This window comes from Chelon labrosus, assembly GCF_963514085.1.
Source record: "Chelon labrosus genome assembly, chromosome: 6".
Taxonomy (NCBI): domain Eukaryota; kingdom Metazoa; phylum Chordata; class Actinopteri; order Mugiliformes; family Mugilidae; genus Chelon; species Chelon labrosus.
Window position 1 is genome coordinate 5410355 of NC_140342.1, and position 71478 is coordinate 5481832.

Below are 71478 nucleotides of genomic sequence, written 5' to 3' on the forward strand. Positions count from 1 at the left end.
GACCGACTCAAAGTCATTCACAAATAAGATTCGGCTAAAACTGATTTCGGCTCATTCGCAGCACAGCCGTTGTTCAGTTTTCCGGTGTCCGCAGCAGCCGTGGCGTTCAAAGTGTTTTAATTAACACATTGCCCATCAAGGTTGTTCAATCGTGTTGTGTATTTGTGAAATGTGTTAATGTCTAGTTGACATCTCTTACTAGTTTAGCATCACCCCCAAAAGCCCCGTAACTCACCAAACACTCAAGATGAAACCCATGATCCGGTTGCAAAACTCTAAGTTGATCAAAGCGACTGTGTGCCAGAAAGTCAGTCATGCCTGAGCTGCAGCGCACTCAGCAGTAATCAACCTGGAGCTGTGCCTGCGGCGAGGCTGAGGGACATCAGTCTTTAAATGGGCTTCTGGCAATCAGCTGTGTGTGCCTGTGTGTGTGTGTGTGTGTGTGTGTGTGTGTGTGTGTGTGTGTGTGTGTGTGTGTGTGTGTGTGTGTGTGTGTGTGTGTGTGTGTGTGCTTGTTGCACACTTGTGTTAAGATGGAGAGCAGATTAAGTACTTGCCAGCAGAAAAATATGTCTTATAACGCTGCTGTGTTACTTTAGTACTGGGCAATAAGTGCTCTTTACACTCACTGACACTCACACGTACATACACAAAAAAAGATTACTGCCTGAAGTCACACGTCACACAGCCTTCAAAAGAGCAACAAATCAACCTGTAAAAAAAAGAATAATAATAATGTATTCATGTTTCTCAGCTCAGTTATCTTTACATTCAGTGTTTCTCACCGAAGTGCAATAAGTGCATGTTTGAAGTCTCACTGGTGTGTGCTACATGATGATGGTGATAACAGAGTTGTCATGCATCTGCACCAGAAACAGACATTGCTTTACTTTCATTAACCACCTGCCTAATATTGTGTAGGTCTCCCTTGTAACTCCAAAAACAGTTGTGACTCATCAGTGAATGGACATGGTCCTTCTGAGGGTGTCCTGTGGTGCCTGATGACAGAATGTTGTTAGTGGGGGCCTTTGCCTGGTCTGGTGTAGGTGGGTGGTACATGTCTGAGTAACATCCACATGAATGCCAGGTCCAAAGGTTTCCCAGCAGAACATTGAATTGTCACAAGATGGTCAATGTTAGTTACTTCTCTTGTCAGTGGTTTTAATGTTGTGGCTGATCGGTGTATAAGTGCAGTTGTAAATCTAACAAACACACATTGAGGACATATTGAAGTAACATCGCTCCTACCTAGCAAGATTAAATTAACAAATGAAATTACTGAAATTGAGCCAGTGTCATAATGTCATAATGCAGAAATAAAACAACATTTTGCAAACTCAACAAATCTGCTCTGAGTGTATTAGATACCTGCAGTATTATGATCTATATGAGTGTTTCCAAACTGAGGCAGTTTTTTACTACTTACAAATTATCCCTAATCAGTGGGGGATGGAGACAGGATTGATACGACCAGATGACAGATGACAATGTGTATGTTTCTTTGTTTTGTTTCACTGCCTCACAGGTGCCTGCTTAAAGCAGTGACCGTATTGTGTGTGGATGGATATGTTCCTAAGCATGAGCATGGAACTGAGTCATCATCACGAGTGGTGACTCGAGATATATGTGCAGACGCATTTAATGCCAAGTGTAAATTATCTTAAGCACTGTCAACTTACAGTATGAGCTGATCACCCATGTTAATACCAGGTGTGAGTTAATACCTTGGATTGTGATTTCAGCATCTAACTTTCTGTTTTGTTTTGTTTTTAATCACATTGAAAGCAGAACTGCAATAAATTACGTTAATAAATAAGTTAAACTAAAACAAATAATTACCAGGGAGATGGTGAAATATGACCAAGAAGTGTAGTCTGAGTGATAGATCCATTAATTTGAAAGTATATCCAATGTCACAAAACTCCACGGTCCTTGTCGGTGCTACTATTAGAATTTTACAGCTCTGGAAAGTGTACACAGTTGCAAGATAAAAACTCAGAAATTGTGTTAGAAAGTAGTGTAATCAGTGTGCATGCTTGCATATGTTTGATTGGTCAATGTAGGGCCTTTCCAAGAACACTGATGTTGCACCAGTTTCAAGTTTTTTTTAAATCCTTCTGGTCTGGTTGTGTAGAAATGAGTGTACATCTCTCTGTGTGTGCGAGAGAGTGTGTGGGAGGAAAAGTCTGTAGTTCTTTGAAGGATCAAGGGGTTATCTACAGTACTTCTCAAAATGTTTCAGCAAAGTTTTGATGGGCTGATTGCAAAATGGAATTTTTGCTTCATCTTGGTGTCTAATGTCAAACTTCAGCAGAGCATGAATAGCTTTCAAACGGCCTCATATTCCATTCAGCTACATCCAACAAGAACTTTTTGTTATATGGTCTTTTCTTTGTAAGTTGTCGCATGTTAGTTTGAGAAATGCATGTAAAAAGGGAAGACTCTCAGACAGTTTGTATTAAAATACTCTAATTTATTCAACTTTTATTCATATCCAGTCCTTTTTTTATGTATGGGCTTTGGAACCCTAACTTTAACCAATAAGGCAGAGAATATAATGAAAGAGGGGCATATATGGTTAACATATTCACTCCTTTTAATAGTTATTGCCTTTCTGTCCACTAGGGGGAATTAATAGAACTGTCCAACTGACTAGTCTGCCTAATTATATATATTCCTACACCATGACAGATTGGGTGGGGGTGGGGTGGAGGATGCTTTCTCCCCATTGCTAAGAGGAATTAAGTGATAAAAAAACGGGTAGACTGCTCTACAAAAGTAGGAGGAATATATGTAGAGTGTGGCGTACAGAGCTAATGGCAGCCCACACATGATTGGCTGTGAGTGCCAGATGGGGCGTGGGACTCATGACACAGTTAATATGTACTGAGTGTGTTTGGGGTCTTGCTACGAGGAGCTATTGAATGCAGTGTAGGTGTAATAAATCTGGGTCCAACGCACAAATATACACACAGAAATGTTTTGTTTTATTTTCTGTTTTCAGATGTCATTGTACAGGTTTTAATTTATATGGTAATGTTTTTGTACATAGGAAAAGTGCATTAATTAGTAGGAGATCATTAACATAAAGTAATTAACATAACTAACAATATCCCCTGTGTCATCTGTCTTCTTCCCTTGTTTGTTCTACCTTCCTGGTTTTCCTCACCTCTTCTCTTTTTTCCCTCATATCATTTTTGCTTTGCTTCTCTCTCCTCTGGCTGTCTAGGGTTCCTTGGCCTTCTTGTTAACGAGGTAGCTACGGTAGTAGAAGTTGCTGAAGAGAGCGATGAGGCTGACAGAATAGGCCAACACAACCATGTTCATGGAGTCAGGGAAGTTGCAGTCGGCAAACAGGTTGTAGGTGGTGTGGATGGTCACTATGAAAAACTGGAGCTGGAGAGAAGAAGAGAGAGAATAGGAAGTGGAAGATTATCTGGGAAATCGGATTGTGGGTAATGGTGAGGAAGACCTCAACCTGGACATTAAAAATGATAATAAACGTAGGGGGAAAACAATACTTGATACACTGAAGCCTGAACCAGGATTTGAATCACCAAGTATCTGATGATATGTTGATATCATGATACCTTGCCTATGATAACAATAGTATTATAATATAGCTATTCTGCAACGCACAGCAAAACCATCATCACTACATGATACATCTGATATCTCTGTAAAAAAAGCAAAAAGCAGCTATAATATATATTCATTCACAGTGTCGCACTGTGGTTTCAGTTTCACACAATCTGACGACTGAGATAAAACAATGTGCAAAACAGGCCGTCTTATCTTAGTGCCTGTTTAACACCCAAACAATGATAGCAATTTGTCCGTGTCCATGAAACAGCCATAAAATGACAAATAGCTGAACTGTGGAAAGGCACAGGACTCCTATCTGGAGTTAAAACATCAAAGTTAATCACTAAGACCTTTTCAGTTTGTGTAAATTAAATTATTTTATTTAAAATTTTTGTTAACTTAACACATATTAAATACACGCCTGACTGTTTAACATAAGACTGACTTTCAGTTATGGTAGCTTTCACTTCTTTTGTTTTCCCCTGCTGTCGCTCATTCTCCCTCGTGAGTTTCTTCTTTCTTATGTTTTCTGATTGTATGGCACTGCAATGACTTAAGTAAATCCTAATAAAATACTGGGTATTGATAACATGTCACAAAAGGAAGTAATACGATATGTTCCCATATCAATAGTTTTGTGATGATAGTAATATTGAATTGTTCTTCTTTCAAATGGCACATGGTGGAGGAGACAGACAGACATCAGGGACTTTTTATAGACTTTTTTGTTGTCGTTTAGAAACAGTTAAGACAAGTCCAGTGCAAAATTTCTCTCCTCTCATAATCCCTTGCATGATGTGTAGTATTGCATACTGTATGCTATTCATTTGTGATCTCTTTTTATTACTTTCTAATAATTATTATGTTTACATTGCAAGCTTTGCACAGCATTATTTTGTCACTTTGCCGTTACTTACAGACTCGCAATGGTACCAAAGCAGGACGCTGGCAGGATTTCAGTATGAATGAACTTCATGAATGTCATACATCTAAAGCTTAATTCCCAGTACAGCGGCATGCTGAAAGCATAGGTCCGGACCCTACGCCGGATACACCAGTACACAGGTATAAATGCTTTTGACGTTAACGTACCTACGCCATCAACGTGTCCTGGTTACCCTGGTTACACTTAATTGGCCGTTTCACTGCATCCAACTCCCCCTTACCCTAACCCTAACCTTCTCAAGTAACCTTTACCCTAACTGTAACCTTAACTCTAAAATCAACTCTTAACCGTTTTCAACCCTCAGGACATTGTGGGGCCCGGAACAATGGCCCCACAATCTCCCAGATCAACGGAACTATGTCAGCTTCAGTTAACTAAACCACAGAGCCAACTGTTAATGAAGGCTTGGGGGTCAACACTAAGGTCAAGTACAATTATTGCTACAGAATGGCAGTCATGCACCATAATGACCTATATATGCTGGACAAGAAAAACACTACAGGTTCATTGTCTCTTGGTCAACTCTATAAGTTGAAAACAGATGGCCTAATAGTTAGCTGAGGAGCATCAGCGCTGTTAATCCATCTAGTTATGCCAGCAGGCAGGCAGAACAATGACAACCCAACCAGAAGGACTCCATGTTAAGCCCCTCACAGCTGAGTACTCAGCAAATTTTTGGACTTGTACCAGGCAGAAAAGATCGGCCATTTGACAACAAGAAAAGGAAAAATGCTCAAACTGAAGCTGAAAGTTCACCATCGTCTTCCACACATTTTTTGCAAACCACAATGATTTGACTGCAATATACACAAATATGTAGGAGAGCTGGTTTTGTCGGCGTTGATAACACTGTGTAAAACATACATACAGCGGTAAATACTGACCAGCTGCAGGGAGGTGAGGTAGCGTTTCCACCACAGGTATTTGGTCACGCTCGGTCCCAGAGCTGCCAGGCCGTAGTACAAATACATCACTACATGGACCAGGGAGTTGATAAGACCTATCAGAAAAGCTAGGAGCAGATACACAGGATGAGTAGCACATACTGTCTTCTCAAACTTTCCATAAGTGTGCTCCTCTGGAAGACGTCATTAGCGGAATTTGTTATTTTCAGGACATTTCGTGAGACTTGTACTCACACTGGCCCCCAGCCACATATTTAACCCCGGCCCACCAGTTGAAGATCATGGTGGCGTGATGGTAGACGTGGAGGAATGTCAGCTGACTGTTCTTCTTCCTCAGGATGAAAAATATCTGAACCACACAAAACATGCAGCCATGTGTTTACATGAAGGAAGCACTGCAGGTATAGAAATACAGCCACGTACAGTATGCGCATGTCAGTTTATTTTGGAGTTGTTGCACTGTGTATACTTTGTTCCACTTTTACATAACAAATGGAGCACTCCTTTTGACTCCTTTTGTACTCACGGTGTCACTGAGCTCTATAACTTTGGAGAAGTAAAACCACCAGCAGACTCTGGCCATCTGTCCAACATGATAAAAAAATGTTATAAGTCTCTCTGTTCCATGGTTCAGAAAGACGTTCTTCACACATACACATTAAAATTCACAGAGTGCAATCTCCACAGTTCAGTGGAACATTAGTTTCACAGTTGTAGGTAGGAAATCAAATCTGGCATGTCTGTGATTTTAGTAAACATAAACATTTGAACTGATACTCCGAAGGAGGTTGCATATTATGGCCTCAAAGCCTTGTTCACAAACATCTGTGTGCATGGACTACTAAATGAAATTTCAGAGCGAGGCCTTATTAAGAAAGTGTTGCATCAGGAAACATACAGTGGAAAAAAAGATTTACCCTCATGGCCAGTGGGCTGTCGCTGTAGTCAACTGGCTGGCACAGCAGGCTGTATCTGGCCAACCAGGAAGAGGCTGTGAACTGGAAAGACAAGAGCTGCTTTTATCTCTGCTTTGGTTTCTTCCACTGATCAGACATACAAATCACCTCCTATAAAACTATAAAATCACCTGATATTTCGTTCTGCAAATGACTGATTTCTTTGGCCACCGTGGGGCAACACAAAAAAGCTTCACAGTAAATAGTTGTATATGAGCACATCCAATAGATGTGCATGTCTAAAAGCACAGCTTCAGACTTCACTTTGTTTGGCAACCACTTTAGTTTCTAAAAGCCACATCATGTTCAAGAAGTATGTAGTGTGCAGAAGGTTTTAAAGCATGGTCACTGTGTACTTCGTATAAACCTTCCTTGATGTCACCCACTGGATTTCTGAGAGCAGTTTTGAAGCTCAGTGTGGTGGCACCTTAGCAGAGACCAACTTTGAATCCAAAAAGGGGCAAAGAGCTCTAAATGAAATGAATAACCTTAACCCTTTATTTATGTAAAACATTATTGTGTAGATAATTTTCATACAGTTGTCATGAATTAGCTGTAGAGGCTTTTGTACCTGGCTGTAGACATGTTGTTTTTTCTTCAGTAAATTTGAGCATCTGGGGCTGACTTGTTTTTGGAGGCAGCCTCAAGTGGCCATTCAAAAAAACTGTAGTTTTTGGCACGTCTGCATTCCATATGCCTAAAACTAACTTATATCATACTACTGATTTTTCCTTAAGCCGCAGTAGAATCTGTTTGCTTTTCACATTCATGTCATTCAGTCATGCAGTTACCTCGTAGAACATGTAGGCAGAAAGACAGACCATGGCAAAGTTGTAAACTATCAGGACAGGTTTGAGGTTGACCGGCTGCCTCTTCGCCATCAGCTTTGGCCCCACCCATATAATGATTAGGTAGCTCAGGAAGATGCAGCTAATTGGCACAGGGGAGTAGACCAGCAGCCATTTGTCTGTCCTTTTGTCTAGAGAGAATAGGTGTGAGAAAAGCAGAGGTTATATCAAACATATTGCAGATGTCTGACAAGAATATCTAACATTTTGCATTTGAAATACCGTAATAATTACAATAATGAGGTGAAAATAAAAGACTCGCCTCCATTTTCCAGAACCCCTTGGTAGAATAACTGGACTTTCTGCCACATTGTGAGAGCCTGTAAACCCTGAGATGGAAACACATGAGGAGGAGAAGCTTTCATTAGATAGTAAGAGCAAAACTGAGATAAACTTATATGGCTCAATGTTAAATGAATAGTTGCAGTTACATGTATTGGTTTTTTGAATCTTTAGTGAATTCATTAAATATTTTTGGATCATGGAAACGGTTTGTGTGAAAGGCCATGTAAGGGAAAGAATGAGTCAGGGGGAGAGAGAGAGAGAGAGAGAGAGAGAGAGAGAGAGAGAGAGGGAGAACGGAGGCGGTGCCATCAAAACAAGAAAGCTCCTCTGTGTGGGAGCACTCTGACCTATTCAATCTGAAAAGGGTCAAGTGTCTGATCTCAAGAGCTGGCCTTCGACAACAATACCTCTTCAATGCTTAGCCACCTTGGTTTAAGACACACTTAGACTTCATCGAGTCCAGCTACTCGTGCTGGTTGTCAAGCTATTGGACAGGTCTACAGGCCTCTATTGAACATGTGAATCTCTTCGAAATCCAGCTTCACAGACACATGTTTAAAATATACTCAAAATAATGTTCTATACATGTATTTGAAATAAACATGTTTGTTAATGTACGGCGGCCTGAACTGGATCAGCCCATGTTTAAGGCCATATTGTTCTGGATTTACAGGCATTTTCTGTGGTAGAGGATAAAGGCTATGTAACATCCAGTCCTGTCAAACAATTCAGAACCTCCAGCTTATAAAATAAAATAAATTCTATCCTTGATCCATTGATTGTTCCAAGAAAAACCCAATCTCACAACACAGGAACAGCACCTGAGAGACGATACTCCAGCTCACAGGAAGTTCCACAGACTCCATGTGCATCTGGTGTCACAACTCAATATAGAGAAAGAGCTGATCTTGGAGCTAGGATTGAATTGCCAATGAATGAATTTATCTCAAGTTCCAATACCCTGCAAGTGGGGAGATGCCAGTTTATCACCACACCGGGGACAGAGGAGCTGACAGCCGAACACCTCTTGGAATTAATCTGCTGGAATTGGCCGGTCTCCAGAGGGCACAGAGGACCAAACATTCCAGCGACTCGTAGACCAGAATTTGATGGAGGTGACAGAGCTGTGGCGTACCGTGGACAACTTGATCAAATCAGCTACCCTCGTCAGCAGTTCTTACTAGTGTATTTTGGCACGGAGGAAGGTGATGTCCCTGTGATTTGTTGTTGGACATGGACTAGTCAACCCTCAGCGTGTAAGCAGTTCATGCAGATTTGGTGTCCCCAACAACGAAGGAACATGCATGCTTTTGAGGGATTATTGGAGTGGTACAGTAAATGTGTTCCCACATTTGACCAACCAAAAGCTTCAGCAACAAATAAGATCATGTGAATCAAGAGCTATGCCAGGATCTCCAAAAACTCCAAGCCATCTATCAAAAGTGACTCTATATGGTCCTGACGTCACCCAGTGATTTCACACTGCATGGCTGTGGAGGGAGCGTAGGGCCACTCCTGCTGAAGTACTTGAATGCAAAGATACGCCTGGTAATTTTCCTCTGCTGAAAGCTTCATTCCACATAAACGAGGTGCTCTAAAGTGGGAAAAAAAGTGTTTTGTAATCAAGTGGACGGTAAAGCCTGTCCTGAAGAAATATCACTGTGCACTCCAGTGGCTACACGGGACTCAAAACTACTATGTGCAAAGGTTAGATGTCCGCTCTCAATACTGCACTGGTTGTAAAAATCATCACGTCGAACACTCTTTCTTTCGTGTGTATGAAGACGGGAGGTACTGTAGTCTTGAAAGAACATGGGGGGAAATGTAATTGTTGACTTGGGGTTCCATCACGGTCAATGATGCCTTAGTACTATTCAGTTCATTGATCATTGGCAACTCAGCTCAACTTTATTTATATAGCACTTTAAAAACAACCACTGTCGAAACAAAATGCTGTACAAAGGTAAAAATAAGAACATAAGACATAAGAAAAACAATTAAAAACAATAAAACAATAAAAGCAATAAAAACAATAAAACAATAAAAAACACTAAAAGCACTAAACAAGAGCAGGGTCTCATGCTGGGTTGAAAGCCAAGGAATAAAGGAAAAAAACAAGTTTTAAAAATGGACAGTGAGCTTCCGCTTATACCTCGGTACCTCTAGGAGCAGCTGATTAGCTGACCTGAGACACAGAGCAGAAGTGTAAGGATGACGAAGCTGAGAGAGGTAAGGCAAGGCGAGACCATTTAAAGATTTAAAGGCAAATAAAATAATCTTAAAATGGACTCTAAAATGCGCAGGCAGCCAGCGGAGGGACGCCAGGATCGGAGTTATGTGCTCCCTCTTACGTGCTCCAGTTAAGAGACGAGCAGCCACATTCTGAACCAACTGGAGACATGCGAGGGTGGACTGACTGATCCCAAAATAAAGTGTGTTACAGTAATCCAGCCGGGATGTGATCAAGGCATGGATTACTGTCTGAAAGTGCTGATGTGTAAGAAACCTTTGCCAGCCGCCTAAGGTGAAAAAAGTTGGACTTAACCACTGCATCAATTTGCCGATCCAGTTTAAAATCACTTAAAACCCAAATTTGAGACTGCTGGCTTTACATAAAATGCCAAGGGGCCCAAAATCAACAGGGAGGGGTTCACAAAAGCCAAACACCATCACTTCTGTGTTATTTTCATTAAAATTTAAAAAGTTCAAGGCCATCCAGGTTTTAATGTCTTCAAGACACAACAGGAGTGGCTTGAGTGAGAAGGCATCCTTCTTCTTCAGCAGCACATATATCTAAGTATCGTGAACATAACAGTGGAAAGGGATACCATGCTTTCTCAAGATGGAACCCAGAGGCAGTAGATACAATGAAAAAAGCAGAGGTCCTACAATTGAACCCTGTGGAACCCCATATGACAGCGGAGCAGAGCAGGACTCAGGACCACCGAGGGTTACACACATAGTCCTGTCTGCCAGATAAGACCTGAGCCAATCCAGAGCACTACCGCAAATGCCCACTATGTGCCATAACTGAGCCACTAAAATGTTATGGTCCACTGTGTCAAAGGCTGCTGTTAAGAATAACAAATTCACCAGAGTCATTTGCCAGGAGGATGTCATTAAAAATTCCTGATAAAGCTGACTCTGTGCTATGCAGTGTCTAACCAGACTGAAAGACCTCCAGGACATCATGCTCATCAAGAAAAGATTTTAAGTGAGCATGAACAACTTTCTCCAAGATTTTTTAAATAAAAGGCAGCTTGGAGATGGGTCTGAAATTGGCCAGCACACTGCAATCGAGGCCAGGTTTCCCAAGCAGGGGTTAAACCACTGCATGTTTAAAACTAACGGGAACAACACCAGAGGACAGGCTGCTGTTAATAATGGTCAGAACTGACTGCCCTATACTTGGAAAGACCTCTTTAAAAAAGTGAGGAGGGGCAGAGTCACAGGGAGAGCCTGATGGCTTAATATGGGCGACCACATCTTCAAACAACAGAGACACCGGCTCAAACTTATCAAACACAGCAGAGCAAGGAACAGGGTCAGAAGGGTCAGATGCAGGAGCTGAGATGAGAGCCCTTGCAGTAGCAGTCTTGTCGATAAAAAAGTTCAGGAAGCTATTGCGCATTTCAGGGGATGTCTCAGTGCAAACAGGCTGTGGGGCATTAAGAACAGTGTCAATGGTTTTAAATAACACACGTGGGTTGTGACGGATGGACACTTTTGCCAAGTGTTCCCTTTTGGCCTCTTTAACGGTGTTCTAGTAATAGCGCCAACAGACTTTTAGGGTCTGGAAAGAAACCTGCAGCTCATCCTTCTTCCACCTGCGTTCGGCTCTGCGGCACTCCTGTCTATCTGCTTGAGTTCTGTCATTAAACCAGGGCTCAGGTTTATCTTTAGGCTTCACAGTTTTTAATGGAGCCACAGAGTCCAGTGTGGTTCAGCAGGAGGAGTGAAACCTACACACTAGTAGTAATACTAGTAGATTTCTTTTTTATTGGTCTAGCTTTTAATGTTATTATTTTATCTATTCTACATTACTGCAGTTTAGTTCTTTGGTTTTTTTATGTTGTATTGTTTTATTCTGCACTGAAACATTTAAGCGCAACAACAACAACAACAACAACAAAAGTCCTCTAACAGATAGGTTTGTAGTGTTTATATGCAGAGAATAGTGTGCATTTAACATAACAGCCTTTTTTGCAGCATAAGGTATTTTGTGTGTTCACAAATTGTTCTCTCCTCAAAGGTCTTACATAAGGAACTTCCCGCTGCAAATTTGATTAAGCCACTCAGAGATGATCTGGATTATAATTCAAGGATTATGTTCACTAATCCAAACGTATCTCTTATTAATGGATAATAACTAATAATCCTCTTGATGAATGGCTGCCTGATGTGGACGACAGGGTGAACGAGTTCCAAGTAGGAATAAAATAAAACAGTGCTGCCATCTAGTGTCTGAGGATGAACACAACAGACCTTCCGCTCTCATTCATCTTCCTTTATACACTAGTTTCCAATAGAGCTGAGTTTGCAAGTGTATGGCTGTCTCTGTTAGCATTTGAACTCCTCCATTTGGTGTTGATCATTTACCTGGCTGGGTAGAAATATAGTAATTTCATTAAACAGGTGCAGGTCTCCTTGAAAATAAAATCATGCAAACGTTACTTTTATTCCTGTTTTTCGGATACTGCCTTTGTATTTCAGTAATTACAAAAAAACAAACATAACTGGCACTGCAAATGAAGTGTTACCATGCCATCGATTTGTCCCTTCTCTAGACTCACATTGTTTACTAAAGGGCAGCGTACAAATATTTCTCTCCTGATCTGTGTCAACTTTATCACTTTGCAGACACCCTTTTTCAACAGTGACCAATACTAGTGTCTTACTACTGTTCACCTCTAAATGTTAGTGAAAGCACCATTTACTGTGTTGTAGAGCTGACATGCTGTGTGGACAGTGCTAAGCAGTTAAGCTTCACCTGAAGGATTTACAGAGTAAAATCCCTGACACGGCAATACTCACATAACCTACTAACATAGTACTAAACGGAAATTCATAAGAAAATGTTTTAAAAAGTAGAAAGAGGACAGTGTTGATAATGACAGAAATATATAAAATTGTCCATTAATACAACAGTTGTCCCTATAATGCCATCAACCAAATGCATCTGAAAGAAGAAACCATTCTCTACCCAACTGACAAGCTGTAACATATTGTAATCTTTCAGCTGCATTGATAATCATTATTATTAACAATCAAGTGTGTCCATACCATCATTCTGATTCTGGATAGTTGTTTTGTTTCCCTTCTTCTATCTCCTCAGTCAGAGCATGTTGCATCTCAGCCATGTCTTAAGCAGCACTGAGGTAATCGGCCTGTTATCCCTGTGTGTGTGTGTCTGTGTCTGTGTTGTGTGTTTGGCTTGACATATGGGAGCACTTACTTGCCAGATAAAGCCCATCTAATAAAGTTCTACAGAGTACAAACAATTGTAAGTACAGGAAATCCATATAAAATATGATAATGTACTGACATCATCAAGCAGACGATGATACTCCCAGAGTCTGATTATAGTAGCTTGAGGAGGAAAGCGGAGGTAAAACATTTATTAAATATAAAAAATGTTTAAAGGATGTTGGCAGCATCACGGACAACATGAAAGATAACCTCCCAACTCAATTTAAAGAACTACAGTGTCCCTGTGTACTGAGTCCCTGTAGGTCTGTCACTAAGATTGGCAAACATTACACACATTCATTAAATCCACTGTTAACATACAAAATTTTAAAACAAAATGACAATTTAGAGGTTTATTCTAATTTCAGTGAGTACATGAGAAGAAACGTGCGCAACACAGAAAACATGTAAGATTTAGTAATTGCATGGGTTAATATCTGTAGTACAGCTTTTTCACTGATGCAAAACAAATCCGTTGAAACTTTATTCTTCCATACGCAAAGTAGCAATAAAACACCTTTTGAATGCTTCCTCATGTGACACGTGTCTAATAATTAACCTAGATTAGCGCACTAATTCTAAAATAGATTCCCTGAACAAATCTATACGGCTAAATACCCTGCATGTACATAACTACTGGTATTTTCCAGCAGTACTCCACTTAAAACAGTAACCTGACTGGGGTTTGCTCAGCAGCAATGCACACCGTCCCCTGTCTGTACCTGGGTGACGGTAACTGTCGCTCCGTCCCATTCCTCCACACACATCCATCCACAGCCTCCTGCAGGCAGGTTTTTTACTGCGGACTTCATTAATGGGAGAAAAGAGAAAGGAGACCTGGCTACTTTATCCACACAGAAGAGTGAGGCGTGGAAATGCTCGCAGAGAAACCACATTCAGATTACTGCTTTGAACGGAGTCAGCTGCTGTTTGCCCGAATATTCTAAATCCAAAACAAAGGAGCATTTAAAACATTTTATCAAAAACAAAAGCAATCAGATTCTAACGAACCAAGCACTACAGAGGATGTGTGTAATTGTGGTGGTGTTAGTGGTGGTGGTGGTGATGATGGTGATGATGATCATGAGGTGTATGCTGACTGGCATTATGCTGATGATCTGACTGATTCTGGTGAACGGTTTGTAGTTGATGCTGGTGTAGGTGAGGGTGCGAATGATGATGATGATGGTGGCTGTGTAGATGAGTCGTTCCCACGTCCGGGACGTCTGTGGCACCAGTGTCCAAGTCCTCCTCTGGTATTATAGTTGGCTGGACGGTGGACTGAATTGTTGAGAAAGAGAATTAGGCATGGAAAGAGAAATATATCCATACTTCAAATTCTTGACTGTATTAATTGTATTATATCAGGTTAAAACACATTTTCAACCAATTATTATTTTAGATCACTATTACACATTCAGCAAACATGGAGGAACATTTATAGAAACATAAGTAACACACTGTATTGATCTCAGTATAAGGCGTGTTTCAGTCAGTGCAGAGAAAAAAAAACACCTCTACATGCAGTTGGATTGTCCTACAACCAATCAGAGTCATTCTGGCGCTCAGGTGATGTGTATGACTACGTTGCCGTTACTCTTCTGTCCTTCACCACATAAAGCCCGCCCTAACGGTTCGATTGGCCTCCCTAGATCTTTGTTAATCAGTTCCCAATGGATCAACTCCACATCGACTTTTCGCCTCAAAATGAATTGTCGGCAGGAAAGCTGGTCTGACTTCCAGGCTTGAAGGACATAATCATGAATGAAGAATCGCGTTTCTGATCAGTAGTCTCTAGTTTTGTTTTGGTCTTCTCCATCTCCTGGGGGAAACATCCGCCCCTCTAGCTGCTAAAAGCTCTGGTTTCAAGGTATATATTTAGCAATACTCCTGCGGTGAAGTCAGGTGATGATTCCCTGTAGGTCTGTCACAATGAGCAGTATTACCTACAAGGTGAATTTAATTTATATTTGATCAAAGGAGTAATTCATAGTAAACACAGTAAGTCACTGGTGAAACAGCACCGTTTACAACCACGTGTGTGTGTGTGTGTGTGTGTGTGTGTGTGTGTGTGTGTGTGTGTGTGTGTGTGTGTGTGTGTGTGTGTGTGTGTGTTTGTGCGATTATTACTCACAGTGCAGTTGCAGATATTTTTAGCATAAGTGGCTCTTATTGCAGCCTCTACATAGGGGTGATGTAGGAAACTGTAAGGCAGCACTATATGAAAGGTGAGGAGACCACACCTGGAAGAAAAGGAGGAAGAGAGAGAATCAAAATGTAAATGGAATCATTGTGGTTTTATTGCATACTTCCGTCATACATGCGTGCACGACATAGTTTAAAGGCAGTCGGAAACACGTCTATGTTATTAATGTAGAGTGAATTTTTTTTAAAATGTAACACGGTGCCCTAAAACTGTCAGCAGAGCAGACTACTGATATTTGCGTATTTTATTTTTATGCAGAAACCCTGGGACTGTGGTGGTCTAAACTGTATCTGATTCTGAGGCAGGCCTTACCTATCATAGACCAGAAAGTCATCTTTGTCACCGTCCAGAGCCTCCCACACGTCACTCTGAAAAGGAGCTTGCTGATACACAGGAACTCCTGGGGGCGCTCTTCTCTTCAGCTCCCAGTACATGGCTCTGGACAGAGCATCACGCTCGTTGACTATCATGAAAGACACCTCTGTCAGGTTGCTGCGGTTCAGCTTGTCACGCAGGCCTCCGATTCTAAACAGAACATGGACAGATGGAGAAAGAGAGAAAGCTGGGAGTAATCCAACCTCACGGTTAATCCAGACGGTTGGAAAAGGCCCATTGAGGAACCACAAACAACAAAGCAATATCATCTACCATTTCATCAGTTTGCACAAACATGTTGCGTGAGCTGACATATTAAGATTCATTTGTCTGTATATTATTTACGGCGTGTGCTGGCAGTGGGGTGAGAGGGTACAAGTGCACTTACAACACAAAGATCTTTAGTATTCTTTATTTTGTACTGTGTGTTTTAGATATACCATGACCTGGATTACTGAGAATCTTCACACACTAAAGGAAAGCAGTGTACAGAAAATAAGTGCCAAAAACTGATGACTTGCACAATAAATCACTATGCAAGTCCAACCTGTACCGAATATGGACAGGCACACGGTTAAGAGGTATGTGAGAGGAAATGTTAGCATTAATGCTACGTGTGGGTGTCTTTATACAACACTGAATATGTCCATGTTGTGTTTTTAATTAAGCCAAGAGCTCTACCTCTGCACATAGACTATAGCTAGCATTTGACTTGGCTTCGTACCTTTAATCATGAATAGCTAATTAGCAATTGTGTCACATTCTCTATGTTTGTTTAGTTTTGATCCTGAAACCTGACAACCATGTCATGCTCAGCTACATAAATAACATATAGTAATCTTCAACATGATACTGTGTAACTATTTTCTTACTTGGATGCCTGAGTGAGGCAGAACTGTCAGCTGGCCTTCAGCAGCGCCACCACAACCACATTTCCCATCAGCTTCTGCATGGGTGCGTGCCCCTTTATCGTCCAGTTGGGGGCAGGTTTGCAGATACTGGAGGAATCGTTGTCCCCCTCCACAAGCAGAGTGACATGTGAGGCCCACAGCAGACATGGCAGCATGGCCCCGAACAGCCACAGCTTAGATAGAGAGCGCATTGTCCCTCCCTGGCTGCCTGGACTGAATCTACCTTATGAGAAAGATATTTGCAATAATGCATGTTATTTTGACCAAAGACATTTTTGAAATTCAAAAAAATAAATAAAAAATCTCTATATTATTTTGTCTTTGCAATCCCAATGACATAATTCCGTGGACAATAATGTCAGGCAGCACGGCAGTTTTCCCCCACCCTGAACCAAATAGCCAGTCAGTCTGATCCCAGAATAATTACAAGAGTAAACCCTCATTGTCTCTCTCATCACATGCAGAGATAATCTGCAAAAAGAATTTATTGCGGGGTAAACTGCCAAAAGACAGAAGAATGTGGGGGCAAATGGACAAGCAGGCTGGCAGGCACGGAGGCAGACGGAAAGACAAAGAAAGCCTGGGACAGAGACGTTTACAGCCACGAAGTGTACTTTCTGTACTAACTGCCTCTGGATCACATTTGGTTGATTGGTTATCTATTCAAAATGACTTCATGTTTCGTTTTAGATTTGCAAATTCAATCTCCACCAGGATGCCAGTGTCTGAAGGACAACCTTGAGGCTCCAGTTTTTCTAACATGAAAGAAGGCCTCCGTTGCCTACCGCATTCAAAATTATATTAAAGATTTAAAAGTGCAAAAAGTATTTTCAGATACATTTTTTTGAATAAATACAATAAATTAAGGTATTCAACATTCAAAATGCTACTCATTAAGATGAAACCAAGTTTGATCCCATAAAGAAGCTCTTACCTTTGTCCTCCCTCTGTCCTGTTACCCTCACAAACAGACAGTAAACCCCTGTTGTTTTTAAAGCCTTTGAGACTGAAGCACATCCCCCAGTCTGATCAAACAGAGAGAAAGAGAGAGGGGGAGAGAGAGAGGGGTTCTTGTTGTCAAAGGAAAGTGATTTGAACTGGTGATTTGGACACTGATTTGGAGAGAGAGGGATTCTTGTTATCAAAGGAAAGTGTCCAAATCACCAGCTCAAATGCGGCTCAGAAAAATGTCCTGTTTGGTAACTTTGGTGGTCCTGTGTTCTTTAGTGTTTTTTTAATCATTTATTACCAGTAACTTTTTACTGAAGTATCTCAACATTTACTGGTGGAACTGGATAAAGGTGTTTACAAGCATTCGTGGTCCCCTGAGGATGACCCCCTAGTCATTTGGTAGCCACCGTCTGATTTTCTCTTTGATGCTTTGGAAACTATTTAAATCCCAATCGAACCATTTGGGATTTAAATAGTTTCCCCCAACTACTCAATGGATTACGATCGCATTTAGGACTTACATTTGTGGTTCCCAGAGGATGAATCCTCATCTTCTTTATGAGTATCTGACTTTTTCCTCTAGGACCCACAGTGAGGTTTGAAGATTCTTAACAACTCTTTAGTGGATTAACGAAAGATTCAGTAGTGACACTGATGTTGTGTTCAGGATTAAGAGGTTAGAGTTTTCATCTACAACCATCATCAGATCCACATTTTATTGAGCCCAATATTTATAGCAAATATCTTCAAAATCAAAACATAACATCCAAATGTAGCACGCCAAGATCCAATATTACAAGCAAGCCAGGACTGTAAATGTTATACCTGCTGAGCATCAGCAACTTACTATGCATAGTGTCTTTATGTGTGATATTATTGTTGAGCAATATTTACTTTACTATGTGTGCCAGGACTAGAGGTGAATGCCACCACGACAAACAAAACTGTCATTCCATTTTTTTGAAAGAGGCAAGAAGCCAAAGATAAATGAAAGTGATAGAGTTATATTAATTACCAGTCAAAGAAAACAGGGATGGAAATGTACTGTATAACCGTCTCAAGAAGTCACAGTATCCAGGCAACCATCTGTCAACCATACATACCTGTCAAAAATAGCGCTGTCTCTTTAAGAAAGACGGTAGTCTGGAGTTGTTGCGTGGCTGTGGATGTGTGCCTCTGAACTGAGGGCATGTTGCAACTATAAAGTAAAAATAAAGATGAAGCTTTGTCTTGCTGTTTGTTTTGGAGTTGCAATGGATGCATGTTTTAGACTAACATCAAAAAAAAAATAATAATTCAATGGCACGCGATCTACAGTAGGCTACCTGTAGTATGCTACTGCAGGTGGCAGTTATCGCGAGGCTAGTGACAGAGCTCAGATTGGGAATATTTTTATTTTATTTTTTTTACTCCGCCCGGGCCCGGGGTATTATTATTTTTTAATAACGCATGTTAAAATACGGGAGATTTACGGGAAAATACTAATACGGGAGAACGGCGGGAAAGAAGGGTAAAATACGGGACTTTCCCGGCCAAAACGGGATACTTGACAGGTATGCAACCATAACGCTTTCCCTTACAGTAAAACCAGCAAGCCCGCTGCAGAAGAAACATCTAATCTTTCATGTGAGTGACGAGATCAAAGTCCAACCAGGGTCAAAGTAAAATGCGGTGCTCTGCTTTATGTGGGGTAAAGATAATGCTGACAGAAACGACACACATTGCATCATAGTATTTAGTTACTGGATTGATATTTGAAGTGTTTTATTTGGGTGTTTATCGCTAGAGTATAAATGGATGTTTTATATTGTTACAATGCAATAATGTCAAGTGTAAGTCGTGGATATGCACGGGAAACCTACACAGACCGTGCCTTTAGATGCAGTTAAATGAACTGTATATTTATATCTCGCCCTTATTCTACAAATTCACACACACGAGGAAAATAATTCAGGTATTTCTTGCGTTTTTATTTTTAAGCGTCATGTGGTTTACCGTGACTGGTCTGAGAATTTCTCCATATCTTTTCTTGTAACTAAAACTACACTTCAAATCTGAACACTTCAAAGCCAGAGCTAAGGGTCAAACTCTCAACAAAACAGAATGACTAATGTATTTTAGTGTACAATTACACTAGTTAAACAGTGGAGGAATTTGGAATCCTCTTTAACAACCAATATTTCTGTCGTGCAAATAATGACCTAAATGGGCAACAGATATCCCAATATTGTTGATAGCAATAAAAGGATTTACTGTATAACAGAAGAGTTTTTTGTTTTTTTTAAACGATATGGACTGAAAGCAAAACACACAGATTACATTTAAATGCAAACACCGTTTCAGACATTCACTTTCATCCGATCTGCACACACCACCCCATCGGATGACAAATATTTTGGTTGTAAAAAAATAAAGCTTGCAAGGTACAGGGAGATGTTCAAATCCTAAACACTACCTTTTATTGTGTCTTTGAAATTCTTGCTAAAGCTTTGCTGCGGGAGCTTAAACACGGGCAACAGATTTGCCGGGTTTTGAGCAAAGCATTTGTACAGGCCAGCTGATGTATTTGTATGGACGTTGAGCATGTTGTCTGATATGTGAAAATCTTTTTCTTCACAGAAATTATGAAGAAAAAAACAGCTCTGGGTAACTTAGAAATGGTGTCGTCAGATGCTTTATCAAGAAGACCATGCTTTGGCTCCACATTAAAATATATGCTGTAATATATTGATGGACAGACTGCATTTTCACAGGCTTTGTGGTACACATTGCTCAAGCTCAACAAGAACCACCATAAGCATACATCTAGCCTAAAAGCAGGCCTGAGCATCACACACGGGCTGTCTAACAGTCTGGATTGCAAGCCCAACCAGGTGACATTTAATTGATGCACAAGTATTTAATAGATGAAAGGAGAAGCAGAACGTGTGACCAAGTTAAGTAACTGCAGATGTGTGACACAGCAAATTCTCCCTTCAGTCCTTCCTTTGGTAAGAGTTAGCAGTTCCTGCTGACCGCTAGGAGGAGGACAAAACACCTATTAGTTCTTCCTCATCGTTTTCTCCTGTACCTTCTGCCGGACTGTCGCATGTGGCCATGAGTCCCAGGCCGAGCTCTGCAAGCTCCTCACAGCTCATGTCAGTCGTCACCATAATCTTAGTCTCCAAGCGGTTACACAGAGTCCTGTAAGAGGGCAACGGGTATCCAATCTCTCTCAGGTACTCGTAGCCCTTGGTGCCGACTGCACAGCGGATCTTTCGGGCCTTCAGGATTGTCTCTGGAGACCAGACGGCGCGACGGGAGCGCTTGGTGAGGGACAGGGCCCTGATCTGGTCCTCGTAGAGGAAGTTCTGGAGGCCCTTCTCAATCCGGTCGAGCCGATACAGACGCTTCTTCATCTCCTCAGCCTGATAGAGTCAGAAAAGAAGACTGTTTGCTAGGGCTACATTTTTTTTTTCTATTCTGTTTTGATGATTTTCTTTCTCAGTATTATTAGATCACACACACAAAACCAAGGTTCTATTCAGACCCCGTTTTAATCACAAGTATTCAGCTTTAAAGTACCGGTGCATTCAAATGCATCTCAACATATATCTATGTACAAATGCTTCAGATTATAGCTCTGTATGCAAATATATACCAACATCTTTTGGGGCAGAATATTGTAACAGCTGCTGTCTCTGATGGAACGCTACATAATGCTGTTAGAACCACAAAGAACGCTGCTTGCTGTGTGTGCCTCATGACTTGGAGACGTAGGCAGTTGTAAAGTACTCCGAAAGTACGCACATATATTAAGTTATCATTTATTTATTGATCTCTGTCCTGCCGTCCATTATTTTAGAGACCTGCACAAAGTTATAACTTGGACCCTGGAAACTTCTATATGCAGGGCTAACATACTACTGAGCTGTTTGGAGCACGGAAAAAAATGGTAATAAAAGATTTCAAAAAATACGTAGTTATAATCAACAATAATGGAATTTGTTAATCCATGCTTAGATTTTGTTTTTGGTTTTGCTATTAACTGCGACAAGGACTAAATATTTGAAAAGGCTCTTAGCACTAATAAACATACGTCCCTTCCAGTGCTTTCTTTCCTTTTCAGGCGGTCATGCAAAGTAGTGGTTGTGTGTTTTTCTTCTGAATGAATAAGGCAAATTCTTATTCTTCTGCTTATGCAGGAGCACCCGTTGAGTACGTGCTCCTTAAGTTGACTCAGGAAGCACAGCGTGTTCATACTGCTGAAAAAATGTGGTCATATGCAGCCGAGGCCTCCTCCAAATGTGGTCTGAGTAATCACATCTGAAATGCGTCCTGGGTCTGTTCACGCCTGTACTTTAAGCTGACCACTCCAGATCTGATTACTCAGGACGCATTCAAATTACCAGGTGTGCACCACCACCAGCTGACATACCTCCTTCTGCAGCCTTGTAGTGTGCTGTATCTCCTGCTCCAATTGTTTCTTGAGGAGATAACATTGCGAGCAGGGCGGCTGGTCATCAGCTGTCCTGTCTGCATCCTCCTCCTCCATGCCGGGCAGAGGGTTGCGTCGAGCATAGCCATGGTCCCCAAAATTCAGCTCCTTCTCCACTGGACACAAAAAGAAATCGCCTTTGCCTTAATACAATTTAGATGGTTTGCTCTTCTTCTTTTACTTTACTCCATTTAGTGCTGAGCAGTTTCAACTGTTCTTTTTTTGTTGGCACTGGCTCCCTACAAGGGGCTGATGAAGACTCAGTCTTTTGGTAAATGTGTAGACCGCCACACATGTCCCAGAACAAGCCCATCAATTTTTAATATGAAATGTAAGCAGAGACATGGGCCAGCTTGCATCTCAATAAACAACAACTTGGTTCATTAACTATTCAGAGAAACAGAAACTAACATTTGACCCGGGTTCTTATGGTTGAAAATACAAATTAGGCTTTACATTCAAATACCTGGTTCAGGTTTCAGCGGTAGCAGGGTGTATGGGGTGGTGACTGCAGGGTAAAGAGGGTCTCCAAAACTGAACAGAGTGGGGATGGCATTGGGCTTCAGCTTCTTTCCTCCTGCTGGAGACCTGGCTATTTCCTCAAACTGACTCTGCTCAAAATGGTCCTGGAAACAAGAGCAAGTGCAATGCAGACAAAATCATGAACAGACTAACTTTGGATGTGACAAAACACGGAAGTTGACTTGTAATTAAGAGATCATGAACTAGATTTTATTTTTAGGTCTAATTCTTTAGGATTAATTTGTTGTCTATGTATTTGTGCTTTAATAAACTAGTGTTGGAATAGATGAAACCGCTACCTGTTTGCGAACTTACCTGACAGAGTCTGGAGTGAGGAGTTGGTTCAAAGTCACGTCGACAGTTCACCACCCATTTCTTCTTCCGTACAGGGTCTTTGGGGAACCTGAACAACTGCTTGCCTATACTCGTTGAATTGGAGCAGTTTGGAGCGGAGCAGCCGCCCATTTCACACAGTTAAAACAAGCTGCAAAGCTAAATTTAGCAAACGTTAAGTTAGCTTGGCTGGCAATGGAGCTCAGCTAGAGCGTTTGCTCATTATTATTAGCCAACTACTTACGAGAGTGTAAAAGCAAGAAAAAGTTACACTGGCATTAAATGTTAACTCGTGGAAACCAGAGTTTTGTCCTTCGGATTTTTGACACAGAATATTATGGAAACAACTTGTAACACTTCATCACGGATAAGATATTTCTGACTTTGTTTGAGCCAAAATGGCGCACCTCTTCTCGGTGGTTAAGGGTAGTGACGTACTGTTTAGATGTGTCTGTCGTAAACGCCTGTTTGAAATGTTTATTTTTAAACCCCCAAACTGTCAAAAAATTATACCACAACATAAAAGCACATCATGATTACATATATACACGTACTGAGTCATTAGTTTTTTTTAAAGCGTTCAGCAGATAACACTCTTTGTTTTCAATCATGCAGCACCCAGACTGCTATAGCTTTTTTCCTGTCTCAGGACCCATAAGCACGTTGAAATGTTTACGGTTTAGTCGCTGCTAACAGTTTACACGGCTAAATAGTCGAAACATATCATTCTTATTTTTAAGTGATTGTTAAAGACCTCTATAACAACAAGCAATGTTTTCGCTTTAAGTAGCAGATTATGGGAACAATTTAGTTAGCTAAAGTAGGCAACGTTTAAGTTAGCTGTCGTTAACTTTGCAGAAAACCTTTTAGCCGCGAAATTCAGAAGAAAAATGACAGCTTCACTGGTGGTTCCTGTCATTGATGTCCAAAATGACAATTTTAAAGAGCTTTGGCCTGCTATGGTCGTGGCTATTAAGACATCGGCCTTCATTGCACTTGACACTGTAAGTGCAGTAAAAGTATTTGTGTTTCTGTGTGTCTGCCCAGAGTGTGCATGCCTTAAATTGTCATGCTTTTCAAGGCCTTGTCTTATGGAAAATGTATTTTTGGATTTAATGTTTTAATAGTCTAATAAAGAGTCACAATCCTGTGTTTTAGGAGCTGAGTGGTCTTGGAAACAGGAAGTCCTTGCTGGCCGAGTGAGTAACGCAGATTAAGCTGAAGTAGTGTGAACAGTTTGTTGAGCAAGATACTGTGGATCAATACATGTGCTTTAGAGTCAGTGACATGCCTTCTCTAGTCCCCTGACGCTTGCTGTCTTATTTCAGATCTATAGAGGACAGATATAAAGCTATATGCCATGCTGCACGCTCTCGTTCCATCCTCTCCTTGGGAATTGCCTGTTACAAGAAACTGGACAACAAGGTACAGCAAGACATATATTTAACACTTGCGCAACGCTTGTTTTGTGTATATGGCCATATGTGTATGGCCGTATGCTGTTTATGTACAGGGATGCATATTTGGAAGGTCTCACACATATTTGGATGTTAGGCTTGTGAGGTTTGTCATGTTGTCATCTCTTACCCAGACTGCAGACACATACCTGGTCCAGGTGTATAACCTCACCCTGCTGTGTTCAGAGGAGTATATCATAGAGCCCCAGTCCGTCCAGTTCCTGGTGCAGCACGGGTTTGACTTTAACAAACAGTACGGCCACGGGATCCCTTACTGCAAGGGTAATAATAAGGTGAGGATGCCTCTGTGCTGCTGTGTGTTCTACATTGTGTTCTGAGTTGTCCCACTGTCTTCACTACCTGCCGTTGACCTTTTGTGATTCCCTCGTACCTGTTCTAACATAAATCAGACTACTACAAGGTTCAATAGGCCTTCCTCAGCTGCTATTGGATTTCTAACTGTTCATTATCTCTTCTGTGTTTTTTGAAAGGGTGGATCAGATGACCGTGGTGTCCACATCCGGGCGTTGTTCACTGAACTGCTGCGTGCCAGGAAACCGCTGGTGCTACACAACGGACTCATCGACATGGCCTTCCTTTACCAGGTTTACATTCTAATACCTCCAGTTTCATTACTGAGATATTAAATGTTTTTCTCATATTGAGTTACAGCACTGAATACTGTTTTACATGTGTTAAATAATGAGCCCTCAAAGTTATATAATTTAACCATATATGGTGATCTAGCATGTTAATATCAAACCATAATGGACTTTAGTTTGTTGATTCTTGGATTCAAGTGTTTATTATCAGCTGTGGTAAAAACATAAGCGTGTTCATGGGGTCAACAAGCCTCATAATTAAATTTTTCTATTGGCTTTATGCTTTTGTCGTGGCAAGCTGCATAATTTTTAATGACTATGTTTGTATGGGAGTTGATTTTGTCTCTTTTTCTACCAGAGTTTTTATGCTCATCTGCCCGAGCGCCTGGCCACCTTCACAGCGGACCTGTCTGAGATGTTCCCTGCTGGCATTTATGACACCAAATATGTCACTGAATTTGAGCTCAGACTCACTGCCTCCTATCTAGAGTACGCTTATAAAAAATGGTAAGTGCTGGATTATTCGGTAGTGCTGCTTTTGGACAATTGTTTGCGAATCTGCAGTCTTAGCTCTTCTGGTTTCCCTTTTTGAACGCAGATACAGCATGCTGTCACCTGCTGGTACAGACAGTTGTTTCTATATCATTTTGTAGGCTGTAGTCTTTGTGAGGCGATCTCTGTGGCTGGGACACATGCAACGTTATTGTTTTTTTTTTGTCTGCACTTGTTCTTTGACTGGGATTTTTTTTTTGTGTCAGAAACATAAAATATTTCTCCAAGTCACAAATAAAGTGGTTTGAATAGAATTAAATACACACGCCAACAATGGTGGCCATCTTGGTAGGCAACAACGTAGGTCCACCGCTCTGTTGGAAACTATTCATGCTCCAGCAAAGATAATCCGGGCCAGTCAAATCATTTCGGGCGGGCTTTATGCGGTGATAGACAGAAGAGTCACAGCAACGTAGTTAAACACATGATCACCATGGAGTAGAGTTTATTTACAACCAAATGTCTGTTGTAAAATATATTGACAGTGCAACAACGCTGTAATAACGGTATAAAGTTATAAACAGTTGACACAGATCAAGGCATTTATCAAGACACCTTAATGTCTCATACTTTATTGATCTGATTGACTGTAGGACTATCCAGTTGCACGCATCTCTGTATCAGTTGAAAACATGCCCCATAACGAAATCCAAATGGAATTTTACCAGACTCACACTCGACAGGCTACTGCAGGAATATCAACCAAGCTTTAAAATGATGTGACGGTGTTGTAACCAGTCAGAAAGGCCATTTTTGTTTCGTCTTATCATGTTCTCTTCCTTCCAGTAAACTTGATAACAGTCGCAATGTGACCTCTGAAGCACCCGGACCTCATGTTCACATCGAGTTCTGTCAGTACGCTGGTCACATGTCCACCTATGTGGACTATAAAGTGTGTCCAGCTGTAGCCTCTGCTGAGGGACAGACTGACATCTGCCAGCGCTTCTCTGTAAGTGTCAGTCGGACATTTTCAGTTTTCCTAAACTTTCCTGAAATAAAGTATTGTTGCCTAAACTGTTGTGTTTGTTCTTTTGTCTGACAGGCATTTGGTTGGTGTCCAAATGGCACCCAGTGTCCACTATCCCATGACACAGACCATATCATCCTCCAGGATGAGAAAAGCAAAGTGGACAAGAGGAAAAAGAGGAAAAGACAGAGGGAGAAGAAGACAGTTAAAGGAGAAGTAGCAGATCCCTCCTCTGTCTTAGATGGTGCCCCAGATAACAAAAAAGTCTACATGGAAGTGGACCCAGAAGAAACACCAAGCGACCAGCAAACGACGACTGCTGAGGTATGCCCGGACAGTGTGCCACTAAAAGACAGGGATGGAAACTCCCAACAAAATGAGGGCTTGAAAACTGAGGGTAACGGAATGTGTGAAGACAACACAGACTCCAGAAACTCTACAACAACAGCTTCAGCTAACGATGACACAAACATAAATGATGGTGTAGAAAGTAGTACAGGAGGAGGAGGGAGAGAAATGGTAGGCGTCCAGTCAGCTGACACTGATGCTCAGAAGAAGAAGGCTGACGCAGGAACACATCGGGCTGGGTTTGACGCCTTTATGACAGGATACATCTTTGCCTACTCATCCACTCTGGTCAAGAAAGAGGTTGGATCAGCAGTAGAGGAGGTAGAGGACAAGAACGAGGAGCCGTCATGGCTTCCTACCTGTCTCAATAAGGTCTATCTCAGTGGCAAGGCAACTCCTCTCAATGTGGTTAAAAGCACTTTCTCTAAGTCGTCAAAGGCCCACATGCAGAAGATGGAGATGGTGTGGGGTGGAAGAATCTAGTGTGCACACTTGCACTCAGCACAGTAAGCAAATTCAAGAGCAGTTTCACAAGTTATTTTTTGTCAATGGCAGCAACCTGTCTCTATAGACAGCGGTTAATCTGACTTTGAGATGGATCGTTCTGTTTGACTTTCATAAAACCTGCTGACCTAAGTGATCCACTGACCTTTCGTCTGGTGACCTACTGGCTTCACATTTGAGTTTTTTAGTGATATATCTTAATAACCATCAGCTGGATTGCTGTAAATTCACAGCAATCCAGAAACCAAACAGTCCAAAAACAAAACACAAAACTCTGCAGTGTTTAGGTACTGACACAATGAGCAGCATGGTTGTCTGTCGACATTCTTGGAGTCTGAGGGAAATTCTACGACTTTTGTTTAAGGGAGATGAAGCAGCCTGTTACGATTAGTTCATTAAAAGAAAATTAATTGGCAGCTATTTTTACATTGTGTTAATTATTGATATAATACTTTTATCAAAATGCCCAACATTTGGACATTTGGAAAATTTATCATTGTTTTAAGAAGTAAACTGTTCATATGGTTTAATTAAGAAAGAAGAAACAGATTATTTGATAATGAAAAACTTTGCAGCCCTACTTCCAAGAAAACTGATTGTGTTAACAGTACAGGTATCATGTTACATCACATCTGGAATTTTGTGTTATGCCCTGATTCTGGTGGAAAATTAAAAAGAGCTCTTTACAAATGAATTCTTTTGTCTTTATTTTATCATCTGACTTTGTTTGAAAGAATAGGAACTATACCTTCATTTAACCAGTGAAATGCACACAGGTTAATACACAATAACACAATACAATGTGATTAGACAGTCCAAAGTATGATGCCATATAGAATGACTGTTCAGACATGGGCATATTTTATATTATTCATTCATCAAATCTAGGGTTGCAAAATTCTGGGAATTTTCAAAGTTGGAAACTTTCCATGGGAATTAACGGGAATATATGGGAATTAACGGGAATTAACGGGAATAAACAGGAATAAATAAGAAATTTACAAAATTGAAGGTTGTCCCTTAACAGGGAACTTAAATATAGTTGGGGGGAATATATTGTAGCATAGTCTTGGCTAAAACAACCAGATTTAATGCAAGTACACTCCTCAATCACATGCACACAGCACACTGCTTACTGCAGGGCTATTGAGGCCACGCCCCCTACATACACTGTGCATTCCTCCATCACATGCACAGGTGATTTCTTGAAGCCTGGAGGCCACACTTTTGAGCTCAAAGCACAAGACTATTGAAGCCACACATTTGAGCCCGCGGACTATATAAAGTCAAGTAAGTTTTGATAATATCACGGGGTAAATATATTTGATCTATAACGTTATTAATGATTAACTTGCAAATATTAAATAAAAATGTATTAATACAGTAGCTAACTATCTGGTAAGTTAGGTGCTAAATGAAAGCTATTTTTCATTTCACTGACCATTTAAGAGGCTAGCTAATTATGGTGGTAGCTACCTCAAATTTGATGCTGTTTCTTCTGACTCCTGCAAGACGGTTTTCTGTAACCATACAAGAATTTATACATCAATTGTCAAATATTTTGAAGACCATTCCAGTTGTTTAGCCAACTATATTTAAACTATATTTATGCCATGTTTGCTTATGACAAAAAATATTTACATTTATGTTTGGATATGATAGTTTGTTTAAATTACCCCCAATTTCCAGTTAATTCCCATAAATTCCCAATAATTCCCATAATTCCCATAATTCCCATGGAAAGTTTCTAATTTGGAATATTTCCAAAATTCCCCAGTTTAACTTCCCATGGAAAGTTTCTGGAAGTTTACCGGAAATTTACCGGAAATTGTCCACCCCTTTGCAACCCTAATCAAATCTGAAGGACCCAGTCACAAATTTAATGCGTGCCAGAGCAGTATCAACCATGCTGCTTTATGAAGCTACTTTTGCACAGTGGTATGTCGATGTGCAGTTTCAATGCACTCATGTTCAGTGTTTGATTAAGTGGTTGACATAAGTCTTGCAGATATTTAGGAATTAAGCAAAGCAAATTGAAATTCTGATCTAAAATTTATCAATAGACCAAATATTTATCACCAAATAGATTTCTATTGAGCCCTTTGGGGATGTAGACACATAAACCAAAGTTCATGGCAATCCATCCAATAGTGGAGAGGAAATTATCCACTTTGTTTCTGTAATAGTAGTTTTCAGTTAAAATGTTGCACAGATTCTGATGAAATTCCTGATGTAGCAAGCTGACACTTGACTGGTTAACGTAGAAAGCAACTGAAGTGAAGTCTTGAACTTTAGAGGGTTTGTTCTCAGTAACTTCATGACCTCTCTTTTTTAGCGAATTGTATTTTAGAATCGCAATTTTTCATCCATCCAACATTTTGTTTGTCTTTTAGCAATGTTAGATGTGTGTGATGAAGAAAGCGTTATTTTAGTTAGTCTACCAAACTGAAAGTGATGCTTAATTACAAACAGAAGTAATGGTGGTGCAGGACTATCATATTGTTAAGTATATGCCAATTCTGGTGAATTAACAGGGTAGAGGATATCACAGACCTCATGTTAAGCTGTTGATGTTTACAGTGGTTTAGCTTTTGACCAGGCAATCCACTTGTTGCAGAGACACAGGAACTTAATCAGACAGAAGCAGGTCTTTTGGTGTAGCTTGAATACACAATGGGACATTGTCTTTCAATACCTACTGTGGTCCCCTGTATGAAATGAGTTGGAACCTTGATGGTCTGAAATGAGACTTTCAGATCACAACTGCTTATATGTTTGCATGCAGCCCCTGACTTCACTTCACATTTAGTGTCTTGGCAGCTCTGTGGAGGTTCTTTGTTATTGTTCCTGGTCAGTTTGTAATATTGGCGTGTTATCAAGTTTGTTCAGATATAAATTAGGTTGTCAAAACACCAAAGACTCACACTTGTATACCAGCGACTCCAGTGTTCTGCAGAATAAAATGACTAATTTTGTCAGTGACGTGTGATTTTTTTCCACTTGGAACAGGATGGCCCTGTGATAGACTGGCGACCTGTCCAGGGTGTACCCGGCCTCTCGCCCAGTGACAGCTGGGATAGGCTCCAGCACCTCCTGCGACCCTTCACAGGACAAGCGGTTAGAGAAGATGAATGCATGAATGGAACAGGATGTCTGGTGGCAACACAGTAATAATATTATGAATAAGGCATACCATCTGATATCGATTTTGAGCAGGCCTTGTTTTAATTGGTCTGTCAGTACTCCTGTCTGATTCTCCAAACTGAGGTCGTGTTGACCTCCATCTACTCTGATGCATAAGTACCTCATTCAACTCCTGTTCACAGAAACCAAACTATCCCTGTAATACCACACGTGGCGACAATCCAACAGTTCTGTTTGGAGCCTTCTTGATGTTATATAACAGCAAGGCTTCAAACCATTCAGACCTGTTTGCTCACAAGCTCTGGCCAGTGTCTGTTTTATTATGCAATTTATTTTCCCTAATTGTTCGCCAGACTTGGTGGACTCCAACAAAGGCTTTCTATTAGTGCTAACAGCCCATCTTTGGAAAGAGAGAAACACTGCCTGGTTCTTCTGAATATTCACTCTTTACTTTCAAAACGCACCCCTGAGTTAACCAGATTTGATCAGGAATAAAAAAAAACAACAGATTTGAACATTTTCTGAAAGTTATTTATCTTGTATGAAAACTCCAAGGTAACTTGTGTTAGTTACTATAAGGTTGCCACCAGCACACTGAAGACAAATCTTCTGTCAATAGGCTCAGATATAAGGGTCTTTGAATGCAACTGGGTAAAAACTGTGTATTTTTTGTTAGGATTGAAAAATAATATTTGAATTAAGTTTTATCTAACAATTTGCAAATACCTTTTTTTTTTTTTTATTGTAGGCGTTATTTAAAGACAAAGGGTATTTTTTAAAAATCTGTTTAGTATGCCAAGAAGTCAAGAGCCCAAGTTGAAAGAAACAATGTCTACTATCATACACCAGGGGGCGATAATGAAACATATCTTGAGGCTGTTCCACGATACAAAGAAGAAGAAGTCCTCCGGCGGGGGGGGGCGGTGTTGTACCAGTGACAGTTGAGACATCATACAGTGTTCATCTCATTCAGACCTCTGCTGTTGGGGTTCTGTCCGTTTTTTTTTTTAACAACGGCCAAATGTGTCATACTTTAACGGCAGACAACGACAGCTGATACTCTTTGCGTTCAGAAATGGCAGCCGAGGAAATAGACTACAACATCGTGTTTCCAGATGCAGGGATATCGGGTGAGCATCATTTCATTGTACTGAACGTTCATGCCTCGGCTAGCTTAGCCTGCGTGCTAACTCCCGTCTTACAAAGACGCCCTCGAAAATGTTGTTCCGCTAACTGTTAGCTTAGCTTGTTGAGTTAGTTTAGCTTAGCTCGCCGTCAGTGCTCTGCTAACTCGCCGTTGTATCGTCTGCCTTGTTTTCAGAGAGACACTGGCAGGGGACAAAGGAGCCGGTTGTGATACTGCTGGGCTGGGCTGGCTGCAAAGACAAGCACCTCTCCAAATACAGCTCCATCTACAATGAACAGGTTAAAAAAAAAAAAAAAACTGCATAGTAAAATCAACAAGCTGCTCTGCTGTCTGTTGGTGACTTACGGACCTGCCAGACAAATGTTGATGTCCATTACTCTCATCGTCATTCATGGTTTCTCTCACTGTTTCCTTCACTTTCAGGGATGTGTCACCATCCGCTACACAGCCCCCTTAAAGACGGTCTTCATCTCCGAGTCATTTGGCTACAAGGAGCTGAGAAGTACAGCCCTCAAGTTGCTGGAGATCCTCTTCGACTATGAGGTGGAGAACAGTCCTATTTTCTTTCACATATTCAGTAACGGTGGCTTCATGCTGTACCGTTACATTGTAGAGCTGTTGCACAATGACAAACAGTTCAGTTCATTGTATTTGATAGGGGCCGTAGTGGACAGTGCCCCCGGCAGTGGGAATGTCCGCGGGGCCCTGCGAGCACTGACGGCCACCTTGGGGCCAAAAATAAGTCCTGTTTTGCGGTACGTCTTCCTAGCTGTCTTCGCGGTGACTGTTTTCCTCTTGCGAGTCGTGTTGTACCCCTTGACCAAGTACATCCACAAGAACCACTACGACGCCGTGCGGGACAGCCCGCCCGCCTGGCCTCATTTCTACCTATACTCCAAAGCTGACCAGGTGATCAGGCACAAGGACGTCGAGGTCTTCGTGGAGTCTCTGAGGCTGAAAGGCGTCCCCGTGGACAGTTTTGATTTTGGGTCCAGTCCTCACGTCGGTCATTTCCGGGATTTTCCTGAGCAGTACGCTCTCAAGTGCCGCAATTTCCTTGTTTCTTGCATGAAGGACCTGGAAGGGACTGAAATAAAAAGGAGACAACGTGTTCAAAGTCAATGAAACTTGGGAAGTATCTCAGATTGAGAGATTTCACCAGGTAGTCTTTTCACTAATGTGCTTTTGATGAAAAGAAGATCAAACTACTTAGTTTTTACCGCAATGGTCAGGAAGATCAGCCAGAAAATGGGAGGTTTTCTGCAGTTTCACTGCTGAACTACATCAGGGTGGATGTTTTCCAATCCTGGTGCGTGCACTTAATAGGAAGGTTCCACAAATGGGGTCTAGATCTACTGCTCATATAGGTCCAGTGTGTAGGATTTTGTGGTAGCAGATTGTGACCAACTGAATACCCCTTGGCTCACTGTACTCTGGCAAGCATGAAGATGAAGTTAAAAGTGCAAAATCACCTCTAGAGGCTAGAGTCACTGTTTGGTTTGTCTGGTCTGAGCTGCTATGGAAACATGGTGGTGCAAAGATTTGAACCGTGGCAAAGGGTTCAATCCATGATAACAAACACACAGTGATTCTTATTTTCAGGTTATTATATACCAGTATTACACTCCTAAATTTCTACTCCTCCTGCACACTGGACCTTTTATCTGTATGTCTTTAAGACCCTCCATGACACACTGTAACTCACATGCTGCTGAAGCGTGTGACATAAAGGCTTAACCCTGCCTACTCAAATGTTTTTGCCACCTTCATGGACCACATAAAACTATATCATAATAAAAAAAAATATAAACAGTTGCTGTACACTGGAAAATTGGGACTTTAGGATAATATTTAGTATTTAATATTGCTGTGAAATGTGATGCATCGTAGGTTAGTAGTAGTGACTAAAACTGATGAAACTGGTTAATCTCTATCTTCTATTTATGAAATTTAATATATGTCTCATCGTTTTAATTTTATGATTGGTTATTGATTAAATTAAGTACGTATAATGAAGGCAACGGTCAAATATTTTAATTGACTGACTTGTTTTCTTCACTAAAAACTTCTTAGTTCCCTGTTCAAAAAGTTTAGAATCCTCTGCCCTGATATGTGAAGTCAAGGTGTGTTTAGTTCAAGGACGAAGCTGATTGACAATGAATGTATATGTATATGTCCAGCACAGCGGATGTGTTCTTTTTAACTGATGTGCCTTCAATAAACCAGAATGCTCATTTAAAAAAACAAACACAATCGTCAGCCTCATTAATTCCACATCCAGTGTGATGGTTTTGATGCCTTAACACTGGAGTCATTCATAACATGCAAGTGAAGGGACACGGCTGTAATCAGGATGTAATGCTCTACCTGTGTGTGGTTTTGTCTGTGATGTCTTTATGGTTGTTGTAGAACAGTAGAAGTAATTCCTGATAGTTTGACCTTTGCTCACATGTTTGTGAAATCACCACCTAAAGTGGCAAGACTTGGCTAATGTGTGAGCTTTTCTTCAGGGATGGGTAAATTCATTTTCTTAGCAGTTGTTCCAGAACGAAATTTAAATTTAAAAATTTGCAAAGCATTACATCTCAACCTCGACTCTCGAAGATTTGGACAGAAGTAGCTGAGTGAAGTGTAATCCTGTTCAAATTCTTTTCTTTTAAATTGTTCATTAGCTCCCCCTAGTGGCCCGGTGGTCGTATTGTCAGAAACTCAACCAACACAGGCCAGCACGATTTGTGCTGCTGATTATTATTATTATTTATATATTTTTTTTTATTTATTGTCTTAATCAGAGGAAGTCTATGGTAAATGGACTTCTGTTTTATATAGATATTGCATGTTTCTACCTACTGGTAGGTTTTACAGTCACAAAGACACATCAAACCATCCATTCACACAAGCGCATCCATTCACTGATAGGAGTAACTCAGAGTTCAGTGTCTTGCTCAAGGACACTCTGGCATGTGGTCAATACATTGGGAATCATGGTTTGTGGTTTGAGTCTCTAGTTTCTGGATAATCCGCTCTACCTTCTTTGCCACAATGGCAATAATGTTTTTTTTTTACAGGTAATGAGGGGTGTTCCCTTCATCTTGCTCACTTACTGAGCAGAAGGCCTCACTACTTTACTAAACTTCATCACTTATCTCACTGAAGGGAGGACATCAAGTGAAATCCAGCTATTTCACCCGCTCTCGCATCACCAGACGTCAGGGGCTGTTTGAGGAGCGTGGCTCCGAGATGGTCCAGCAGGGATGGTTATTGAATGACTGCGACATGTCAGATTTGACATTTGGAAAGAGCGAGTGGTTGGCATTTGTCTGCGCGCCAGGCCTGGCCCTGGCACTTCATGTATCATGAGGAGCTGCTCGGAGGAAAGTTTACATATCGGCACAGACAGATGAACATCGCTTGCTGGAGTGCACTGGAGATGGGCTGCTGTGATCCTGCTCTGGGGCCTTCGGTGACGTACGAGGTCCTCAATGGGTGAATCAAAATGCTACGCAAATGCTGTTATCTGGATACACATCAGCACCAATCACACACTATTATTATTGTTATTATATTTTATGATACGATTGAGGATTAAAATCATCTTGGCAGTAGTAGAAGTATTCCACTCAAAAGTTCACATGTATTTGATGCAACCTACTTATTATGCAATATAAATATCTACATATATGAGAATGTACTGAAAGTATAATAACAATAGTAACTATGCAACTATGCAACTGCATTACTGATTTGAGTGTAATGTGAAAACATTCATTCATTCATCTTCTGTAACCTGTGAAGGGGGGGCTTGAGCCTATCCCAGCTGGCATTGGGCGAGAGGCGGGGTTCACCCTGGACAGGTCTCCAGTCTATCACAGGGCTAACACAGAGAGACAGACAACCATTCACACTCACACCTTCGGCCAATTTAGAATCACCAGTTAACCTAACAAGCATGTCTTTGGACGGTGGGAGGAAGCTGGAGTACTTGGAGAGAACCCACGCAGACACAGGGAGAACATGCAAACTCCACACAGAAAGGCCCAGTCGGCCCATGGATTCAAACCCGGAACCTTCTTGCTGTGAGGTATCAGTGCTAACCACTGTGAAAACAAATAATTGAAAATGAATGACCATATATTGATGGATAGTTTATCACAAAGCACCATATGAGCTGATGTTTTCCTTATTAAAACCTTTATAGAGAATATAAGTTTGTTACTTAAAAGTGATTTAAAGAAATACATTAACAGCTGGTTAAATTCTACATATATGACGACCAATCCTCACAATATGTATGAGCATAATACACTCACTTACCAGGTCATTATGTACACTATACAGTGCATGCTAATATGACAGTAGTGCACTGACTCACCCTTCATGATGGTTATTTGTGTAGCACGTTTCAAATCAACATTACAAAGTGCTTCACAAAAACGTAAAAATCTGCAATTTTAAAAACAGGCGCACACAACAAAGTCAATAAAAAAGAAGCACAGTTAAAAGAACAACAATAAAACACAACACAATAGTTAGAAACTTAATTAAAATCTCAATTGAAACTCACTTAGAGCTTGAGTAAAAACCCATACAAAAGTATGTTTTAAAAGAGATCACAGAGGTTAGAATGCATTCGTTTTCACACGTGTACCTAATGAACTGGCAGGTGAGCGACCCCTGCACCATGTTCCATCCGGACAGTGGCTCTGATGTTCCTGTAGAGGGCAGCATTGACTCACAGTTCTCAAATCTGGCAACTTGTCGCCGAGGCCTCAGCCGTGCATCAAGCTGACTGCGATCATGTTCAGCACTGGATTTTTTTTTCTCTTCGCTCCTGAGGGATAAACGCTGTGAAACATTACCTTCCGAAGCTATTTCTGTTCACCCCTTCGCTGCCTTGGATTGGAAAAAGAACGGAAAGTTGGTGCGCTCCGTTTGCGCACCAAGAAACAACTTCTGCGACGTTTAGCTTCACTAAAATCTTGCCTCCTCTTTTCTTGTCATTTTCACTTGAGAAAGAACACAAATCCCCACTTTCAGATGAAAAGACCCTCTTCAGTTTAAGGGTGGGGGATAAAGGCAAGAAAATAGAATAGCTGGGAGCGAGTGGATAAGAGGAAACACGTCATAACACTCCCCCCTCTCTTTCAGGAACGCACTGAAAGAAGAAATTACCCCATGGAAGTTAATGAAGTCTCACAAGTTGATGAGGGGAAAATTGCGGCGAAGAGGGGTCAGCGCTTTCTCTTTAGCCTTTCCCTCTTCCGCGGAAAATGGCTGCGGTCAAGATCCATACTTTTAGAGGACGCCAGAGCACTCCAACGCAGAGATGGAGTGAGAGAGATGAGGGGCAGAGCACCGAGATTAATGGTATTAAGTGGTAGCACTTGGCAATGCGGTAACATATCGTCTATGTTCTCTATTCTGGCCTGATAGTTTCATGGACCTTGGCTTTGCGCGTCGACTTTTAGCTGTGATTTACAGGATTCAAATAATCTGGGGGGCTTTTCATCATCCCCAGACCTGCGAGCACCTTCAGCGCGGATTCACATCATTGCCCAGATAGAAATCTGGGAATGCAATCAGACGCCTTAAAACAGGCTAACGTTTCCCCTTCTGCTCTTTTTCTTTTTTGGATTATCATGCAAAAGCCAAAAGACTGAACTTTGTCTCAGAAATCTGCAACCGTTTTCCTCCGGTTTAATGTCACCCCGGATCGCAGAGGAATGTTTGTATTTATGTACATGTTGACATTTTGGATGCTGCCCCGTGAACCCCCCTTTCTAGATCATTGGATGGGGATGTGCTGTATTTTATCTGACAGGAACACACACACACACACAGTCTCAGATATGATCCATTGGCAAATCGCTGTGCCTTCCTCTCTGTTGATTTGGACTGATTTTGTATAATGTTTGACATTTTGATTTTACGTCTGACATACTGTGATTTTCTGGCCGATGATAACAACGCGTGGGGAATTTCCCTTTAAACAGTGGGCAGTGACACAAAACAAGAAAAATGCAGCCTTTTCAATAAAGGGAGCACGCGCTTATGTTCCCGAATTGATTTATTTTTCTCATCCATGTTTTGTATTAATTTCCCTCCCCTTGTTATTGCACCCTTTTCCCCCCCTCACACTCATCCACGATCACATCCACTCAGGTGCGCCACGCTGCCTTTTCCACGCGACGCACACTGCGCCGGAACCTCGCTTTTCCCTCTGGCTCCACGGGAACAGCCTTGTGATCAAGTTGAGCGGGGCGCCGACGGAGAAGTCACTCGAGTCACCCTCTCTTCCCTCTAATGAGCAAAGTGTCCCGTGGAAGCCAAGTCCGAGACAGCGTGGGAGCTCCAACTCTCGCACGCACACACACACACACGCACATGCGAGTAGATGCGTCATGAGCGCGCACAAACACCTTCAATGGGATGAAATCCAGGGGATCAGGACCAAAGTCCCGTCTGCCTTTGAGTAACTTTAAAAGGTCTCATGGTGCGTGGATGGAAGAATGAGGAGAAAATAGACGCGTGTGTGTGTCAAGGTGCGTGTGTGCGCTTGGAGAGGAGAATCGGCTTGTTGGACCAGACAGGGAGCCGTCATCAAAATCTCCCCTGGTCTATCTCAGCCCCTCAGCCCTCTACTTAAGACCAAAAGAGGTGAAAAAAAGCGATGGAATGTTAGATAAAGAGAGAGAAAAAGACAGGGGGACACAGAGGGAGCGGAAGATGGAGAGTGAGAGGAACAGCAGTGTAGAAACCCCTCAGCGTGTGTGCAGCCTCTCTCCCATCGTGTGCTGCAGCGGGCTGCCTCTCTCAGCCTATTCAAAGCGAATGTGTGTTAGTGGAGGAGTGTGTGTGCGGGCGCGTGTGTGCGTGTGTGTGTGTGTGCTTTTTCACAGATGTCCTTGAACAGAACCCCCTCGGCTCTGCGGATCCCTGCTGCCACTGGAGAACATTTGACAAGCAGCAGGCTCTTGTTAGAGCGCTGTCAAATTAAAGGTGTGTATGTGTGTGTGTAGGTCTGAGAAAGTGGGTGTGCGTGCGTGTGTGTGTGTGCGTGTGTGTGTGTGTTTCAGAGGCTCTATTCAGAGCCCTGTCAAATTAAAACTACCAAACAAACTGTGCGTGTCACACAGACAGGCCAAGTCCCCGTGTATGATGGCAGTGGTAGGCCTAGGGCTGCTTTGTCTGTGTTTGTTTGTGAGGTGGGTTGAATATCCGTGTATGTGTGTGCGTGTGCATATGTGTAAGAAAAAAAAAAAAGACTTGGGATTTTGCAGCAGGCATCTTCTTTTTTTTTTTTTTTTACATGCATCTTTCGCTTGTTTGCAATAAACAAATCCCCCCTCCCCATACATTGTTGTGGAAGAATAATCTGATGAGGAGTGTCTAAAAGTGAAACACGTACTGTCACACAGTTCAGTTCAAAAAAAGACAACCATTTATGAAACACTGAAATAGATACAATGACTATCAGATGATTCACGGTGATAAAAAAAAAAAAAAAAGACAAAGGAAGGGATACTGCAGCTCTCCTGCAGTTAGTGGGCAGACACAGATGTATATGCAGGCAGTCTTTATGTATGGCCTCTGCATCATTTATAGGATATCCAGCTGTGTGTGTGTGTGTGTTGGTGTGTGTGGGGGCTTTACATGCTCTTTGAACAATTGCACGGGGCAAAATATTCACACAAGGCGAAAACAAATATCCTCCAAAGTGAAATGCTTTGGTGGGGTTGCCTTTAAGATTAGGTTTAATTTAGATTTAGATTCGATTTAATTTGGAATGGAGACCCCACAATTATGTTTATTTTTTTCATACATATGTTTTTCATTTGACTGTCGGGCCTTCCAAAATATTTCAGACAATGATGGTATCAGTTAGACTGCTTGCGATAGGCATAGGGTGCTGGCTACATCATGATTTGAGTTTGTGCATATATCTAAAGTAACCACAGCCAGGGCTGAGATACATTAATAAATAATGACTTAACAGACAGTATGTGTGGGCTTTCAGTGCATGATAGACTTTACAACTTGTTCCAAAATTTGTATTTTTTGTCTTTCCCCAGGACACCATGTCATGATGCGCACGCAACTAACAGCACTGTTTGTGGTACTGATGGAGCAGTAAGTAGCCATCCATTAGAGACAGCAGCTGTTACAATATACTATTTTTCCCCAAACGATGTCAGTGTTTATTTATTTTAACTACAATACTTTTTTTTTTCTTGACAAGGCCAGTTAGTGGTGCTAAAACATTTATAGAAAGTGCTTAGATACAACATTAATAAAAAGTCAGGCAAATGATCAAACTGAGGTATCAGATTCCTAAAAGTTGAATTCACATGGAATGATGATTCACATGAAATCACACAAAAAGATCTCCACAGACAGGCCACATCTGGACTGATTGGCTCAGCCTAGCATAAAGACTTGAAGCAAGGAGGGACACTTAGCCGAGCCAAGCCAAGCCGAGGAACGTTTTGAGCACACATTAGGATGCAATGTGAGTTTTACAGGTGCTGGTAAGACTGTTTCATTGGATGCTCAATATAGCTACATATACACTAACTGGCCAGTTCATTAGGTACATTAGTGAAAACGAATGCATTCCAATATAACAGTCCTGCACTGTCTTTTAAGCTTTGTGAAGGTTATGGTTTTCAGCATTTGGTCAGGTGAGAGAGCTGTTGACGCAAATGTGTTTTCCTTTTAGAGGCTGTGCTGTGTAGTACTATTCCATTGTATTGCTTCTAATATTTTGGCAGCTCCATTTTGGACAGCGGGCTAGGCTAAATAACAGAAACATTTTAATTAAATCTAGTGTAACAGCGCCACAAACTACACCCTTCAAAATGATCCTCCGGTTAAATCACTACCTTTTTTACTCGGTTTCAACATCAGCTGAACATTGGAACAGACGTTAAGGGGGATTTAGTGCAGGACTGTTGTATTAAAGTGCATTTGTTTTCAGATCAACTGGCAAGTGAGTGTATAGCGTACAGATATGAAAGCGGTATTGATCTTCCTTCGGCAAGGAGGCAACGGAGTGTATTTCAAACATAATTTCAGCAATGTATTTTAGAGGTCACAACAGAAGCCAAACAGATCTGAAATCAGCTTGAGGGCTAGACTCTAGGGAGCGTGGGTAAGGAGTAAAGTCAGCCATGTAGTGGTGAAAGCAAATGGATCGGACCAACTTTACCAGTATAGTACAGGTTGCATGTTGTAATGGCGGTACACTAGAGAAGCTGTGTTAGTGCTTTAACTCCATTAGCAAAATGTTATGATTTATGCAGTTGCTGGCAGACTAATATCTTTAGAAGTTTTTTCCCCTTTATCTTGTAACTGGGGAGCCGATTCATCTTAAAGAGTGATGAGGGGAGGTTGCTCTCTATGCAAAACGCATTAAAGCTAAATGAGGAGTCTATTACTCAAATCTGGCTGATAATCCGTTAGCTAAAGACCCCTGGCCGCTAACTAAGTAGATTAAGATATGTCATTGCCACCCCGACCAGGCTGACAATAGTACACCTACTTATGTTCTCTCACACACACATACACTTAAAAACACCTTGCTGAGCTGGTTGTATACCGCCACAGTTCTGCTTGGCATTCTCCCCACACACACATCTGGACAAAGTACTGGTCACTTAATCCCGTACTTCCTCCAAGCACACGTGTGCAGAGGCGCACACACAATCCACCCCCCTGCCACTTATCTACATACAGTGTCTCCTTGCCAGCTCACTTCATAGAATTAATTCTATCTCCTCCGCCCCTCTCTGTTGTGCTGCTTGTGTGTGCGAGGGTGTGTGTGAGCAATGCACAGGGGACTCATGAGGAGGCCGTGTTTGTATGAACATGGACAATTCATCATGGCTTGATTAACATAGAAGATTTTATCTCCCCTTTCTCCCTCTCCCCCTCTCTCACCCTCTGCTTGATGGTCCTGTGGTGATAATTACAAATAATTTATTCTTACTGGTTAATTAACCAAGCTCCTTCGCACGGAGTCCGGAAAATACAGGAAACATTTTGTGTAGCTCAGGAGTAAAGTTTCTGGCTGTTGTTTCTCAAAACACGTATGCATGAGCCTAAGATTTTTTTTTTTTTAGTAGATGTTGTTGGATAATAAAATCATCTTCAGATGAAAGTATTAAGTTCAGTCACATTTTGAAATCAATGATCATCAATTTGGTGTTCAAAACTAAAACCCCTAAAACTGTAACCAAGTCTGACATGCATTAATGATTTAGAAAGGCCCAATCTAGAGGGCAGTTAGCCTTAAAGATCAGAGGTTAATTTCACCAAATGCTGTCAACTTAAGCAGACCAAAATAGAAAGAAACAAGGCAAATACCAGCAAGTCTAAATGTTACAGCTTAAGAAGCAGTCATATGTTTTGTTTTTTTTTTTTTACACTTAATAGATCATAGTCTCTGTCTTTCCTCACAAACATATTTTCCTTTTTACAGCTGAAATCCATTTTTTTAAAGACCCACACACCCACCTTCGGCAGCATTAAAATAGTGCCTTTATTAAATATGCATAATCTAACCAATATGATTGTCAAGGCTCACTAAAGAATACCTTAAACATGTTCATCTTTTTTCTCTCATGACTTGCTTTGGGCTTTTTCCTGTGACACATTTTGTGACATCTGACCTTAAATATGAGTTGTTAAATGTATGAGACAAGCATTTTACCTTATTAAGACAATTAAAAGCATTTAGAAATTATGAATCTCTGTTTTTCGTATGACAAGACATGGAAAAATGGCATATGAAATGATCTACATGGTAGAAGTAACAATTGTATTTTTAGCTTTCATCACAAGCCGAAACCCACCGGTACCACAGAAACGTTCTCTATGCTAAGAGTGACGCTGGGAGTTTTTGCCTCTAGTTCTCTTCTCCATTCTGACTGATAACAGGTGAAACTGTGCCAGATATTTATCTGCTAAATCAAGTCAATTATTGGTTGAAATAAGCTAGATTCCAGGTAGGTAAAATAGCACTATATAAAAATATTTACCACGTAACTGTCATCTGTGTCCAAGAGGATATAGAACTTTTGAAAACTTACTTTTGCAACTAAATGTAATTTAACCTCATTGGTATTTAGTTAAACATTTGCACTGAAAACTTCACCCAGCCAATTATTATTCCTTTGTGTTTTTAAACCAGTCAATGCACGTAAATATGCACAAGCACCTACCAGTGTTGGCAACCCAAATAAGGGCAGAATGTGCCCAGTGTCGTAAGCAGTGGGTACGAAGCCCAGCTGCAGACAGTAGATGGCCCAGGGCAGACATCAGTGTCCACATCATTCCAGACCTTGGAGCTGGTTGACCTGTGCTGGGCCTGTCTTGTTTCCAACGACCGTTTGTTACTAATTAATGGACTGGAGCCCATTCTCAGGCGCTGAGTGCAACACAAACCACATGCATTAAACATGACCGTACCTCCCTCTGCTGACAGAGCCAGGAAGACAGGGAGATGGAGAGAGAAAGGGAGACAGAGACCGAGAGAAAGTAGGAGCCACGGAGAACAACATGCACCTGGAACATTTCAAATTACTAAGAAGTTGCTAATGATTCTTTAAAATCTCAAAAATGCAGTTCATTTGGTAGTTTGTATGTTGCATACAGTGTTTCTTGCAGGAGCACTTTAATTGCTGGGACAAACACAAAACTCTCCTATTTGAATTTGGCCAAAATTTGTGAAATTTGTTCTTTGATATAAAACAAGACTGCAAAGACTAAACAGAACATAGGACAGCTTTGCAAAAAGCACATCCAGCCACAGTCAAGATGAGGCTAAAGGTCTAGTACATTCTATAGGAAGGACCTGAGGCTGCTGCCGTTTGATGTACGTGTGTGACACCATGCTGCAGATGTCTTATGAGTCTTATGCCGTCTTAGACAGGAAGATGTCGTCAAAGCTCTTTTCTATCACCGACAATATCTCCCAACCTCTGTCCAGTGTCCCGGTTAGCCGGAGGAGCACGTTACTCCGGAGGCTCAGGTTGACTCAACGCACCACCGAAGGTCAGAGGAGGTCTTTCCTTCCTGTGGCCACACAGGTCTACACGTCCTCCTCTTTCTGCGGAAGTAGTTTCATTTTACAACTTCCACAGTCCTGAGCAAATGTCACAGTTGTCCCAGTTTGTCTGTGTTTTTCTGATTGCATGAACCAGATTCTGCCATATTCACAAAATGTGGGAATGAGGATACAAGTAGACTGCAACTGGTTGTTTGCTTTAAGAATAATTGACAGGACAGTTTAGTGCTGATAGACCTGATGCACCTCCAACTTTCTACAAAAGGAAATTGAATTTTCACTAGATAGAAACTAACTTTGTTTTTTCAACTGTGGAAGTAAAGTTGTTTCGGCATTTGAGAACATCATGCAATGATCTCAAGTTTATTAAGGGCATACAAGTGGGAAGGAATTATTTACTTCAGGTAGATAATGAACGGTGAGCCATTCACACTGCTATATCACCACTATTGTATTTATATTAGGTAGCAGGAAACATTTAGGGTGTCTGAGAAAAGCCTTTCCAAAGATTGGACTTGCCCTTTAAGACTGAAAGCGTCCTTGGTGGCCATCGCCAGACACACACATGCACACACGCGCACACACACTATAACACACGCTAATGCATAAATTGCCATTATCTGAGCTGCCGCCGGTGGCAGAAGCGCCCCCACCAAGATCACCTCAGCTGACAAAAGTTAATTTGCACTAATGATGTTTTACTCCTCTCATTACCTTAAATCATCCCCTTCCCTTCCCTTCCCCTCCCTTCGCCGCAGAGAGGGAGAAAGATGCAAATAGAAAGGTGCAGAAAGGAACGCGTCCAACGAGGACCACGAAGGGAGCGAGCCAAAGTAGAATGAGTGAAACACAGGGAGGTACACAGTGGCAGAGAGAGCAGTCAGCAGTTTGTAATTGTTCTGGATGAAGTTGATGTTCACTGGAGCTCTCCCGCCACTTGCTGTTAAATATTTTACACCCTTGTATAATTATCAAAGCTACTCGAGTTAATCTTTGATGGAAGGCGTGTGCACTCAAGTGTCTTTACTGTACAGCCCGCCGCAGTTGTATTTATGTTGTGGGCTTAAGTGGTGGACTTTGTAATGATAACAGAGTCTAAGCTTAACAAGTGTGGAGTGTTTAATGTGTAAATTAGGTTTTTATAATGCAAGTTTGAGCATTATGGTTTAATGAGTGGTGTAATGTAATGAGGGTTTCCTTGTGTTTTGCCAAACTTCTGCCTCGTAGCTGCCATACCGGCTCTAGCTAATTGCTCAAATGTCCTTTTTTATTGTAAATCAGTGAAATGTTTACAGTAATGGTATGAGTGCAGATACTGACTGAAGGACATCATCCCAGCTCCCGATTTCGTTATGTTATACCTGCAAGGGTAGGGCAGCTTACACTTTCATTAAAGTCTGGTCACGCCAGCATTTTACGTGGTAGCCGAAAGCAAATATTCTGATCTTTTTAGGGAGTTTCAAATCAAGGATGCTATTGTCGCTTAGTAACTGTATTGCACCATCCTTGTTTATTTAACCCTCCTATGTTGGAGACTGATCAGAGAGTTTTTAGACTGCTATGAGACAGGCGGTGGCACAACTACTCTACAGGTCTATGTAAGTAAGTAACTAGTCTGCGGTCAACACTGTGTGAGGTCTTCAATGAGAACCAAATATGACTGTCAGTTTCAATACCTGTCAACAGTACTATGCAAAGTCCAAAAACAAGCTGAAATTAGGGTTTCTTGAAGACTTTTCACCACTCATCCAAGTAGCATCTTCAGTTCAAGCCAAGTTGCCCTTGTTTCAGCTTGTTTTTTTTTTGTTTTTTTTGGATATACCATGATCTGGACAAGTCAGACAGTAGTCTGCTAGCTAACATTAGTCTCAAGGTATATAATTTACCAATGCTTGACAACACCCTCAGCTTCTCCATGTCCCTGGAAACCTTTTTTATCTCATTGGTTATTGTGAAAGTACTGACATGATCATCCAGATTTTAAATCCTAAATATCACATGTTTTATTTTGACCGTGTGCATGCGGTTTGGAAATCTCTGAATACATTACATACCTAGATAATCTGGGCCAAACCTCAGTAACAAGTGAGGCCGGACCAGATTTTTCCTCTGATTGGGTGCAGGGTCTGGTATAAATTGCCTCGAAAATACTGTAGTCTGAGTTCAGCTTTAGAGCATAATTTAACCAGTCACTGACTGATTTAAACATCAGAGGGACAGAGCTGCTCTGGCGACAAGAAATGGACACATGCAGTTTAAGAGTGAATTTTTCCACAAACCAGCAGACTCTTGACACTCTTTTGAAACAGTGCCTAGCATAACGTTACACAAAATTGTAAGCATAGTGGAGGAAGTGCTTTTGTCAGAGAGAGCCGTCTGTCTGAAAACTGACAAGACGGGAAGGAAAGGGCCTTTGAATAGGATAATGATAAGATTTGTGCAATGGCCAGGACAAACCTTAGTTGAATTCCACTGAAATGTTGACGGGGGTCTTGAAATATTCAGTACATGCGAGAAAACCCTCAAACATCCTGCTGCTAGAAGATTTGGGCAAGGAAGAGTACTCAAAAGCCTCAAAGAGCTGACGTCAGAAAGAGTAGGACAATCACGATATGAAAAACCGATACAAGAAATTATTTCTGTTAAAGGGTGCAAAACCAGCTTCTGAGGTCCAGGGTGTACTTTCCTTTTCCATGTAATATTAATACATCTATTAACCTATTGTTCAGGAATATTACCTTATGACTCTATGACATGTTCGTCTTTCAATATAAAAGTTCATAGAGTCCACCTGTCAAAGAGCCCCTCAGTACATCCCAAATTAAAATGTGTTCTCCCTATTCTCATGCTCTGACATTAAGCTGGTCAATATTGATTAAAGAGTCCTGGATCACAAGAGTCACGTATGTAAACCGTGTGGATTTCATCTTTTAGTGTTAAGCATTGCTCCCTAGCGTTTGCAGACAATGTTCTCCGGAGAAAGTTATGTGCCACCGACCCTTCCCTCACATCAACTCTGAAACCTTGCAGTCATTAGCAGTCGATTGATGAGGGTAATGGTATTAGTCTGAAAACATTTGCTGCTCCTCCTGAGAAGGAGCCATTTTTACAATTGGTTTAGGGGTTATGAATGTGTGCATGTTCTGTTTGAAATGGGCAGTGTTCATTTTTCATCTGTAATTGTTTCAGGAGGAGGCTTTTAGTATGAGATGAGTTAAGATTCTATTAGAATCCACGAGCTGCCTTTTCTTCTTTCACTCTCTTTGTTTCTTTCAGATAACATGTCTCTATTTGACTCATCCATGCTAAAGTTATGAAGGGCAAAGTGGATGTTTGGAGGTGATCCTTGAATTTAAAGAAATGATAATATTAGATTAAAAAAAAGTCTGGTAAAGTAGTCCTGCAATGAATGAAATAGCAAATCTGTTCTCAAATAGACAAGACGTTTCTTTTACAACCATAATTAAATGAGTGATTGAACATAAAAGTAATGATTTTTCACATAACAACTGTTGTCTCTGGTAATGCTCATCACCATCTGGTCACTTTGATGGCGCCCACAGTGCGTAAAAGGCCTTGAAGAGGTTTCCTCTTTGTTGTCTGTGCGTATCAGTTTCATCTCCATCATCATCCTGTTAGTAGCCAGGAGCACAACGGATGTCAGCCTGGGTAGAGCAGCCTTTCTGTCCGTCGGTGACACAAACGTATTCAGAACCGCACACACACACGCCCGGTGTAAGGAAGGGAACGTGTCATGTGAGTGATGATCACTGGGTATGAAGGGGTGAGGGATCAGGAAGTGGCTTGCGTGATGGATCAAAGGGTTACATGACAACCAGGCGAGGACTTCCTGGTTGACAGGAACATTTCTCAAATGGACAGCACGACATATCAGAGATGATGTGTGTGTGTGTGTCAGGGGGAGTGTGTGTGTGTGTATGAGAGACAGAAAGATAGAGAAAACGAGATCAGCACCCAAAATAGACAGCGTCCAGTATCCAGGATGATGTGTTTTCTTCATCTCTAGTCGTTCTGTCTGTCTGCGCCTTTATCTTCAAGTACAATCATGTTTTTATGTATTCAAAAAAATTCAGCATGTGCAGCTGTCTCACTTACCTTGATCACATCTGGCATAAACATGTGTCTTGGGTGATCTGAAGTGGACAGCTCTAAGTGCGTCCGTTCGCATCTGGCATTAGAAAGCGTCTCGAATCATTTGGGACGTATCCATGTGCAAAACAATGTCACTAGTGCAAACAGCTTGCTGTAAGACTGTAAAATGTAGGAAAAAAATCCATAATAAATATTTTGAAATCCAGTAAACCTAACTGTTACTACTAGCGGCAAAATAAAAATATCCCGATAACTGCAATGGAGCTGAGGACTCATCCTGAGGTCATCCGATAAACAGTAACTCTGTGTGACAGCTCACTTTTTTTTTCCAACTTTGTTTATTGAACAGGTTTTTTTTTTCCCCATACGGACCAGCAACGGTAGAAAACAGTTATCAAAACAATTGTACATCCATACAATTTTACAGCTACATGTCAGTAACCCTCTTGTCCCTTCCTAGCCTGTGAACAAACCTCTTTCAGGTCAGAGCCAAACAAGGACACAAGACAAACAGCATATACACTCAAAACAGCTCACTTAATTAATTTACTTTCATTTGAATGATCCTGTCTCCTTGTTGCCGATAATATTTTGGTGTACTAAATACTCGAAGTTTATGTTACACCTGTTAAACCAGTTAAACCCCAGACTCTTACAAACTGAGTCTTCTCTCATTAATTTAACCAGCTACAGATTCTGATCTCGATCATGGTAAATTGTATTTTTTATGGACATTTCAATCTGTACAGCTAAGTGAATGAGGTAGAATTCTGCTTACACAGACGACTGGGTGGTCCTTTTTTTGTGGCCCAGGGCACACTGCTAAAAGACTGTAACCATCTCTCAATGCTATCCTAACGATGGGATCTCAATATGCCACCAATGTGTCCTCGATGCATGTTGGATACAAAAGTTTTTCTCACAAGGTTTTATTATATTTGTCAGTTAAAATTCTGTTTAAAGTTTGAGATTCAACTTGTTGGTCCCCATGGGAGTACTTTAAGAACTCAAAAAAGGTGGAAAGTTTGAACAATTCTGCTCAAAGATGTGATATGAACTCAGAGAACTGCCACTAAATTAACCTTACGGTTGCCATGGTCAAAGAATGACTTTGACCACTGCTGTTGTAAGTACCTTCCACCATTCAAGCTCAGTTTTCTTTTCCTGAGTGAAGACTTTCTTTGGGATTTTGAGGAAAACTGCAGCCATGTAGCCCATTTCCATGTATCACCACATCCAGAGCCCCGCGGCCTTTGGGAGGATATAGAATCACACGGACCAAACATAATAAAGGTAATTTACTGCCAAGGCAAATTCCATAGCTCTGGGCCTCCATTCCATGTTAAACAGCCAGCTGACCTTTAGCGTCTGATTTCATAAAGGGGGACACAATCCGATTAGGCCTGGACGGGAAAGGTCAAACGCACTGCCAGTTGTGGCGAAAACGTCGCCGCTAGCTGGCTGGAGACGTGCAGAATGACCACCGCTGTGTGGGCTGCAGCCGTGTGCATGCCTCAGTGTGTGTGAGTGTGCATGTGAGAAAAGGATGGATGCTGTGTGTGTGTGTGTGTGTGTGTGTGTGTGTGTGGAGGGGTGGGGGTGGCAGAGGTGGGGGCAGCAACGGTAGTTAGCCTCTGTGGCCTCTGGAGCAGTTAGCAAAAAGGGCAGCATATCTGACATGGGTGCCGCGCTCCCTTTTTATGTCCCGGTGACCACCCTCGCTCACGCACACAAGCGCAGACACACTAGATGGCATTGCACCAGTTTACCTGATAGCATCTTCAGCTCATCTGAGCCTTGAAGTGCGTCGCTGTTTAGTGGCGATTCTCTGTCCGTTTTGCTCCTTTTGTGAATGTGAATGTCAGCACACATTCACATTCACAAGGTCAGTTTGACAAACTTTGCTGCTTCAGTCAAACCACGGCTTTGTTGTTGTCCCTGATGACCCCACGATGCTTCCCTCAAATGATTATCTTGTCTCTGTTTTTTCAAATTTCTAATGAAATTAAGCAACTAAATACCTAACTACAAGTGTGACATTGTACTTATCAAGGCAAATACTAAGATGTGGAGACATAGCAAGGCTAGCGTAACAAAGCCTGACTGGGAATTATGCCATATAGAGAGCCATCTAAATTACCTAATTTCAAAAAATCTTAAAATGAAATACCATTTTTTTTTTAATATGATGCGAAAAGATCAACAACTTAATTATGATTTGGCTTCATGAATTTTAATTTCATAAATATTGTCATTGTCAGTTTAGCTTAATTGACTTGGCACGAACAAAGCTGAGGCGCTTTTTTAATTTATACATACAAGGAGACAACAAAATAAATAAATAACTGAACTACCACTTTTACACTTATTTTTGTGCAAGCATCATTTTAATGTTCGAGACTGTGTGCACTGTCTGTATCTTCAATATGTGTGTGCGTGTTTCAGCGCTAGTAGTTTGTCTACCCTGTGGATGCTCTCGGTGGCAGAGCTGTCGTCTGTTTTACGAGGTGCCCATTAAGGAGCTCACATGGATAATGCTGATTGCATGGGGAGCTGCCAGAATATGTGGTTGTGTGTGTGTTAATGTCAGAGACTGTGTGTGCCTGTCCTCGCATGTACTGTATATCAATACCTGTGTGTAAATCTGTGAGTGTGTGTGAATATTTGTGTGCAAATTTATCGCAGGGAACGTGAACAAATTTGCAGGTGAGTGCATGTGTGTGTGTGTAAAGTTGAATGTATTGTTGTATGAATGTACATAGTGTATCTGTGCAAGTGTGTGTGTGTGTGTCATGGTTAATGTTGATTGTGTCGGGGCACAGCGAGGTGCTGACAGTGCCGCGTCTGCTGAATGACGGAGATGATGTTAACAAGCACAGGGAGGCGGTCACCACCCCTCTGTTTACAATATGGGGGTGCTAAAGCTGTCGAGACCATAACTACCGCACGCCGCTGTGTGTGTGTGTGTGTGTGTGTGCACTAAAACCTCCTTGTCCTCCACCTCTTTGTTGTCACACTCCTCATCTCTGGATCGCTGCAGAGCCGCTTGCCTGGCACTCCAGCTGAGAGCAGTGGAGAAGAAGAGAGAGACCTTCTCAGTAAAGGAGCCTGTAAGCCGTGCATGCTAGAGGAGACGGCTACTAACAAGACACAGACGAGCTAATGTGCACCGTGATCATAACAAGCTGAGACGGTTTGTGTGTCTGGGAAGTCACCAAGCGTCTGAGATGATTATTTTTAATGATAATATTTAAAGCAGGGAACTCTCAGAAAGTAGTGAATATTCCAACTGCACGTACCGTGAACCAGAGGTAGCAGGTTTAAATTATTTTGTTTTGTTTGGTACTCATTAGTTAATTGTATTTTAATTTCACCCCAATGGCCCACTCAGAATCAGCACTGCAAAACATTACGTTCCAGGCCAAGTGCAAAACATTTGCAAGCTGGAAAGTGAAAAATCTTTTAGGTGATTGAATTATTAAAAAGATAAAAACCATTATCAAAACTGTGGTCGGCTGACTCATCAACAACGGAATTAATCATTTCAGGACAGGCTTTCCAGACTTTTTGATTATACTGTAAACCTGTGTGATGTTGTTTTGCCAAAAAATTGTTTAATCGTGCGGAAATTATTTTCCATGCAAATGTTGGACCCATTATCCAATGTTTTCATGCTTCACTGAAAGATCTACTCCCACTGAATCAACTCCAATCAAATCAGCTTTATTTGCCACGTATACACATTTAGGGAATTAGATTTCTGTATTTGAATCCTCCAACAGAGCACACTGGGAGCACTGGGCAGCCGTGCAAGGTGCCCACGGAGCAATTCAGGGGGTTTGCAGGTTCTTGCGCAATGCACCTCAGCCATGGGCATAGTGGGAATCAAACCTGTCATTTCACTCTTCACAAACTGTTTCTCTAACCGCGGGGTCACAGCTCCCTAATGTGACTGAATGTAGCTGCTTAAGCTTCCCATCACGCTCGTCTAAGTTGACTGGCATTCAAAAGAGTTGTGACGTCAACTCAACTTGCTTAAACGTCCTTTTATGTAGACTGAGATCGTAATGAAAATTTCCTTTACGTAAAGCAAAATAGCTTTAATGGGGAGGGGGTATGAACAAACATGTGTGGAGATATTTAGCCGAGTTCATTGCATATACAGATTCATATCACATTGGTCGATTTATTTCTTTTCAGCAGTGCACCATTCCCGTCTTGCCAAGCTGTGGGCACTATTTGTCTTGGCCTGTCACCTCACAGCTTAATAATCCATCCATCAGGCTAACAGTGACAACAGAAGCCAAAAACCTCCAGCAACGTCTTCCAGGTTTCTTGCACACAGTCCTTAGCATAGATTGCTGCTGTTGCTGTATAGAGAACAATTTAGGACCTTCCTTCAAGTGATCCAGATTAAATGACAAAAATATTGTGTGCCCATGACTTCTCAGATAAGACATTTTCTGATCCGATGTTCTGTTGGGTTTATGACTTAGAATAAGAAAACATAATGAAAAAGGAAATAAGAAAAAGTCTGAGGTCCATTTTCTCTGTTAAATCCATCTGTATACTCAGTTTACATGGGAAGAATTAAAATAACATATTGCTTGAATGCCTAAACCCCTATCTAAAATATACATCTCAAACCATGATACTTCCAAACATATTCTTCTCATTGCCCATTAGCTTTTTTCACAGCGATGCACATCATAAAATAGTGGCTGCTGAGCAGGAACACAAACACTGCCATTTGCCATAGAAGAGTTGCATATTCTGAGCCGTCGTAAACGTCCACAGCTAGCAGATGCACAACATTTTCTCATTCTAGGCGGCGTAGACAGTTTCTTGTTGTTATTTGTGTATGTTGCTATCATAAAACTATTATTTAAATTGCCTTTCTTTGTTTGCTTTTTGGTAGTTTTCAATGCAAAAAGGATCGCGGTCTCATGAAAGTCCAGCTAATACAGTTTCCCCACTCACATTTATCAAAATATTAGCATAATCGCTTGCTATTCTTTCTGCTTTTTGGAATTCAATAGTTGTTACTCGGGAGTGAAACAGCAAGCTACAAGGCCCTTAATGGCTCCAAGTTAAAAGCTTGGCTCTTGTAGAGCACCAGAAGTTAAAAGCTTACACAGAGTTATCATAATAGGCCATGCTCAACGTCAGCCAAGTCGTCTTTTTGAAGCGGGCCTAATTTCCCATGATGATGATGATGATCAGCCGGACAACATGCTCAGAAACAATTAGCGCTGGTCGCTGAAGTGGACACTTTCCCCCAGTCAGGCATGGAGGGCCAGGGCATAAATAAGTCCCCTTGTCAGCCATTGCCAAGCGACAGCTAATGACTCTCATTAATATGCAAAATAGCAGCCATTTTTCTCTCCTTCTGCGCGTGTGTGTGCGTGCCGTTTCTCATTTTGTGCATTTGGTCCGTCCAGTGCAAAGTGACCAGCTCAAGAAAATTTCTAATTGCGAGTCAATTATGTCATCGAGCCCGTTTAGATGTTCATTTGTATGCAAATTTGGAGGCTGCTGGGAGAGCAGAGGGGAGCCGGCTTCAGACAACATGGAGGGCGGAAATTCTGAAAGATGACCCATATGCAGGGCCGACATGACATGAGTCATCACTACTCTGGTTGTGCAAAAACACTCTATTTTAGGCATGTTTTGGGAGTCTAAGCTGCTGACAGGAGTAAAAAGTTGAATGCAAAAACATCCTTTTATTAAACAGACAGGAAATGTGTTACTTTGGACAATTTGGTTCCAGAAATTATTCAGTTCTCATTCCAATACCTATAAATGAAGAGCTTTGGTAAAGTTTCTGTTTATGCAGTTATGAAGTTATATTAAGGAGCTATTGTGAAATCGTATTAGTATGTATGATGTCGGACCCATTTTGAAGAGATGGCAAATACGACTCTGTAACTTTATCAGCAGAGATAAATAATGTACTTTTCTTAAGCAATGGAGCTCAGTCTTAAAGTTTCTCCAGCTCTTATTTAGTGCAAGCTGTGGACTCATGGTGTGGAACGCAGAGCTCATCATTTCATCAAGCTATCATCCTGAAAATACGTTCCTGCGGTTGAGGAGAGTGGGCCAGCCTCAGTAAATGATTCCCAGATCCATCATCCTGCTGTGATCTGATCTGATCCCCTCTGCTGTTGATTAGACGCTTATTGAAGCGAGGAGCTAAGACATCAATATGAATGGGGAGAGAGGAGGAGGAGGAGGAGAACAGCAGAGAGCAGAGGGAGAGTGGGAGGATGAAGGTGTTAAGGTTGAGGGAAGGAAATGACAAGAAGGAGAAGGGGAGGGGTTGTATCATTCATTTAAACTTGTTTATTTATCTGCATCTTTAACAGTATCCATCGTGCGTGTGTATGTGTGTGTGTGCACGCCTGTGTCCGTGTTTGAGCATGTGCACTTCACCAACAGCAGTAGAGTATCTTGGTGACATTGAGCAGTCATTACAGCAGCCATCAGCAGTTAATGAATGGATGGAGTCCACAGGATTCCCACTAAATTCATTATCACTGTATTGGACTTGACGGTGCAGATTAATAATTGGTTTGTCACATGGATATTTTGGATGATTAATATGGGTATTGATTAGGAAGAGAAGGTGGTGGTGTGTGTGCGTGTTGATAGGGTTGACAAGAGGAAAAGTGTGCACGCCAGCAGCAGACTACAGGAAGTCAATGGTTGGTCAGTGAAGAGACCGATCAGAGCAGCGGTGAGAAAATCACTCCAGCCCAACTTAATCAAAGCTGCTCTTTGTGTCTTGGCACACACTTCTCTTTTACTTACTCACTTGTTTTCTCACTACTTCTGGGTGTTTGTACATCATCGCTAAGCAGGGTTTTTATTATTTATTTATGTATTTATTCATAGAGTGAGCACAGCACGGCAGAGGGTTTAAACAAAAAGATGTCGTCTGCATAGAAGTTGATTAAAATACAGATTAGCATCCTCCGCTAATGCACTATGTTGGCCGAAGAACTGAAGCCACACTTATTGATATTGACTATACCTTACAGATTTTATGATATATCAAAAGTGTAGAGATGTAAGAGTAAGTCCATCTGGTATGCGTTCATTGTAGCATGTGTTTTCGTCACTTAGCTACCTTACAGGCATCCCAAAATTGGAAGCGGAAGGAGTTGCTTCCGTCTCTGAGATGTTGGAGGTGTGCAGCCTGTCATCTACAGCTCGACATCTAACAGCTCACTGTGGATGCTCCTTCTTGTTCCACCTTCAAAGCACCTTCATAAAAAAACTCCAAACCCCTTGGCCTTCATCTGATGACCATTTATCATTCTGTATTCATATCCAGGTATGTGTTTATATGCGTTATATCAGCAGGAACTTAAATGCAGCATTTTTACTCGGGAAAGTCACCACCAAGATCGAGTTTGTAATAATGCAAATGTCTAAATACAACTATATTTTCATCAGTAGACCATAGGCCCATATAACCCACCATTGTGTTACCTCATTCAGTGATAGACAGTCACTTGACAGACCTTTATTTAAATGAAAAGATTGCCATTTTAAACAACAACAAATTGCGGCCCAGTAGTAATGTGGTTAACAGTCCAATCACAGCTGGCTCCTGTGTGAGTTTAAATCCACTCACTATCAGGGTTTCTTTTTTTGTGTGTAAGACCCCGGGCGTCTTTGACCCTCAACATGATAAGTGGATATACATAATGAATGGATAAATTAAGCAAATCCCATGAAGACATGCACGTTTCTGTCTGTTTTTATGTTTCTCTCTCAGTTTCCTCATATATTATCGTGTGTGTGCTGGCTGTGCTGGGCCTGTAGCTGACTCTCAGAGGAGACATCTCATTGTCTATCCTCTGAGCTCAGATTCATTGCTATTGATCAGCCATGTACTGGATATATAGATCCACCAAGTATATAGATAAGCCATTTACTATGGGAGATCCTGCTCCACATGCATAGATTCCCCATGTAAGCACATAGATTGACCACAGATAGGTGTACTGTGCATTATCTGCACTGACCTGCTGCTCAGAATTATCTCGTACGTTTTGTATTTTGTTCTTCTTTTGTTGCCTCAGGTGTAGGACAATGACCAGGTAGTCACGTCTGTGTAGTTTTTTTTTTGTGTGTTGTAGAGGAGGAAAACAAATGCCAACAGTTTTTCCTCTATACTTTTCTCTAAGTTTCGACAGGTATGCCACTTTGAAACAAATACTGCAAGATAACAAAACATAAAGGTATAATGCATTCATACAATCCCAGGCGTTTGAAAAGATGGATTTACAAGTGTAAAACCCAAATACCTTTATCACAGAGGATCACTCTCTCAGAATTGGACTTCAGGAGTTTAAATTGTCCGAACTGAACGCGTCTTAGTCACGAATGTATTGAAGGGGGATTAAAATAACATCCAGCATTGAGTTATCATTACATTCGCCGTGCCCTCCCCTAAAACACCCTCTACCATTATTCCATCAACAATTCTCCCACCTCTTCTCCTTTTTAATTTACACGCGCACAAAACAGGTTACTCTGATATATCCATCTAGACGTCACCGGCCACCCGTCGTCATCATAGCATCGGCGGAGATGATAAAGTGATGCTGGGCTTGGTTTCAACAGAGAGAGGGAGAGGAGGCCTCCCTCACAGATTAAAGAAAGCCTCGGTTTCCGCAGGGACAATGGGGAGGAATTACCATATGAATATGACCACAGCACCTCGGCCTCTTAAGACCATCAATCTCCCCACGCTGAGCGCCGCGATGCCAGATAACCCCCTGGATATCCCCTCTTAACCTCAATTTCTCAGGATGTATTAAGAGATGGTCGCCGCAGAGAGGAGGGGAGAGAGGAGAGGGAGTCGGGAAGGAGGAAGGGGCTTGGGGTTGAACTGGCAGGCGCTGCTATTTTTCTGTCCCTCCACCCCAACCCGAAACAAGTTATAATGCAATTAATCTTGTCCTGGAGGAAGGAATATGGCAGCTAAGTGAATTTTACATGAAGATCCTCCCTCTACTTACCGTCCTTTCTTCAGTATCACAGCATCTATCAGACGGGAGCTTGTGTAATGTAGGGGGTGGGAGATTCAACTGAATTTATGTATTGGAGTGTCAAACTTGTGGCAGCATGGAGGAGGCCTGTGGTGAGATGTCAGCATCACTATTGCTGAGAAAGACACCCCGTAACGTGTAATGTGGAACAGTGCAGCATGTTTTGTTAAAGGGGCTGTGCTACTGTAAAGAGGAAAAACAGTGCTTGTAAATGAATTTAAAGCTGAATTAGGTCATTTTTTGGTGCTAAAGAAATTAGAAACGCAACGCTGGCATTAAACTGGATTCGCATTATCTACACATTTAGACAAAAAGAAACAGTAGTTGGGGAGCTGTGTTTCTTGCAACCTGGCAAATATAAATTTTACATGTACCAGGTGCTGACACAGAACCAGATCTGTAAAGTACCAAGTCATAAAATCAAAGCACTGTAAGACGTTAAAATGCTCCAGAAAGCAGATAATTTGTGACCCCTTTCAACCTGTCAAATCACACAGATACTTGATCAGTTTGGGATCTAGTGAATTTGGAGGCCAGGTCAACACTTTGTGCTGTTCTTCATGTTTTTTTAGTTGTTTCTAAACCGTTTTCGTGTGTGTGTCTGTGTCAGGCTGCATCCTGCTGGGGTCATTGCTATGGGGTGGGGGTGTCTGGTCTGGTCTAGGTGGGTGGTACATGTCTAATGGATGTTACATCCACATTAATACCAGGTCCAAAAGTTTCCCAGCAGAACACTGAATTGTCACAAGATGGCCAGTGCTACTTTTGAATTTGTGTCATGCTCTGTCCAAGCGCGTGTTAGATCTGCGAGTGGGCGTTTCAGGATGTGCAGTGAAAAACACATCCTGCTGTCCAGGTGACAGCTGTTTGACTTTTATACTGCATTTTCATTAACAGGTCAGACTGTAACAACACCTCGCTGATATCATGGTGTTAGTTCACTGAACAATAGCTGTGAGTTTTTTCCTTTTTTTTTCTTTAACTTCTCTTATTTCCTTATTTTGTCAGGTGCGGCGTTCAGAAGGCTCAAAGAATTAAAAATAGTCCCCTACATCCTTTTCTGCGCCTTTGCTGTACGGTCGAGATGATTGTTAGATGGTCTTGTGCTTTGCATGTGAGGTCCTATTATTCCATGTGTACAAGTGCATACTGCAGTAATGTATGTAATGTGGGTTTTGTTTTACACGTGAATAGAATCTAGGAAGTGCCGAGGATTTTTTTCTGAAGCTCCAGATCTGTTCAGAGGAAGTATTACATATTGCCATTGGTGTAGCTTTACCTTGTTACAGAGGAGTGAAGTGCTAAAAAGGGAAAGGGACTGGGGGACTGTAGAATGTAGTCATACGTCATTAGAATGCATGTTTGTGTAATTACTCTCACTGCCAGAAGGAGGAGACAAAATTTCTGCATTTTACCTTTAAATTACAATTTCTTGTATCCTAGTATTGCTGACTGTACTTGTACTGTACTAACTGTACTGTATTGCCAGTACTTGGCAGGAACATTTTCACAGACTGAATTACACCGATCAGCCACAATATTAAAACCACTGACAGGAGAAGTAAATAACATTGACCATCTTGTGATAATACAATGTTCTGCTGGGAAACTGTTGGACCTGGCATTCATGTGGATGTTACTTAGACATGTAGCACCCACCTAGATCAGACCAGGCACCCCCACCCCATAGCAATGACACTCCTTGATGGCAGCAGCCATCCCCAGCAGGATGCAGCCTGACACAGGCACACACACAAAAATGCTTTAGGAGCAACTCAAAAAACATGAAGAACAGCACAAGGTGTTGACCTGGCCTCCGAATTCACTCGATCCCAAACTGATCAAGTATCTGTGGGATGATCCACAGAGGTCCCTCTCCTCAACCCATAGGACCCAAAGGCCCCCACTAACAACATTCTGTTGCAAGATACCACAGGACACCCTCAGAAGGACCATGTCCATTCTCTGATGAGTTACAACTGTTTTGGAGGCACAATATTAGGAAGGTGGTCATAATGTTTTGCCTGAGTGGTGTATGGATATATAAAAGACCACAGCACATCATAGTTTTACAATATAAGAACTAAACACTCACATTAATCTTTTTTTTTTTTTTTTTTTTTACAAATCTCTGTGTGGTCCTATTTCTGTTTGTTTTAAAGCTAAATGACTTGAAGCACTTTTACCTGAAGCCACGATCATTGTCACCGCTGTCACCTGCTTTATTCGGCGTACCTGCGCGCTCTTAAAAATGTCTGCCTTTAGGTCGTCCTAATGTTGCCGCACCAAACGAAGTGGCAGCTACACAACAAAGGGAAAAGGTCAGATAATTATTGGATATGATCGACTTCCCCATTTGTCAAGCAGATGTACCGGCGGATAACATAATGTACATGTCAGAGAGGGACAGTGGGAGATCCATGGCCTCTGAGGAGGAAAGGGGAGGGAGATACGGAGAGGAGAGCCGACAGTGATGTAGATGCATCAGCCTTTGTGAGGAACAGCGACATGGAGCTGCAGATAGGAGAGGGGAGAGAGAACACAGGTGTAATAGATTTCTGGTGTCTATATTTCATGTTGAAAATTGGCCGGTACATCCAAGCGGTTTGATCTATGAGGGCCGTCGTCTTAAGAAAAAACCTTAGTAAATGTGTAATTTCTCCCTTGATGGAACACAGGCAAAAGGCTATTCTTCTTATTCCCCTCTCCCTCTTTTTTTCTCCCTCTCTTTCTAGGTTGTTTCCACACTCCCTCCATCCCTGCCTCCTCTCCTCTTCATGCTCCTTGATGTCTCCATTTCATTACCAGCCCTCCATCTATCAACCTTTCCTGTTTTTCTTTTTTTAAGAAGTGACTTTCCTCCCGCACAATTTTGGACGGGGGGCACTGTGATTGCGGCTGTGCACTCGCCCCACGGTCACTGCGACTGCGACGCTTTTCTGTATCCCTGCAACCGTTTAAGCGTCCTCTACTGCCGGCGTACACATATAACTCTACTTTCATGCTCATATACACACATGCATACTACATGTGCACTTGTACTTGTCTGACTGTGACCCTCGCTGACCTGTGCTCAGCCAGAGGAGCAGTTTTGTCCCATGCAGCCTTGGTGTGAACGGTGAATAGAGACAGAGCAGCAGCATTATCAGAGGTGTGGACTTAAAAAAAAAGAAAAAAAGAAAAAGAAACGCTGAAAATAAATGGGGCAGAGGGCTGAACGGCGCTGCACTACTGATGTGTAAAAGATAAAGAAGGTCTCAGCATTGATCTACGGGCGTGACAGCAACTGAGAGGATGGCAGAGAAGAAAGAAGAAAAAATAAAAGACACAAATACAAGAAGTATGGATCCCAGAGAATATTAGTAAAGAAAATGGGAAATGGTGACATTTTAAACAAAAAAAAGCCAAAATTTATTTTCTTTTTAAAAAGGATCTCACAGAAAAGAAATAATGGCTGAATCAAAACCCAGAAATGAAGGGTTCCATGTGTACTTCCATAAGATTTCAGACATTTACTAGACCAAGACTTTCCATAAAGAGCAATTTATTTATTTGAAAATATAAATGTGAGAAACTAACTTGAAATATAGAGTGGTGTCTCCGCTCTACTCAAATGCTGTTCTACAGTTTTGTACAGTACAGTTTTGATGTAACTGCTCTTCAGTTTATTGTATGCCATTTCATTCTTCTACTGTATTATGGGTATTTGCAGTATTTAATGTAGTTAAAAATACCTGCGTGGCCACAGCTGTTAAAGTGGAGCATATGTGTATATCGGTGAGAAGTTGCAATCAGAAATTCTCCACAATGAGCAATTTTACTGTTACTTATAATATAAAAGTACTTATAGTCTGCTAGAAAGGACCTGATCTGTAACCTGAAGCAGAAAGCACATGCAATCTAAATGGAAGTATAATATTCAAATGAGTAACACAAAAAAATTAAGAACAAAACATTTTGCGGCAGCGAGTGATAAATGAACAAAAGCCGTCACAGATCACATTAGAATGAAGCTGCTCTTGCTGGTCGGCGGTGATCGTACTACTAATAATGTGAGATCAGTTGTCTCTATCAGCGGTGGGCAGGGCAGGCCTTTTAATCATGGTCTAAGGGGTGCCGAGCCTCTCTATCATCATTGAACTGTGTCCGGGGCTAATTGTGGCTATATTTCACTGTCCCTGTGGCCGGCACGCTGCAACGATCCACTGGCCTGCTGCAGAGCCACACACACACATCTCCAATCTGCACATACGGCACTGACGGCGGATGGTGACAAAAATAAAAACAGATTTACACGTGTTCGGTTCACTTGTGCGGGAACTGTGGGTGACACGAGAAGAAAAGTGACAGCTTCAGGACACTAAAACACCTTCAGGTTTCAAATTCTGAAATGAAAAAGGTCAAATTAATGTATTTCAGTCACGTCTGATTTGCAGGGTTGTTTCTGTCAGTGTTAATCTGACAATGGAAGAAAATATTAAGTATAATAACTGAACATTTTAAGGCAGTGACAATAGTTACTGGAAGGCTTTTAATGGGAAACCTCAGGGCAGGATGTTGAATTTTACATACTGCAGCTTAACACTTATTGTAAAGAAGGAAATGTTGTGATTGTCTTGTTTTTTGATGGAATTAGTGGAGATATTATGGATTTGAATTTCCAGCCACATCAGCATCAAGCAACGCGATGTCTTACTAAAATACATCTGTATTATATCCCATTTAAAATGTAGAACTAGTTTAAAATATTCAAAGTTAACCTGCTGTTGTTCCTGCAGATGTTTCGCAATAAAGGCTCTCCAGGGAAGTGGAGTGATTACATCCCATAAACACCTGGAAAGCTTTTAATGTGAAACAGCTTGAGGAACAGCAGCAAGAGCAGATTAATACAGCGCAGGGAGCTGCACAACCAAGAGCCTGCTAACTAAAATATGATCAAATGTACAGCTAATAAGAGCCCTAATATCACAAGTAAATGCCCAGTTTTCCCCTAATTTGAGTGAAATAAACACTTATTTTCAAATCCATGCTACCTCAAAAGATCTCAATCATCCAGATGAGTAATGCTTTATTATTCTCTAGAGGCTGTTTTAATACATATGCATGTCAGCGCACACACAAAGATAAAGTGAGGTAATGTTTAGACTTGCTCTCTCCTCTCCCTTCCCATAATCACTCCATCTCTCTTCTCTGCCTTTCCCCCGCCCTGACACCAACGGGTCACCTCTGCTGCACAAACTTTTAATTAAAGTTAGAGCCGCCACAGCTGGACAGCTGAAAGAGAGAGGGGGTGGATGAGTGGATGGATGCTACTGTGTGTCAACCTCCCATCTACCTTTGAGCCAATCTTTTCCTTTCTCCTTCTCTAGTCATCTCATAATTTCCTTCCTTCTCTCTGTCTGTGGTGGAAGCAATTTCCATGAATTTGACTTAATGGACAGGGTTGTGTCCCTGATACTGTATGCAACAATGGACACACACACACACACACATACAGACACACACACACACACATACAGGCACTTCTATTTGTTGAGTGTTTTGACTTATTTGTGGACACCAAACCCTATTTGTGGGAATATACACTTCTCTCTCAGGATGTGTATCACTTTCAGTCAGCAGTGATTTCCCGGAGTCATTAAACAACAATATGGTCATTCTGAAAGCATAACACTCTACCACCAGGTCATCTAAAACCTCTTCCACGAAGCGCCTACAGTCTTTGTTTTCACTAATGCTCCAAAATTAAATTTCACGCATTTTCTGTCCCTCCTGCAAGCAAGAGGGACATGCGAGACGATGTAGTGCGCTTTGCTTAGAGAAAATGTTCAGATAAAGAAAGGTGGTTAAAACACATTAATCTCATTCTGTCAAGCCCTGCAGAAAAGCAGTTCTATGAGGCCAGGGAAAACACAAGTTGATACCACGGCATAAAACGTGCCAATAGCAGTGCAGTGCGTATCTGATAGCACTTAGAGGACTCTCTATCATTGCAGATGGCTTTCTGTGGTTTCCAAAGAAGTTGCGGTTACTGTACACACATGTGGTTGTGCACATGCGAGCGCACTGTGTGTCTGTGCGCTTCCTTGCAGTGGGTCTCGTTTCAAAAACATCCTCTGACACATTTGCTCAGTAGAGGAGCATACACTTAACACAGGCACCTGATGCCAAAAACACTGAGCCTACATTAGCGGCCAAAGCGATAAATGTAATTTGAAAAGCCACATAACAGTGTTAGCAAACTAGCGGTGCTCGACAGCTCTCGGTATTGAGTGACATTAGCTTGTTAGAGGGAGATATAGGATATAGGGTTAGCTCACACTAAATGCAACACTTCCATACTTGCATTTCATACTCTATGGGCTGCATGGTAAATGAGCCATCGGTTGCTGTAATCATTATGCCTCCTCCTCTGTCTGTGGTGAAGTAGCTCCTTAAAAAGAACAAGTGAATTAATCTGTCCTTCTGGTAAACACGGAAAAACAAATTGTAGTTCAGCTCCAGCCAATATGAGGTACGATTTCCAGAAATGATCCCTCCGCTAAGTCCCAGCAAGAAAACATTTGTCGTTCTTTTATTAATCCCTCATGGGGAAATTTGTTCCCTGCATTTAAGCCGTGTATTGATACACAGAGATGTGAGCACACTCAGTGCAGTGGGCAACCACACAGGTTTAGGGGGTTTAAGGGCTTGCTCAAGGCACCTCAGCCATGGACGCAGGAGGGATTTCAACATTTGAAACTGCTTCTCTAACCGCTAGTGAAGTTCACATGCACACCTGTATCCTGTATCATATTTGGGATGATCTGGTCATGTGATGGTGTGGCTGAGCAGTCTAAGGATCTGGATTGAGGTTCAAGTCACTTCAGTGTGAGGGTTTGAATCCCACTACTGCTAGTAACATTTTGGAAGAGCTGTTTGTTCATATCTCATAAATACTAACATCTGAAACCCCTAGTGTACAGGCACCTGTGATGTTTACAACACAAGCTGGCAATTTCATTTACATTGAATTAGACATCTGTGTCACTCCTAGCCTAACACTAAATGACCATGACTATGGCCATTGAAAGTAAGGCGGCTTTTGCTCACAGTGAGCTTAACAATATCAAATGTCAACATTGCCTTATGGGTTCGGCTTGCAGTATCCAACTTATTGTCAGCAATGGGAGACGAGGGTGACAAGAAAAACGAAACATGTCCTCCACTTTGAGCGGTGTCAGGCTGTCACTGCCACCGCATAGGACAAGGGAGAGGCTGATGAAGATGAGCAGATAGTGCGGAGGCTGAGCATCCGTTGCTCGAGGTAAGCCGATGCTATCCACTTTTGGAGTGGCAGTGACCAAACATTTTGTAAAATGATTTAGTGGTTAGATCAGAACCCATTCTTCAAGCTTGAAGTTAGGCCATGCAGTGTTTTCCCACTGAAACTTTGTTCACTGTGCATGATGGGAATCTGTAGCAATTTCTTGAAACTCCAGACTGCTAACACACTTATGAGACTGATAACATGCAGAGGTTCAGAAGGTACAGTATAGATAGTTAGAGTCACATTACTAAACACATTGTGTCTTGCATTCATTTTTTTTCTGTATTAAAGACTGTGGTCTTTCACATAACCAAGTATGAGTGACTAACTCATGTTTTAAAGTGTTTTAGTTGCTTGAAATGGATATTGTATTCCAAATTAGCAGGTGGTTATCTATAAATGGGATATTCCGATGTAGTAATCCCGCATTGGAGAAATCAATAGTTTGCGAGATTAATATTAAAACCCAAATATATCAACTTTAACCTGAATGCCACCCTGACCTCCCTCGTCCACAACATTTTTGTGGCTGAAAGTTGGTCTGGAACCTCTCCATTAGGAACCGATTATGCCAAATCATTTGGTTGGGCTTCATGCAGCGATGGACAGAAGAGTAACAGCAACGCAGTCATACGCATCATCTGAGCGCAATGGAGTTAAATTTCTTTACAACAAAATGGTTCTGATTGGTTGTAGGACCATCCAGTTGCATGCAGTGGTATTTTCTCTGTATCAGATGAAACACGCCCCATAATGAAATCCAAATGGAGTGTTACCAGACTCATATTCAGGCTAGTGGAACTAGAGAAATCACTTAAGTCTTTAAGATATATCCCCTAGAGACCATGAATATCTGTAGAAAATGTCCAGACATTTAATCCAGCCTCAAGAACTACTAGCATGAATACAAATATTCAATTACTGTTGAGTATGTTCCACTATACTTGTGTGTTTTTTGTTGAACTGTACCTTTAACAGGCATTTTTAAAACCACATGCAGTTGTTAGGCCTACAGGTTGAAAGACGCGTTAAAATTATTAAGTGAAGCTGAGCTCAACCTTTGTGAAGTCGTGTGACGCCTGTGACAGATTCTTTTCCGTGTGTGTAGAAAAAAAGAGATTGAAAATAAGTCCTGCATGGCGTTTTACAGAAGACATTCAGAGGATCGGCCCCTCAGTCCCTCGCAGGAAGTATTCAGCGCAGAGATGGATGGAGGCAATCCTTCCTTCCCATCAACCACCTCATTAGTCCCCCTCAGCCATAAAGCCGTCCCATCAGGCCACGCTGTCATAATTCACTTTAGAGCATTGATTTTAATCGCGGCAAATGTAAACATACGTATTATCAATATCAATGCACAAAATAATGCTGTAATATGCAATTACCGCGTGGCATTGATTTTTCTTCCCTCTCCCCATTTCGCCCCGTTTTTTTCCCTCCCCTCCTCTCCTCCCCACTTCAATGTAATCACGGGATCGTCCTACGTTGAACTGATTTAATAAGGTTGTTATATATAAATATATATAGCAGGCAGGCACTGGCTGAATATTACAGGGATGATTTTCATAAATTTCAATGCCGGGTGTGAGTGTTTAGCCTGGAGGGAGGTGAGGGAGGTGAAACTAGGACAGAGCAGAAGGACTTTATTGTGGCGAACAGGAGGCACGGCAGTCACTGCATACAATTTTTCTTCTTTTTAGTGCAGTTGCGCCTTTGGAGAATTTTGTAGTCGGCGCTTGTATGTGGGGAAAAGGTAAAACCAAGTAATTCACCAGCGATATGAAGATAATGCCAGTATACTGTAGAGTATAACAAGGGAACCATTACGTTTTATTTGATGACAAAACTGTCATCAAACAATGAGACACAAACTTAAAACTCTAAAAACTATCTCATACTTATCCTCTTCTAACCAGAGAAGTGACAGTGATAGTCCAATAGTTTTAGATGACTGGAAAGATGAGTGTTTACTGTATGTATCATTATGATGTTATGCAGTCATGTGAATTGGTACACATATAATATGCCCTGGCTGGGGAAGGACTGGCACTATTGTAGAAAAGAATCAGCCAGAGATGCTTGTTGTAGATCAGAGAAGTGTACCTTGTAATATGTGTTTAAAACCATGATCCCATAATCATTTTCTAAGGTTTTTTTGTACCCATACCCAACCAACCAATGAAAATAGAAGTAATCATTCAAAAATGAATAATAATCCAAAATACATGGAAACGTAATGAGGCAAAATGGGAGAATCATGTCCAAAACATAGGACATGAACCTTAGTCTCCTGGCTCAATGTTTGTCATTTGACCTGTGCCACAGTCCACCCTCTCCTCTCTGAAAGTAGACTTTTTCTGGCATGTGTGTCTTTTTGGGAGTTACTGACAGTTCCTCATATTCCAAGGTTTACAAATTCTTCCAAAAAAGACTACAAAAATGGTTAAAACGCATCTTCACATCTGACAGGAGAAGTCAATAACATTGACCATCTTGTTACAGTTCAATGTTCTGCTGTGAAACTTTTGGACCTGGCATTCATAGGGATCTTACTTTGACATGTAGCACCCACCTAGACCTCCTTGATAGCAGCAGCCATCCCCAGCAGGACGCAGCCTGACACAGACACACACACAAAAACGCTTTGGGGACAACTCAAAAAACATTAAGAACAGCAGAAGGTGTTGACCTGGCCTCCAAATTCACTAGGTCCCAAACTGATCAAGTATCTGTGGGACGATACACAGAGGCCCCTCCCCTCAACCCATAGGACCCAAGGCCCCCAATAACAACATTCTGTTGCCAGACACCACAGGACACCCTCAGAAGGCCCATGTCCATTCTCTGATGAGTCATACCTGTTTTGGAGGCACAAGGGAGACCTACACAATATTAGGAAGGTGGTCATAATGTTATGCCTGATTGATGTATGTATAGTAGATCAAATGTGTATGTGTGTAATTTTTTTTTATTTTCATTTTAACGTCTCACAGTGCTTTGATTTTGTGACTTTACAGATTTGGTTCTGTGTCATCACCTGGCAGATGTAAAATTTACATTTGCCAGGCTGCAAGAAACACAGCTCCCCAACTAATTTTGGAGGCACAAGGGAGACCTACACAATATTATGGAAGTGGACATGATCGGTGTATGTCTTTTTTGGAGTTATTGACAGTTGCTAATATTCCAAGATTTAAGAATGAAAATGATTAAAACACAACTCAGATTCCTTTAAACAATAACCAGAAGATACCAAAAGGATATTTCACTGTAAACAATACCGCTGTGGTGACAATTAAAGCTAACTCTTTCTTCATGCAGTTGTAGAGTACTTGAATGCAAGAGTTCACATGTACATGTTTGCCTTTAGGTTGAATCCTGCTTTACATAAAGGTCTAGTTTATAGCAATTTTTATCATACAGCATGTTCATAGTTTAGTTTCATACCAAACATCAACATCATCCGTCTGTTAAACAGTAAAGGGATTTTGAACTTTTAGATCTTAACAACATCCAAAAGAAACATTTCACCCGACTAGTGCAGGGAGTTTTATGCAAAATGTTCCAATATGTCCAAATGTCCCATTTTTACTAGTGTACTGCAAAGCTGGCTGATCAGATTATCTCAAATGTAGGTATCTGTTTGTGTTTTTGATTACTTAAGTGGGAATTCTACCTACTCTTTCTACAACTGCAGATTAGAGTCTGTCATTGGAGTCATTTATTTTAGTTTTTGGTGGTTTGAGATCCCACATGACAACATGCCCACATCCACGTATTCTGATTTACACTGATATGTCAAAAAAAAAAAAAAGATACCTGCTATCTGATAACTGATGCTAAATATTCTATATGTTGTCTGTCACCTGTTTTTAAGCATCAAAACAGACCCCTTTCCTTTGAATATATTTTTCTTAAAACATAATGCTACTCTAAACACAATGCTTTTTGGTCTGTGTTTTCATGTGACAATATTCCAGAGAAACAATAGGTGACAACAAGCTCTCTATGCACTACACACACACTCCCACTTAATCCACTCCATACATGGTTTTGGGTGGCACGGCTGGACTTGCACTAGATCAATCTGTCACCATTTGTCAGAGGCCCCTTGCATGTGTGAATCTGTCCTCAGCATGTACGGGTGCGTTATTGTCTCCAGCAGTGTAAAAATAACCTTTGACAGGCGCATCGAGGATACGGCCCCCATTCTACCCGACTGCTTCCAGTAAAAGCCCGATTGTTACCTGTCTGTACATCAAACAGCTCGGAAAAAAATGGACAGACAAAAGAGTGTGACGGCAAAAAAACGGAGGGGAAGGCCCCACGGTGAGGACACGGAGGAAAGAGAAAATGGAGTAAAGTCAAATCGAATAACAAAGACGAGAAAAACAAAGTGATGAAGGTTGAAAAAGCAGATGAGAATAGGGAAGATGGTGCACACTGATACTGAGGAGGAAATGGCTTTTGAATTATTTTGCCTGGAAAAAAATATGGTCCTGCATAGGTGGTGGGCGTTAAAGGAATGAAAAAGCTAGCTGAATAAATGATTAACTACATCACAGACGCAGTTTTTATACACCCGATACATCTCTGCCTCGCTCGCAGCACAGTCCCGCACTTATGCAATGTGCCTAATCCATAACCATAACGCTGGCGTGGCAGCTTGGACTTATATATCAAGACACTTGCTCCATATGATAATGCACGGTGCAGCGCCCATATCACTGTGTCTACTGATAAACAGATGTTCGTGTCACAGCTTCAGTACTTTACAAAGTGAGAAACACATGGAACAAAGTCATAGGATTTCTTTATTGGCATCCTTATCCTCTAATCATAAATCACAACCTTGTTAAATTTTAATTTGTGCAAGTGGCATGTGTATTAAAAACGTAAACACTAATTAACCATGCAGTGGCAAATGATAAAGACAATTCTCTCCTCTCCTCTTCTCTTCTCTTCTCTTCTCTTCTCTTCTCTTCTCTTCTCCACTGCGATTTTATCAAAATTTATACCTACTATGCTTTGTTCTCCGGTTTCATTCAGAACAATTCTAATGAGGACAAACTGCTCCCCGGTTGAGCCACAATGGCTCTGCTGACTCTGAAAAGAACTAAAATGGCTGAATGGAAATGAGAGGGGCAGAGGAGGTCAGCCCTTAGCATCAATTCTCATATTACCACACACACACACACACACACACACACACAAATGACTATTGCACACTCAGGTGTCATAGACGCATAACGGTGACAGCAGCCATCTCTCTAAGCATCCCTCTCCTCTAATACCATCATTTGAATCTCTCCCCCTCTCTCTCTCTGTCTCTCATCTCTTAATATTATCATCTGAATAGCCAGCAGGTGATGGGATGTTGGACCAGGGATCAAATTGAGAAAATGTATTAGGAAAAGTGGAATAACTGCCCGCTAACCTTATTAGCATATCCCCAGCCAAGGCAGGCAAATAATTTATTTATTCGGCATTTTATTTATTTTACTACTGCCCAAGATTGATAAGAGAGACTTGACATTATAATTTAGAGACTATATAGTAGCAAGATATTTTAAATATATGTGGGACAGTATGTCACTGTCAAATTGCCAATTACCAACTGGGACCAACTGAGATAAACACAATTAATATCACTGTTGAGTGTGAGTAGCTTGAGTTTTAAACCAGTACTATCTGACATCATCATTGTTCTTGTTTTGCAGAATTCCCCATTAACTGCGCCACTTCACTGATACATTTATCTACATATGGGAGGGATGAGATGGTGCCTTCAAATTGGTTGTGCTTAGCATGTTCACATAAATGGACATATAAGTGGGCATTTTCAATAAGTTAAGGATCTGAAGTTTTCTTAAATGACGGAAATGAATGGCAAGTTAATATTTAGTTATATGGAGGTTTATTTGCAGTTTTATAGTATGTCTACTGATATTCCCAATAGCCTTGTCTTTTTATTTTCTATATTATGTTTCCCAGTTGTTGACCTGGCCTAGTAACAGCCTTCTTATGACAATCTCATGTGGATTTTACCATTTGAATGCCTAGCATTTTGTGTACATGACTTCCTATGTTGTAACCAAGTTCATGAACTCCATTTGAAGGCAGCAACAGACCAGAGAGACCACCAGAGTCATTTGGAATATGCCCGTGCCATCAGGGAAGAAAAACTCCATAACCTGGTCATTCAGTATATTCAGGTAGTCAGCTGACCTCATTCTTTGGGCACATAATGTTGCTGAATCTAGACCTGACCAACTGCAGCAACCCCAGATCATAGCACTGCCCCCACAGGCTTGTACAGTAGGCACTAGGCATGATGGGTGCATCACTTCATCTGCCTCTCTTCTTACCCTGATGTGCTGGTTCAACACCGTAACTCCAGTTTTTAATAATACCTTGGACAGTTCTTTACCCAATTTTAGTAGTTTCTGCAGTCTCCTTAGATGTTTTCTAGGTTTGATGCACGCCAAGTTTTGACCCTTCTCAAACAGACTAAAATCTTTTCCACGACCACAGGATGTGTTATCCAATTATTCAATAGGAGGCTCATACCTATCCGGGTGGCCACTTTTTTTTTTTTTTGGCCAGTGTTAGGGCTATTGTTTTATTTATTTTCACTTTATTTATTTTTCAAACAAAACAACAAAAACAACAACAAAGTGTAAGAGTAGCCACACAAATATACATACTTTTAATACACAGAAACAATAAATAAATAATTGAACATCCAACACAATATCTAATTGTGAGAAAAACAACAAATGTAATCTATCTATAAATCAAGAAGCGTCTTTGTGTCTGTCTGTCTGTCTGTCTGTCTGTGGCACGCATATCTCGCGAACCGTTGGCCCGGTTGATTTGAAACTGGGCAGGTGCCTCGCTACGGGCACGAAGATGTGCACTGTTAAGTTTGACGTTGTTTGGATAAGAAATGTAAAATATATCGGTAAAATAGGTTTTCTCCGCTCTAACTGATGACAGTTCTAAATTATTGCGCTGGCTCAAACGCTAGATGGTAACCATGGCAACGGAGACTCAACGTTATTTTACAGTTTATTCATCGCAACAGCAAGACAGACAAAACATGAGTGATTTTATCATCTATCTATAAATCAAGAATTTCTTTTAACTTATTTGGTGAGTTTGTGTGTGTGTGTGTGTGTGTGTGTGTGTGTGTGTGTGTGTCTGTCTGTGGCACGCATATCTCGCGAACCGTTGGCCCGATTGATTTGAAACTGGGCAGGTGTCTCGCTACGGGCACGAAGATGTTTACCAAAACCAGCCAACACAAAGACAGCTTCTTTCCCCAAGCAGTCACTCTGTTGAACACTATTTATTTATTTGTAAATGTACAGTTGCAATCAAAATTATTCAACCCCCACTGCAAATAAGGTTTATTTGCAAAATGTACAAATTAGC

General features: G+C 41.3%; 5 protein-coding genes across 5 annotated transcripts; 2 read left to right on the forward strand and 3 right to left on the reverse strand.

Moving 5' to 3' along the window:
* Positions 1 to 3138: 3138 nt before the first annotated feature.
* elovl8a (ELOVL fatty acid elongase 8a) lies at positions 3139 to 7644 on the reverse strand. Its single transcript, XM_084545703.1, has 7 exons — positions 7503 to 7644; positions 7184 to 7371; positions 6354 to 6434; positions 5963 to 6019; positions 5671 to 5785; positions 5416 to 5543; positions 3139 to 3396 (listed from the first exon to the last, which is right to left on the reverse strand). Exons 1-7 carry the CDS (start codon positions 7603 to 7605, stop codon positions 3226 to 3228), a joined length of 843 nt encoding a protein of 280 aa, XP_084401829.1. The 5' UTR covers positions 7606 to 7644; the 3' UTR covers positions 3139 to 3225.
* A 6345-nt stretch (positions 7645 to 13989) lies between these two features.
* selenop2 (selenoprotein P2) lies at positions 13990 to 16677 on the reverse strand (the record flags this gene model as incomplete). Its single annotated transcript, XM_084547172.1, has 4 exons — positions 13990 to 14220; positions 15093 to 15237; positions 15513 to 15725; positions 16448 to 16677. 4 exons carry the CDS (start codon positions 16675 to 16677, stop codon positions 13990 to 13992), a joined length of 819 nt encoding a protein of 272 aa, XP_084403298.1.
* A 1876-nt stretch (positions 16678 to 18553) lies between these two features.
* Positions 18554 to 23176, reverse strand: LOC311489192 (uncharacterized protein). Its single transcript, XM_084546144.1, has 4 exons — positions 22752 to 23176; positions 22381 to 22540; positions 21855 to 22030; positions 18554 to 20844 (listed from the first exon to the last, which is right to left on the reverse strand). Exons 1-4 carry the CDS (start codon positions 22899 to 22901, stop codon positions 20455 to 20457), a joined length of 876 nt encoding a protein of 291 aa, XP_084402270.1. The 5' UTR covers positions 22902 to 23176; the 3' UTR covers positions 18554 to 20454.
* Positions 23177 to 23506: 330 nt separating this feature from the next.
* On the forward strand, positions 23507 to 28055 carry toe1 (target of EGR1, exonuclease). The gene is made up of 8 exons (XM_084546143.1): positions 23507 to 23773; positions 23928 to 23968; positions 24098 to 24194; positions 24361 to 24519; positions 24718 to 24831; positions 25187 to 25335; positions 26167 to 26329; positions 26423 to 28055. Exons 1-8 carry the CDS (start codon positions 23660 to 23662, stop codon positions 27176 to 27178), a joined length of 1593 nt encoding a protein of 530 aa, XP_084402269.1. The 5' UTR covers positions 23507 to 23659; the 3' UTR covers positions 27179 to 28055.
* A 3135-nt stretch (positions 28056 to 31190) lies between these two features.
* tmem53 (transmembrane protein 53) lies at positions 31191 to 33936 on the forward strand. The gene is made up of 3 exons (XM_084546755.1): positions 31191 to 31473; positions 31665 to 31768; positions 31914 to 33936. The coding sequence occupies exons 1-3, from the start codon at positions 31419 to 31421 to the stop codon at positions 32613 to 32615; spliced, it is 861 nt and encodes a 286-aa protein (XP_084402881.1). The 5' UTR covers positions 31191 to 31418; the 3' UTR covers positions 32616 to 33936.
* The last annotated feature ends 37542 nt before the right edge of the window (positions 33937 to 71478 follow it).

What these genes read in the sequence shown, in the direction of transcription:
- elovl8a (XM_084545703.1), bottom strand. Translation starts at nt 7,605, where the DNA reads ATGAAAGCTTCTCCTCCTCATGTGTTTCCATCTCAGGGTTTACAGGCT. An exon ending in AGGGGTTCTGGAAAATGGAG is followed by an intron (nt 7,372 to 7,502) that starts GCGAGTCTTTTA and finishes TATTCTCTCTAG; the next exon opens with ACAAAAGGACAGACAAATGG. An exon ending in ACAGCCCACTGGCCATGAGG is followed by an intron (nt 6,020 to 6,353) that starts GTAAATCTTTTT and finishes CATGTTGGACAG; the next exon opens with ATGGCCAGAGTCTGCTGGTG.
- LOC311489192 (XM_084546144.1), bottom strand. Translation starts at nt 22,901, where the DNA reads ATGGGCGGCTGCTCCGCTCCAAACTGCTCCAATTCAACGAGTATAGGC. An exon ending in ACCGCTGAAACCTGAACCAG is followed by an intron (nt 22,031 to 22,380) that starts GTATTTGAATGT and finishes TTTTGTGTCCAG; the next exon opens with TGGAGAAGGAGCTGAATTTT. An exon ending in CTACAAGGCTGCAGAAGGAG is followed by an intron (nt 20,845 to 21,854) that starts GTATGTCAGCTG and finishes TGACTCTATCAG; the next exon opens with GCTGAGGAGATGAAGAAGCG.
- tmem53 (XM_084546755.1), top strand. Translation starts at nt 31,419, where the DNA reads ATGGCAGCCGAGGAAATAGACTACAACATCGTGTTTCCAGATGCAGGG. An exon ending in TCCAGATGCAGGGATATCGG is followed by an intron (nt 31,474 to 31,664) that starts GTGAGCATCATT and finishes CCTTGTTTTCAG; the next exon opens with AGAGACACTGGCAGGGGACA. An exon ending in GCTCCATCTACAATGAACAG is followed by an intron (nt 31,769 to 31,913) that starts GTTAAAAAAAAA and finishes CTTCACTTTCAG; the next exon opens with GGATGTGTCACCATCCGCTA.
- toe1 (XM_084546143.1), top strand. Translation starts at nt 23,660, where the DNA reads ATGACAGCTTCACTGGTGGTTCCTGTCATTGATGTCCAAAATGACAAT. An exon ending in ACTGCAAGGGTAATAATAAG is followed by an intron (nt 24,520 to 24,717) that starts GTGAGGATGCCT and finishes GTTTTTTGAAAG; the next exon opens with GGTGGATCAGATGACCGTGG. An exon ending in GAGTACGCTTATAAAAAATG is followed by an intron (nt 25,336 to 26,166) that starts GTAAGTGCTGGA and finishes TCTTCCTTCCAG; the next exon opens with TAAACTTGATAACAGTCGCA.